Here is a 67068-nt window from a genome sequence, read left to right on the forward strand (position 1 = left end):
GCTAGAGCCGTAGAATCAGAAGCAAGAAATTGATAACCAGGCTTCTCTAATTCAAGATTCCCAACTTTTCCAATACGCTTCACCGAATAATCCACAAACCCAGATTGCCATTGCCAACATTTAAGCAATTCAATAATGCAAATCTCTCTCTCTCTCTCTCTCTCTCTCTCTCTCTCTCTCTCTACTGCAGATATCAGAGTCCCTATTTCCTAAAACCTGGTACACTCGGGGCCCCAGCAGTTGAGACGCATGACCTTGCCGTGGGACTCCTCCAGGCGCTTCAAGCCCTTGGCCATGGCGGAAGAAGAAGGGGCAGAGAGCTTCTTGGCCTGGGAATAGGACCTGAGGTTGCTCTTCACGTGCTGGTGGACCGACCTGATGGGGTAGTTCCACCTCGCGAAGCCGTGGTCCTTCAGTGCCTCCACGGCCGCTATGCTGGCCGCCACGATCCACGCTTTGCCACCTGCATTCATCTTCCCTTCGATTCCCTTTGAAAAAGGGACGAATACAGAAGGAAAAGGGGTTCCTGTTTTCGTGGGAGTTGGAGCGGTTCTTGCTATGGAGCTTTGTTAAGTAAGGATCTGGAATGGGTGCTCGTTTATATATAGCGGAGAGATAGAGAGACGGAGGAGGGTCTGGAGCGTTTCACAAGGGGCGTGGTTGGTCCTTTTTTCCCATTAAAGAAAACCGGAGGCACTAATCACCAGGCAGAGGCAGTACTTGAAGGAAAGAGCCGTGGTTTTGCCTTTTCTTGCTTCTGGTTTGGGCCCAAATCAGCTGCTTAGCCTGATTAGCTGTCCCTGGTTGACGCGTCGATAGAAATTATATCGTGCCCCACAAATAAGGGCAAAAAAAAAGAGGGCTTTTTTTTCCTGATGAGAGGAAAATGTTGATTGAAGGTGAAAATAAATATAAATATCAAGCCAAAGTGACTTGCCTCGGCTCAGCTGCTATGGTTCGAATTCTACGCATAACATATCCAGATTTGAATCCTACTGTCAACAGTTCCATTTGGTGGGCAATATGATAATCTCCTTTCCTCCTAAACTTTTTCATATCACAATAAATATATATATATATATGTATGTGTGAATGATTTTTGTGATTGTAACTTATCAATTAGAGTGGTTATACCAAAATCACTTCTGAATTTATTTAGTTTGTTGTTATATTTCCTCTTTTCATGATTTAGAATTTATGGTAGATCGTTGGGTGCAAGCTAACTTTATTACTGTAGCACCTCTCCATTCTTCAACTTTTTTTTTTCTAGTACTATACTTTCACGTCTTTTTTAACCAAGTCTATGTAAGTTTAATATATTTAATCAAGTTCTTTTGTTATCACGAATTTGTTAACCGAGCCTTTCTAACATTAGATCATGCCAAGATTCAATTGATGTAGCCTTCGAGTGCGGCGCACATAAAACTTCTCCGATGTAGACGTCCACGTTACTAAATTTTGTGCACGTTATGTTCCGATTACATATTGCCTAAATTTTTCTGTGGCCGTGTCCATGTTGCGTCCACCTTGACCAAATTTTGTTCATATTATGCGTTGGCATTGCAAGACGACCACTCTGGCTGGAATTGGTCGTATTTGGTATCGAATATACTTGATCAGAAAATTTGTGAGTTCAAAAAAGTGTGAGTATAGGATAGGAAGTAGTATTTTTCCGAATTTTATAATTAATTATAGAAAAGTTATAATTGATAACGTTGGCCGGACTTTCTTGTTGTCTCGAGCCTGCTTATTTGAACCTTCGGGCTTGAAAGGGCTGAGGAGGAGGCTACTCGCTCAATGTTTAATTCGTATTAGGCGTGGTCAATGGTCACTACAGAAAGTAGAGACAAAGCATTTTTAAATCAATCAATTGCGCGCGTTGCAATTAGGTTACATAGTAAATGCTCACAAGTTGTCTCTAACTATACTCAGAAATAGGTTAGAAAGATCATTTATATATAAACAATCAAATGTACAAAGATCATGAACTCACGTTCCAAGCACTTCCTTGAATAATTTATTAACATTCGCTTCTAGAATTTGACCCTTTCAAAACTGTTGATTGGACTGTGTAAGCATATAATAACAAAGAAATGTGCCTCGTGTTTAAAGCATGTTCATCTTAGATAAAAGAATTGTCCCGAGCTTTCCATCATTAGATAGGTATTAGCAAATATGATTCGATATCGTTCCGACCATCAAAGATTGAAACTCCCATAATGTCCGCATGAAAATCGGTTGAGGTTTTTGATGTCACCGTGATTGATCCGGATGAAATAGAAGAAGATCTAGAATAGGAGCCCGGAGGAATCTTTGGTTTAGGCACTCATCATGCTCTACCATGACTAGAACCAGATGAAACACGCATCAAGATTCATTGCATGGTGCCATGAGACATAGACATGAATTGTTGATTTGTCCCAGTGACTAACCCGGCTTCTGATAGACGGGGGAATTACTAAAAAAGTCGTATCATATCAATTTAGTCATAAACTTTTTTTTGATCAATTTAGTTATAAAATTTTTGCATCTGGGCCAGTTCAGTACATCCGGTCGGTTTTGGCCGGCTGGCACTGACGTGGACTTTTTAAATGATATTTTAATAATTTTTTGAATTTTTGTAATGTTCGTTTCAAGTTCATGAATAAATGGAAGCCATTTTGTAAGTAATAACCTTTGGTTGTCGTAATATTCGCTAATCAATTGTAAAATTTACTATCCTATTTCAGAAAATTTCCTCAAATGTAATCAAGTTACCTTTTTAATAGATAATTGGTCGCATATTTAAAATTAATCGGAGGGATGAGATATTTTGGGTTGAAATTGAATGGGCCAAATTCTTTAGGTTGTAGGTCCAGCACAACACCTTGGAATCTCTTTGTCGGCAACTCTCTCACCCAAAAAAAACCCTCCCTCAATTGAAACCTGAGAGCTTGCTTTGCTATGCTTTTCTTTTCTAGGTTTTGATTTCCTGTTTTCTCTCTCCCGATCTAATTCGGGAGTCTTTTTTCGCTTCCTTTGGCGTCTTCTTTCGCTCGTTGTCATTGCATTTCTTCTCTCGTCGTGGTGAATAAATATGCTTGCAGTTGAAAATTTGTGAGAACGCCATCACCAATCTAGCCAACAAGATGTTCAACACGTGATTCTATGACTTCTCGGACATAGTGGAAGTTATCCTCTCTCGATTTAGGTATAGATATAAATTTGAGAACTTTTCTCTCTCGATCTAAATTTAGATTCGGGAGCTTTTTAAAGGCGTTCGATTTGTGGTGGTTCAACATGTTGTTGTTGTTGTCGTCTTTGAATGGCAATGGTGTTGAGGACACCGAACCTCGGTGCGCGCTGCAAGCCGTAATTTCGGGAGGGGAAGATCTTGGTGTGTGCTTATCAATGACGGTTCCGGTAATCGGCCGCTGAATAGATGTGGTTTCTATATGCTGTACTCTTTTGTTTTCTAAGTTTTGTTTTGTTTTGCAGCTCTTTTGTCATTTACTTTGCTCGAAAGTTTTTAATGTTCCTCTTATGTTTGGTCATGACAAATGAATAAAATTTTATTTCAACAAAAAAGAACGTAGACAATATATTTTTATTAACAATAAAAGATAGAATCACACCAATAATAATTGATGGCTATTCCTTTATAGATGATTTAATTGACGAATCAACTATAATGTCGAAAATGAGTTGATCTGTGTATCTTTCTTGTGCAAGTAAGGTTAACATTTACAATATGTGATGCACTCTAATTCCAACTAAAATGAGAGAGATTTACTTTATCTGATAAAAGGTAAACAATTAATGTCAGCAACACCAGAATTAGTTCACAACATCCGATAGTTTATATCTCTCTGGAATTGCAACCTCATCATCAGCAAACGTTATGGCCGTAGAATCAGAGGCAAGAAATTGATTAGCAGGCTTCTCCAATTCAAGATTCCCAACTTCTCGAATACGCTTCATCTAATGGTCCACACACTCAGATTGCCATTGCCAACATTTAAGCAATTCAAGAATGCAAATCTCTCTCTCTCTCTACTGCAATTATTATTAGAGTCCCTCCCTATTTCCTAAAACCTGGTACACTCGGGGCCCCAGGAATTGAGGCGCATGACCTTGCCGTGGGACTCCTCCAGGCGCTTCAAGCCCTTGGCCATGGCGGAAGAAGAAGGGGCAGAGAGCTTCTTGGCCTGAGAATAGGACCTGAGGTTGCTCTTGACGTGCTGGTGGACCGACCTGATGGGGTAGTTCCACCTCGCGAAGCCCTGGTCCTTCAGTGCCTCCACGGCCGCTATGCTGGCCGCCACGATCCACGCTTTGCCACCTGCATTCATCTTCCCTTCGATTCCCTTTGAAAGGAGGGCGAATAAAGGAGGAAAAGGGTTTCCTGTTTTTGTGGGGGTGGGAGCGGATCTGAAATGGGTGCTCGTTTATATATAGCAGGGACAGAGACAGAGACAGAGACAGAGACAGAGTTTGGAGTGTTTCACAAGGGGGTGGTCATTAAAGAAAACCAGAGGCACTAATCACCAGGCAGTAATGAAGGAAAGAGCCGCGGTTTTGCCCTTTTTCCTTCTGGTTTGGGCCCAAATCAGCTGCCAGCCTAGGGCTGGGAACTTGCTTAACCGTCCCTGGTTGACGCGTCGATAGAAATTAAATCGGGCCCCAGAAAAAAAGGGCAAAAAAGAAAAAAAGGGGCTTTGCCTTCCTGATGAGAGAAAAATCTTGATCGCGGGCGAACACATTGTTACATCCTGAAAAATTAGTCCATTTGGGATTTATGAAATACTTGGATTTTATGAATGTACTCGTAGTCGGTTCGCCGGGCGATCATTCACAGGAATGCTAACCATTAGGGAAAGGCTAATAGGGGAATTAAATTCGCGCGACTAAAGGAAATTCTATCGTGAATGGATTTCGACCATTAAATCGGAAGTGATATTTTGAGCATGTTGGCCGATCCAAGGATAGTTAGGGGTCGGTTCGCCATTTGTCCTAGTAGTGGATCGCGGGTGATTCCGTTGACCACGAAACGACTTGACGAATGATTTTGAAATTATACCGACCGATCGTACCCCTCGGATCAAGTGATTGATCTTCGCGATTTTAATGACAACCGAGGTCGTCACGCACCGAACGGACTTGCACGTGACTCGATTCAGTATCGGTCATGAGTCGATTCTGCGAATTTCCCCAGAAGCCGCCCGTTAGCTCGAAAGCGCTCGAGTTGCGTTTAATAGAATTTAATTATGGAATTTTTGCCCAAATTGGACACCGGAAAATCAGGAAGTCACGCCGGAAGGTTAGGATGACGTTGCACGTGACACGTGTGAATTTTTGGTGCGCTCAATTCCTTCGGAAAAATTCGATTTGGACAAGAAACGGAGAAAGTGACCAAAATACCCCTAGGATTTATTAAAGGGTTAGTTGTGTAAGAGAAGGGCATTTTGATAAATTGCCAAAAGTTGGTCAAAATTGATTTTTAAGCCCTTGACCCCCTTTCTCTCTCTACTCTCTCTTCTTTCTCCCCCTCTTCCCGTGAAATCCCCCGTCCTCCGTGAGTCCCCTCCCCCTCCACCGTCTACTCTCTCTCTTTCTCCCCCACCGCTGGCACCGCCGCTCACCGCCGCTTGCCACACCGCCGGACCGCCACCTTGCCGTCGCCGTGCCGCCCTCCAACCTCACCGTCTCTCTCTCTTTCCCCTCTCTTTTTCTCTCTCCCCGTGACCCATTTCCGGCCGTGCAAGACCACACCGCCGCCGTGCAAGCCGGAAACCACCGTGAGTTGTTCGCCTTCGCCGTAGAGCGCCACCGCTTTCCGTTCTAGCCGTTTTAGCCTAGAACGCGGTAAGTCATACTCTAATCCCGATTTAGGATTTTGGGTATCGCCGAACAATTTGATTTTGGGTGAAATTGGACTTGTGCGGGTGCGAAATGTTGGCGCTTTAGACCGGGAATGTATGGCGGGCCTTAAGGAATTAATTTGGAATTTTTGGAGGACGATTTGAGGGAATTTTAAGCTAAGAATCACTGTTTACGAGCTGTGATTCACTGTTCACGAGGCTGTGAAGCTCGGTTCGGGACGCAAGTTGGATTTTTAGAACCGGTATTTAATGGCGAGGAAGTCCCGTGAAGGACCGGAATCAATTTGGCGTCGTTTGGTGGGAGAAAAATAGAAATTTATGTGTTTTACGTACGTTTTAATTATAATTGAGTTGTGGTGGTAGAATTGCGTGTGCATCTGTGTAATGGGCTGGTGTAAATATGTTTGATTCGTGCACGTTTGGGTTCAATTGAAATGACTGTTCAATTGACCATGAGATATGCTGAGTTAGCCAACGCGGGTAAGTCGCGCCTAAACCTAATTTAGGACTTTGGGTATCGACGGGTAATTCCGGACAAAATCAGTATGAAATTAGGTGCGGAATTACATGGATAGGGAGTGGAAATTTTATGGCGGGCCTTAAGAATTAATTCGGGTAATATTTATTGGAAATTCAGAAAATTAGGGGCTGCGAATTACTGTTCATTTGCCTAGAATCACTGTTCACTGCTGTGGATTACTGTTCACCGAGCTGTGATGGTCCGATTGGGACGCAAGTTGAATTTTTGGAACCTAGAAATTATGGCGAGAAAGTCCCGTGAAGGATCGGAATTAATCCGATGCCATTTGGTTGGAGAAAATTGGCAATTTACGTGCTCTGGGCATGTTTGAATTATTCTGGATGGGGTTGATTTAATTGAGTATTTGTTTGTGTGTTATATGAGGTAACTCGAGGATGAAATGAGTATGTTTCGAGGCTGGAGTGAGACTGAATAGAGTGTCAGATGTTGTGGGATGGAATTGGCAAACTTAGGGCTCGATTTAAGGCCAGGTAGTGTCGGTTTGGTGTGTGGTAGTATGGTTAGATTGTGATGTTTAATAGGCATGGAAATGTCGAAATTATGCCTATGAACGTGGCTGTGATTGTGGGCCCATGAGCAGCCTTGTGTGTTTATTGAACCGTGGTTTGATGGATTGAAATGTGCTTGATTATGTGCACGCGTGGGCAGATTGAATTAATTGTTGAAATTGGCCATGTCGAATCTTGAATGAGCATGTTTTACGTGTTAATTTATGCGTGCACGGGCCGCGTGTGATGAGCCAGTTGATTGTGGTAAATGCTTGATGAGCATGTGCATGAGTAAGAAAGAAAAGTGGCGTGGCTTGTGATTGTGGAAGTTATGTGAAGGTGTGTAAGTGCGAGAATGGGATCGGGCCGAGTATCATAAGCTTGGGCGGCGATCACGTACGGGTCTGTTGCATTTGGCACAGGCTAAGGCTTGAAAAAGCAAGAATGAGAATCGGTCCGAGGCACGATTAGCTCGGGTGAGACCGGGATTGGACCGAGGCATCCTAAGCTCGGGTTCCAATCACGTAGGCTGTCGCATTTGGCGCGAGCTGAGTTGGGATCGGCTGGGGCGTGTGATGCTCGGGTCGCGATTGGGGCCGAGGCGTGACGGGTACGCGGGCGGATGTGGTGAATGATCGCGGTGTACAGGCGTGTACGTTTACGCGGGTCTGGCGAGTGATGTGGGAAGTGATGAATGATCGCAGTGTACGAGGCGTGTACGTTTACGCGGGTCACTGGCGAGTGATGTGGGAAGTGATGAGTGGTCGCAGTGTACCGAGGCGTGTACGTTTACGCGGGTCTGGCGAGTGATGTGGGAAAGAGGAATTGAGAACGGAAAGAATGTGTGCGAAATGAGAATTGTACATGCGTGTGTTTGCATCTGATGTAATTGTGATCGAGTGCGGGTGTGCGCATGATCAAGCCTGACCATATTAATTGATGTACCTGTGTTGTGATGATTTGATGTGCGTGGATGTGTGTGTTTGTGCTTATGTCTGGAGGTACGTGATAGCTAGGTTGGGTTTAGGGGTGTACTTGCTGAGAAGTGTCTCACGGTTGTTTTCAACCAAATATTTGAACCCAAACTGAGCCGTGAATAATCCGCCACCACCTCCAGTACGTTTTGGAGTTCCGTGCATACGAGTATGAGACAGCTGAGTTTCAAATGGGAGACGGGATGATGTGGAGTTAGATTCGAGTGGACGCCAAGCAAGGGGTGTTAAAGGTTGTTACGGGTTGTATGGCAGGTCATCGGTTTTTGTTCTTACTCTTGAAGGGTTCAAATGTGTGCACCGGTAAACTAAGGCTTGTATTTTGTAAATATGGTGATACAAGTTTGACCGAGTAATGAATATGTATATATTCTCCCACTGTTTCCCCAGTTAAATTTTTGTTCGGGTGTTTTATGGATTCCGTGTGCGCAATTAAATCTCGATGTTTAGATGAGGTCGGCGACAACCCTGGGGACGTCGCAACCGATCGACCGGAGGCGGGATGTCGCGAGCTCGACGGGAGCTCGGGCGTGACACACATATTATATAAATATCAAGCCAAAGTGGCTCAACCGGCGAGGTTTGAACTTCCCGTGTACCACGTTCAGCTTCGAATCTCGCTACCAACAGTTCCCTTTGTTTGGCCACCTGTAAATCCGATAACTTCTTCTCCTCTTAAACTTTTTCATGCCAATATATTATTTATAAATATGAATGATTTTTTGTGATTGTAACTTTATCAATTAGAGTGATAGGAGGCAAAATAGGATCGTTATACCAAAATCACTTCTGAATTAATTTATTTTGTTGTTATATTTTCTTTTTTTCACAATGTAGAATTTGCGGTAGATCGTAGCGTGCAAGCTAACTTTGTTATCGTAGCACCTCTCCATTCTTCAACTCAATTTTTTTGGCACTATAATTTCACGTCTTTTCTAACAAAGTCCTTGTAACTCTAATATATTTAATCAAGTTCTTTTGCGATCATAAATTTTCTAACTGAGCCACTCTGACGTCATATCAGGCCAAAATTCAACTGATGTAGCTTTCAAGTGCGGCGCACATACGGCTTCTCTGATGTAGATGTCCTCGTTGCGAAATTTTAATTACGTCATCTTCCGATTTCATATTGCCTAACTTTTTCTGTGGTGGTGTCCATGTCTCATCCACCTTGACCAAATACTTTTCACAATGTGCATTGGTATTGCAAGACGATCACGCTAGCTAGAATTGGTTGAATTTGGTGTCAAGTAGACTTAATTAGAAATTTTGTGGGTTCAAAAAAGTGAAAGTATAGGATAGGAAGTAATATATATTTTTTATTTTATAATTAGTTCTAAAAAAGTAATAATTGATAAGACTGGCCGGATTTCCTTGTTGTCTCGAGCCTGCTTATTTGAACGTTCGGGCTTGGAAGGGCTGAGGAGGAGGCTACTTGCTCAATGTTTAATTCGTAGTTGGCTTCATCAACGGTCACTTCCGAAAGTAGAGACAAAACACTTTTAAATCAATTAATTGCGTTGCAATAACTCATGTTCCAAGCACTTATTTGAATAATTCATCAACATTCGCTTCTAAAATCTGACCCTTTTAAAACTGTTGATTGGACTATGTAAGCACATAATAATGATGAGATGTGCTTCGTGTTCGAAGCATGTTCATTGTAGATAAAAAGATTGTCTGGAACTTTCCATCATTAGGTAGGCATCGGCAAACATGATACGGCATCAGTTTAACTGTCGAAAAGTTAAACTCCCATAATATCCACATGCAAACTAGTCGAGACTTTCGACGTCACGCGATTGATCCGGATGAAATAAAAAAGAATCTAGGATTGAAGCCTAGGAAAATTTTTGGTTTGCGCTCTCATCAGGCTCTACCATGACTCAAACTAGATGAAACACACCAGGCTGATTAACAGGGGAAAAATTGACCTGCTTTGCCAAAATAGTCTAGTGGGAACCATTGCATGCTGGCATGAGACAGACATGAATGGTTGATTTGTCACAGTGATTCCCACGCCTTCTGATCTTTGCAACATAAAGACAGCGAAGAAGACAAGCCAGCAAAGAATGTCTCGGTTTGATCAGCATTGTCATTACGGTACCTTCTAGCACTAGACTTTTAAGAAAATAACTCCTATTAAACAATCAAATGAGAAAAGATGGTAAAACTTTCAGTGCACTGACCTTTCTCTTTACCATACTTGCAAGAATATCAAGTCTGTTCGATATCCCGTGATTCAGCATCGCATTACAGTTCATGCCCCTGCATTGCCTTTGACAAGAGTAGGTGAGAATCTAATCTAGTGGCAGGTTCTGCCGTAACACTTCCTCCACTGGACAGGATTAAGCTAGACAGAACAGTCTCCAATGCATCAATTCCCTTTGTTATTCTAGAGGCTCAAGCACATCAAATATCTTACCAGCAATAATGTAAACTCTATCGGCATTATACCTTCTCTTCTTTTCCCACTTTCATGAGCATTTCCTCAATCATATTGCCTCCTGCATTCTGCTAACTAATGGGTGAAGAAGGTTCATGTAGACTTTTAGACCGGCAAAATCGAGGGGCGAGCATTTTCACTTGACCCGCATGGGAAATCTCCACAGTGACACTTCCATCGTCAACTGGCAATGGTTGTCTCCAGGGTTCCCCATCAATTCTCATGTAGGTGTGATCTGCTGCTCCTTTTTTGAACTCGAAACGAACTCCACTTGTCTACAGGGGGGAACAAGAATTTTGGAGGGAAAAAATGAGGCACATCCACACAGACACAGGTTCACCTAGTCCAGCAAAAATTGTTTCCCCAGGCGGCCAATCAATGTTGAATTAGTTTGTGTAATCTGAACATATATATGAAATTTCTACCTGTGCAAGGTGAGTCCCATGTCCTTCTGGGAGTAGTAATATTAGTCCATGCCAAGCATCTCTAAAACCAACGATCTCAATTAGGCCATCATCAACATATGGAGGTGTCAAGTCTCTCTACAACTCGGGCCAAAAAATAGTCTTTCTATAAGAATTAGGAACCCAGAGCACAGAATGCATTGCAAATGAATTTTCTGCAAATCATCTGCAAAAGGATAGCAGCAAACTGAAAACCAACCTCATGTGATTTCTTAGGGTCTGGCTTTCCCCAAGGATTGAGTCCACCAGAAAAGCTGGGCAAGTTGAGGCACACAATGGAACGGATACTGCAATTTACATGGTAATACACTAATATGTAAGTATAGAATGACGCACTAAAAGTCTAGATATAATTTCTAAAATTACTTAACTGAAAAATGAGTACAAGCTCATAAAAGCGCACGTGAAGTGCATTATGGGCATGCACAAACTTCCATGCCACAGGTAGGTAGAAAGGAATAACCTGCGAGGTACATAAAGATCCTCCCATTGGCCTTGTCTTCTCATTATTCTGACATTCACCAGCTGAGCTATGTTCCTGTATAAAATTTATTATAACGAACGGCAAGTAACTCACAAAGGGAAGGAGGGCAGTCAGATAAGTAGATAACTAGGGTCTAAAAGTAATACGATACAAATTCACAGAAGTGCTGGCCGTTAAGGTATGACCATGATCATAGTCAACGAACAGAGTAAAAGTTTATTATAAAATAAATAGTAGCCATGGTTTTTCCAAAAAAAGTTGAATGCACGATACAATCACATGGTTTCACCGAGCTAGAATTATGGTTTGAGAAGCAAAAGTAAGGTCTAGCTAGACACTAGAGTTATAGTTCAGTAAGCCAATGTAAGGCCAAGTTCCAGAGAAGACAGCCGCATTTTCAACAGAGACATGCCTTAACGTTACATCCTCAGATATTGACCACTAATGATAGCAAGCTGTACTTCAATTTAACTACAAATAATCTAGCCGCTTTCAATCATTCAAAACAATCTCGAATCACTGAAAGGAAGTACCAACAAAAAAGTTTTGATAATGCCATCTGGCAGGTGTTTATCTCCAACTTCAATTGTTAATCACTCAAAAGACGATAGCAAATGGGAAATGGAAGCAGATACGGGATACGAAACTGTTAAGCATCACTACAGAAACTAATAAAAAGACTCACCGTGAAGAAGGATGAAAACAAGATGTGCAAAACCATCCTTGAGTACATCCAAGCTTAAAATAATTGCTCTGACAAGCCAAAAACAGAAGCAGTTGGCAGTAAGTCTCACCATTTGCTCATTGAGATGATGAAGGAAAAAAATAACCTAAAACTTGTTTCAAATGCTTTCAAATTGAAAAATTCTAGCTTCGGTTCCTTGTCTGTTAATGATCAACTCCTCGTTACTGCATAGGGGAACTTTATATTTGGAGACACCATCAAAAGTGAGTGCAGGTGCAAATAAATCATAATTTCTCAATGATACCAAGTAAGGCTTTGTATGTTTCCTCGAAAATGACGATTTGAAAAACTTTTTTTCTTAAAAATGATCGCTTGTATTGCTTGAAATAATTAATTAATGAAAAATATTTTCATTATTGACAACAATTTATGTCTAAATATTTTCATTCACGATGAAAATATTTTTCATCTATTCATTTTTATAAGTGATACAAACGATCATTTTTAGAAAAATATTTTCCAAATTATTAATTTTCCGTGAAACAAACGGAGCCTAAAATTGGAAATGGTATCTGAATCAGTGGATGGATTGATGTATACTTCAAATGTATTGGTAGACAATAAAATCCAAATGCAGGAGTTCTTCTACATAATTTCAATCAGTAACGGTGGCAACTGGTAGGTGATATTTGACCATTAATGTGGCAAATTAAGTGAAATTGGGTAACAGGAGTTGCTTAAACTCTAGATTTGCTTTCCAAACTAAACGGTTTCCAGTCCTTGAGCTTGACAAATAAAAAGCATTGCCTTTATCGTTACCTCAATCTTATGTGATCAGTTTTCGGGCGACAGTAACAATTTTGGAAAATTATGCCGGAGAAGGAACCCTACAGCCAAATAAAATATAACAACTGGGACTGAAAACTACATCTAGTGTGAGACTGAAACAAAATTGGATTCATTACACCGTATGGAGTAAAAAGAAGTGAATCGAAACTTGAAAGCTAGCTTTGAAAATGGCTAATAGAGCAGTAAGGTGGAGCAAGCCATGTGGTTTCATGCTATATACCATACGTGCATTTTCTACAGGTGTATCTTGAATAAACGGATTGCTAGAACAAGAAGAAGGCTTCACTGAGAAACAAGCAAGACATATAGTATCTTTTTTCAGCTGCTTTTAACAAATATTTGTCTTGAGGATTGTGTTTGAGTCTGATGATATAAGTACAATCACTTCCAACTGCCTTGAGATGATCAAATCTTGAATTCAGAAAAAAATCACTATGAACTCAACTATTTAAGACAAAATAGGTCCTTCAAAAAGAAAAAAAGTGCAACATACCAGAAGATTTCGCATGCAAGACAAACAGTGTCAGTTTGCAATTTTTGAATAATTTAGTAATAAGTGAGAAGAGTACTTGATTAACTAACTGGTTCTTAAACTTCTCCGGGTGTAACTTCCGGTCTGAGTGAAATGCATATGACACTTGCGCATCCATTCCTGACAAGAACAATTAATTGCTATAGAGATGAGTAGCTACATTCATCTTTTACTAATTTCATCAAATAATCAGTCAATCTCACTCAAGGCCTCGGATGAATGCTAGCATTTCAATTTTAGTTATTGAAGAACTATAACTTATTGATCTAATTCTGTTTCTCACCCGTGCTAAAGTAGTTCCAAAATCTTCCACGAAATGTGTGAAACCCATCCTGATAATCATCAGTGGAATAATAGCAAGTAAATAGCAGTGAATTCTCCAAATGAATCCAAAGAGCAGGATAAATAAATTAGGCCAGCAGAGAGTCAAGTTATAAGATACTGCCATTTGACTACAGGTGTTAAATGTCTAAATCCAAAAGATAGTAATAACCTAGCCGGTTGACCTATCGATTTCATAAAGGCAGAAGCTGTCCAGCATTAAGCAACTCATTCAGTTCATACTCTTTTGGCTAGCAAACTCATCAGATCAAGCTATCAAAAATCTCGGGTTAACTCTGTTACTTTGAGACTATAACTGAGCACCTTGTGTAAAAATTACACATCAGTGGAATTTTGGCAGCCAAAATATGTCTATACACCTATGTCTTCATCTACTTTGCAGAAAGTTAAGTCTAGGAAGAAATGCTTTTTGATGCAATCAACAAGACCGTCAAGTTGCATAATTCACAGTCCAGGATGGTACATTATACAGAATTTTTCTTTACAAAAGCAAATTCAGTCCCTATATGCTACTATAAATTTAACAGGTGGAAATTTCTAATATTATTCACACTCTGCATCATCAATTAGGTCATGGCACAGCTTATAGTATAGATAGAAACTGCCATATGTAAGGTATCTGGCTGAAGGACCTGTTGGAATGCATTCAATGAATTGGTTTGTCCACTTGGTTCGATTGGATCACATGAACCTTCCTTAAGAGCCCTCATTTGCATGACCAAATGCCAACTGAAATTTAGTGAAATTCATTATTAACATAATGCAGTTCAGAGGATGTGCCGAGTGGCAACCTCTAAATATAATTTTATGTTCTGACCGAGCAAATCAGTCCTTCGGGAAAGTTCAAAAGGAAAGAAAACAGTTCTGTGCACTTCATTTCTCAGGCTCATGATTCTGTTTATAGGCTCTTCACTAACACAACTCAAAAGTTCAATGCAATGTGGCTCGCACTTTTTGCTCTAAGATGTGATAATATTGTTTAATCGAAACTTTATAGGATGACAAAGCATACAGCATCAAAATATTAAACACAGCTCGAGAAGTAAGAAGTAAGGGAGTCCAAAGTCACTATGAAGCTAAAACAGCAGGACACGAGAATTGATGACACGATATTTTGGCCACTCCAGGAAAAAATGATACCGATAGTCTTGTTTGATGAGCTTGCCTATATACATCCACTGCTATTGTCCTAGTAAGTCAAATAGAATATATATAAACTCAAAACATTTACCCATCTATTTTCATCTCTTTTGCAGTCTTCACTTGACTTAGGAATGACATCACAGATCGCCTATCTACCCCAGGATTTTTCTTTCCCTGAAATTAGAAAATTAAATGTCATAAATTATCAGAGTCACAATTCCTACAAGAATGCTAGAAATCACAGTTCTTTCAGGGTGCAAAAAAAAAAAAAATTTCAGTGGGGAACTTTCTATCCCAATAGGTAGGCATTATGTGCAACCCATGTTTTTTTTTTTTGGGTCGAAATGTGCAACCCATGTTAGAGCGAATGAAAAATGACAATTTTTAAGGTTGTATCCAGACATTGCAATTTCACGATGAGGCCACAAGTAAAAGCAAACAAAAACCTACAAGCGTGCCCATCCCTACACTCTAATACTATGTTTGGGAAGCTAGAGAAACGGTGGGTTAGAAATTCGAGGAGAAAATTTTAAATTCTCCCCTCCCCCTCTCACAAAAACAAAATCTCTACCATTATCACCCCAATTTTCATCCCCTCCCATTTCTTTAGCTTTCCAAACAGAGCTTAAAAGAAAGTTAAGCACCATAATGGATGAAGGCAGATAGCTGTTTCTGAGACTTGAAAAGAAAGACATTTCAAGACTAGGAAGTCCATTTACTTGCTCCAATGGTACCAAATATGAAGTCCTACCCAGCCAAACGAAAATGGAAGGTTATTTCCGGTTCCAAGAGGCACAGTAGCAACTGGAGGTGGTTGAGGTAATTTGAGATCAGAAACTACCCCAAGAAGCCAGTTAGCGGTGCCGTCCCCACCTGCAACCTAGACATACATGCAGAAAGAGAACAACTATCATCTACGGGCGTACATGCGGAAAGAGAAGGTACATGATGCTTCTGCACAAGGAACATAAAACATCTTTGTGCATTGTGTTCGAAACTGAACAAGTGACTTACAATTAGCTTCAGTCTTTTCTGGATTTCACTGGCCAAAGGATCACCATCCTGTTTCAGAATTTCTAGATTTTCATAAAGCTGTTGTAGCACCTCTCCAGGAGCTGTCTCTCCCAAATCAAAAACCTGATAAACCATACACATCCCACATGACCACAGGGAAAAAAGTAAAATTCAATTAAACAAGAGAGTAGATGGTGTTGGAATTGACTTTCTACTGTAAATAGTAATCTAAGCTATTATTATCTGTCTCCTATTAGATTTCTTGTACCATTGATTTTTGAATGGATATGTCTCAACACAGCTTATTGCTAACTGAGTAAAATCAAGTAATGCAGTGCAGAGCCTTTTTCAAATTATCTTTCCGCGACTGTCTTTAGAGCTATTTTTCATGATTCTGATTTATTCATCTTCCAAACTAACATCACGTAACTCGTGCAATACTATGAATCTAGTATACGATTCGATGAGCACAACATCAAATTCCTTGTGCTCTATCTGTTCTTGCAGCGATGAGGCGGAATGGGGACACTAACGAATTTAGCTATGGAGAAGGTACGAAGATTACCTGATTTTTGTTAAGGAGAGTCCTATAGGTAACAATAAGATCTCCACCTCGCCGACCACCACTGTTGGAGTTTACGAACACTACGACCGGACAAGCCGGCACATGGGAAACATCCCCGACCTCTTCCAATCGGCGTGCTAGGACGTAATCCGGTATGTAGAAGTCCTTCAAGATATCCTCTGAAGGGTAGCCGCCCATGACAAACTTCCAACTGGCAGGTAGCTAGCAACGAACAATCAAATCCCAAGTTCGAAACAACACGAAAGAGATCACGACAAGCGAACGAGAAGCAAACAACAGCATCCCGATACGGAATTCATCCGAAATGACATGCACGGGCGGCATGGAGGAAAAGTTCGGATTCTACGACACAGGCGCAAGTGGTGCAACATCGTGCGAGCTGAGCGCGAGAGACAGGCGGATGATCGAGCGAGGCCGAGCGGCGAGAGATGCTTTTACCTGGGGAGCCCGGAGGATGGTTGGAGTGAGCGGACTGGAGAAGATGCTCTCAGATGTCACGCAGCTTGATCAATACCGAAAGGTCGTCGTCATCGTGGAACTGGAAACCCACCATTATCGGCTACATTGAATCCTACGAGGAGTTCGTGGCTAAAGCAATTGCTTGCTGACGTTGTCGCGCAGGTTTTTGAGTGCGCAAATAGCGACAGAACAGGAGATCGAGCTGTGCCACGTAACACCACACGCGGCAACTCGTGCTTCGCTCCTAAAATACGAAAAGGAAATTAGCTTCGGACTTTCACCCCCTCCTCATCCGCCAGAATTACCCGATCGATTCTAAACTTGTACAAATATCAATTTAATTTTAAATTTTTTAATTTTATCAATTTAAATTCATACTTTTCGACCTTTTGGAGCGCCGCATGGTATAAGTTTAGACTTTCACCACCTCCTGATGTTGTGATGAATTTGGTGATATGATCTCATTCATGTTCGGGATAACAACATAAATAGTTGAACTTTGACTTAATAAGCAATATGATCACTGAACTTTTAATTTGTTTGATATAATTCTTGAACTTTAGCTTAATATTCAATGTGATCTTTGAACTTTTTACTTGTTCAATGTAGTTTTTGGGCTTTTGATAACTATATGTGTATGTTCAATGTAATCTTAGAACTTGAATTAATGGAATGACTACATTGAATAATTTCATATAGTTTATGGACTAAATTGGATGCTCCTTCTACCTCTACGTTAGGAATCCTTGATGACCTAGTTGCTGACCAACTCTTGTCCCAGTGGGAAATTGATAGCCTTAAGGATGGAGATAACTCAGATAGCTCTACTGACAACACAAAAGAAGGATTTCGATATAAAGTAGGCATGTGATAAGTGTGTGCAATATATATGGTGTGAATTATATGTGTGAAAGTGTCTGTACCAGAGAGTCAGTACATTTACTTTAAAATATGCTTGTACTATCTAGATGGGAATCCCATGGGGGGAATCCCACATAAGTTTATGCCTATATAAGGTAGTGTATTAATAGGGCAACCTAGTCCCAGAAATAAATTCGTGTTGTGTTCTAAACTCATTGCTTTTTAAACCCTCTCCATCCTCTTCTAGAATGATGCTTTATAATTAGGATCTTGTTGTTAGTTCGGTAAGGTGATATGATTAATTATGCTCTCCACTTGCCATAAGTGTTCGTTTTTGAGAAGCAAGTCTTAAGAGACTAAAAGGAAGTTCCTTTGAAATGGGGACGATATTAAATAAATTAAAAGTTCAGGAACCATATTGAGTTCATAAACCACATTAAACAGATTAAAAATTTATAGACCACATTACATATTATACCAATATTACATATTATACCAAAATTCAAAGACAATTTATGATTAAACAGGCACAATTGCTTATTGGGGGGGGGGTGTTTTGAACCGGGTCCTGGCGTCTGTTCGCCATATTTCAACCCGTTGACTCCGGACAACGGTCAACACCAGCAAAGGCTCTGGCAATAGCACTTTCGTTTCTCCCTTTTGCTTTGCCCACTCTATCCGTTTGCTTGCCTATGCTTATAATAAAATCTCCATTTCCAAATCTCCTCTCCGGCGACGGCGACGGCGACAATGGTCGCAAAGTTCTTGCTTAAACCTTATCACCGACTATCCTTTCCCATTCTACCGTCCAAATGCCTCCTCTCTCCTCACTCTAAACCCAGCTCAATCCTCTTCGCCATCACCTCACGCGCCGCCGCCGACATCCCTCAACTCCACGCCGCCGGGTCACCTCTACCCTACGGACCTTCGCTCCGGAAGGGCACCGTACCCTCGCAATCCTTCAAAGACTTTGATCAGGAGGAAGGATGCGAAGATTCGCTCGACGAAGGGAGCTTCGCCCGGGCTTTCAGGATTTCCGCCCTGCGAGTGCCGTCCAAGGACTGCTTCGCCCTCGAGAGCCGCCTCCGCGGGCACCTCCTCAACTGGCCTCGCGTCTGCAACGTCGCCCGGGTTCCAGGCGACGAAGTCGAAGACGATGTCGCCGAGCTCATGGGTAGCCGGAACGGATCCCGGGAATCCGGTGATGGAGAGGGTTTAGAAAGGAGAATTTATGGGAAAGCCGAGGGTGATGGGGAGAGATTGAGTGGTGTTCTGTACAGGGAGAGGCTTGCGCAGACGTTCAATTCACAAGGTTTCGTGAACTTTAGGAACTTGGCGAAGATTTCGCGGCCGAAGAAGAGGAAGAAAAGGGAGGCTAATGAGAACAGAGAAGGTGGTGTCAAGAGGAATAAATTTGCTGTGGTGGAGGTGATCGACGATGAAGAAAGGGAAGGAGAGGATTTGAGGGGTTTGTTGGGGGATGATTTTAAGGGGAGAAGGTGGAGGGGTTCGACGAGATTGTTGCTTCTGGATGACAGCTATGCCGAAAAATGCTTGGAGGATATGCCGGAAGCTGTCAAGGTGGGTTCTTTTTGGTGCTTAAGAGACTTGAAGTCAGTTGAAGTTATTTGGTTTCTCGTATGTTGTTTCTCCATTCGTAATGATAACATCATCGCATTGTTGTGCCAGGCCGTATTGAAAGAAGGCGAAAGAGATGGCGCCAGCTCAATCGAGCTTGTGTCATGCACGCTGACTCTGTTCTATGATTACTGGTCGATGAATGAGGTGATTATACCAACACCGTTGCAAGTTCCTGTTTTTGCAAGCAGTAAGGCTATATAGCACGGCTTTGTCCTAGCCATCAGTTGGATGCTTTTGTTTTCTTATGTGAGACTAGGCTTTTATTTCGATTGTGTGATTTGGTAATACATGCTAGCAGCTCATTATTATTAAAAACTTGGAGGACTTACTGTACAAGTACTTCGAATTGGTTTTCCTCTCATTCTATGTTCATATATGCAGATTTTGGAGGCCTTGCTACCTAAGGGGATGATTGTTCCTTCGGCTTTTGAAACTGTAGGACATATTGCGCATTTGAATTTGAGAGAAGAACATGCACCATACAAGAAGCTCATAGCAAAGGTGTTTACTGCTCAGTCTTGGATATTAGGGTTACCATGCGTTAATTTTTATGATATACCATAACAGTATTATGTGATCTTTCAGGTAGTTTTGGATAAAAACAAGCCAAAGATTCAAACAGTTGTCAATAAGATGGACATGATTCATAATGATTATAGGACGATGCAGCTTGAGGTTTTGGCTGGAAACCATTCCCTAGTGACTACTGTTGTTGAAAATGGGTTGAGATTTAGTGTTGATCTTGCAACTGTGTATGTTCTCATATCCTTCTAAGTTGTTTATTTAGATCGAGTTTTAGAAGTTGAATGTTTGATAAATTCAATAACAGGTACTTCTCAGCGAGGTTTCAATAACCTTTTCCAATTAAAAGTTCATGAAAATATTGAGAAGCTCCATCTTGTGTCCCAGCAATATGACCAGTACTTTTGTCACAGTCAATGTAGATAAATTACTAGCTTCCGTTCAACTACAATTTTTCTGTATTTGGCATGAATGATATCTGGAGTGGAAGATTCAGAATTTTTCAGTTTCATTCTGGCACTCTGGGACATTATCTTTTCCTATCTCATGCAGTTACTGGAATTCGAGGCTAGCGACTGAAAGGCAGAGACTTTTGAGTGGCTTCACTCGCAATGATGTTGTCTGTATGTTCTTTTTTCAGTTGCATTTGCGGTTATCAATCTTTGTAATGTTACACTTGAGTCTACTCTGTAATGATAGTTCTGACGTAACCATGATTTTGGTGTGTGTTATCTGGTTACCAACCCACATTTTTAGTTGTCACTTGTACTTTTAATGCTGAAAATTAATATACAGGAAGATGTAATAGAAAATCTGAAGCAGTTATTATTAATAAGTGGGTGGAAGACTTATCAAGCAGTAAGAGCAGCGTACCATGATTTCCTTGATGTAATTATGTGATGCCATTTCTTTATTTTCTGGCTGAGTTCCTTCGTCCCACCGTTATGATTCTGACTCGTTGACATATAAATGACTGAAATGTTAGGCGACTTGTTTGTTAAGAACTAAGTTTAAGTAAAAAGTACATTTTTTGTTTTCCCTCAAAATTTAGAATATATCATATATTTGAAAAAAAATTATGAAAAAAATATATGTGAACCTACTTGTCAATATTTGTATATTGTGAAAGCAGCGTACCATGATTTCCTTGATGTAATTATGTGATGCCATTTCTTTATTTTCTGGCTGAGTTCCTTCGTCCCACCGTTATGATTCTGACTCGTTGACATATAAATGACTGAAATGTTAGGCGACTTGTTTGTTAAGAACTAAGTTTAAGTAAAAAGTACATTTTTTGTTTTCCCTCAAAATTTAGAATATATCATATATTTGAAAAAAATTATGAAAAAAATATATGTGAACCTACTTGTCAATATTTGTATATTGTGAAAGCAGCGTACCATGATTTCCTTGATGTAATTATGTGATGCCATTTCTTTATTTTCTGGCTGAGTTCCTTCGTCCCACCGTTATGATTCTGACTCGTTGACATATAAATGACTGAAATGTTAGGCGACTTGTTTGTTAAGAACTAAGTTTAAGTAAAAAGTACATTTTTTGTTTTCCCTCAAAATTTAGAATATATCATATATTTGAAAAAATTTATGAAAAAAATATATGTGAACCTACTTGTCAATATTTGTATATTGTGAAAGTTTCAGGTGTTTAGGATTAACAAAAACAAAGTGCGTCCGCCTCAAGATTTAGATCAAGCAAAAAGTAAAAGTCTATCCTGACATGATGTTTGTTAGCCACCACAATTTATCTTGCCTGAAAGTAACAGTTTGAGAAGGTCGGAAGTTGCCTGCAGCAAGGAAAATGTACTGGTGCAGCACCTTGTCACTAGTGGATTGCAAGTTGCACTTTCTCTATGGATTAGGGCAATACATCTTCTAGGTTTTACCATGCCTTGTCAACTAAAGAACTATCTCACATCTCAACTATAGTTTGATTAGACAATAATTGAAGCCAGAGTGTGGGTCCTTTGTATTGTTTTGTGAACTGTCCTGGTATTTCTGGAGCATTTTATTTCTAATACTTTCCCTTCATACTCGTTAGTCCAATAAAATTCGTTTCTTCATTTTACTTTCTGTGTTGCCCTGCTGTGGAGATCTTCACATTTGTGACTACAGATCTGCTTATTATCTCCCTATTCTCGGTGGAAGTGCTTAATGAATTATTATTTTGTAAATGACAGGTGATGTGTTTTGTGGTGTTGGACCAATAGCCATTTCTGCAGCAAAGATAGTCAAACGAGTCTATGCCAATGACTTGAACCCTCATGCAGTTGAATATCTGGAAAGGAACATTGTACTCAACAAACTTGACAGGAAAATTCGGGTAATATGTAAGCCAATGAAATACTAGAGCTGTGTAAAAGTCCAAAATCAGATTTTACTAAACAAACTAAAGCAGAAAACGTCTGTAGGCCTAAACTCAAATAGGAAACCAGTTTTAATAATCTAGTTAGTCAGTTTACTCTGGTATCTTTTGAGATCTAACTTTGGTTTATGAGTTTCAATAGAGGTATCAGATTACTTGACATGTCTGGCATCAACATGAATTCTCTCAGAAACTTGGGTTTAAGATTGCATGAATATAGAGGTGTCAGATTGCATCAGGATCGTTCTTTCTGGATCTTTGACATCTTATGCTGTTGACATTCGTGAGGATCGGTGTGCATGTTGTACTCGATGATGTGATTATATGTGAAGCTAACATGAAAATATATTTCACGTGATAAGAGATGTTTTTCTTAGTTCCGAGTTATTTTAGGATGTGGTTTCACATATCCTGTTTTCATTATCAGACCTTAGTGTGTTATTAATGATTTACTTTTGTAGTGTCAGTATTACACTTAGATAACGAGGTTTATCATACTGACATTCACAAGGAAAGTTATATTACATAGTGTCGACCATGTCCGTAATTGTCAACTCATATCATCACTGCTCATAGAAGCCACAACTTGGCGAACACTGATACTTGCATAATACACATTTTAGTTCACTGCCAGATTAACTGATGTGTTCTCAAGGTAAAATTATGACTCTGCATCATTGACTTTGATGCCTCATAGGTTTTCAATATGGATGGAAGAAGGTTCATCAAGTCCTTGTTTGCAAGTGAGAAAGCTTTGTCCATCACACAGGTTGTTCTGAATTTGCCAAATGATGCTGCTGAATTTTTAGGTATGTTATTACTGTTATTAAAGTAATGGGGAAAGGTTTCCATACGATACATGCATGTTTCTGTACTATGAGTGTAATTTTTATTAATTCTTATCTCCGACAGATGCATTTAGGGGAATATATGGAGATAAACCCAAGGGAATGATGCACGCCCTACCTGTGATCCATGTGTATGGATTCTCAAAAGCTCGAGATCCTGAGTTTGACTTTCATGAGGTGGGTGCCTCTCAGATATCTCCCTTACAGTTGCCTTGCAATAGGGCAAGCTGCACACGTCTTTTCTCGTTGCTTGCTATTTTGTCCATCTGTTGTTCTCTTTTTTGATGATTCTTTTCCTTTTTGGTTTCTTAATGTGAATGCAGAGGATAAGAATTGCCTTATCGGAGGTGGCAGTTCAAGTAGAAATGCGTAGGGTTCGCCTTGTTGCGCCGGGTAAATGGATGTTGTGTGCGATGTTTACCCTTCCTCAGAGTGTAGCATTTGCGAGAACAATGAAATTCAAAGATCGAAATTTAGACTGAGAAGCTGAAAGTTCTCACTGCATGTCACTTCTTTCAAGGGTAAATATTATAAATGTATATAACACCCACATACTTACACATTGGATTGTGAGTCCCCCCAAAGGAAGGTAAGCTTTGTTGCGGATAACATGCGAACAAAGTATATCGAGGTTTCTTGGTCTTGGCCAGCCAAGATCTGGAAGGAAGTCCAGTAAACTAAGGTTGCTTTTGGATGGCTTTGCCAATGAATTCAGCACCTTGTTATTCACTCCCCTACTTTGTTAAAGGGGCTGTCAAAGGTTATACCCACCGATGTATCGGGCATGAGGTATATCGGAAGCCAAGATGTTTATGTTGAAAATTGTACTTACCGGTGCTTTGGATGGGCATCACTACAAATTTGTCTTGTTTTATATCTACTCGTTGCATTTAATCAAAGTTTGTCTACGCCCCTACAATGGCATGTATTGTCATGGCTATTGAATCTCTTGTCCAACGAAATACTTAAATATCTTGCATATGCGGGTGTTTGCCTTTGCCTTACATATCACAACTTGGATAAAGCAGGGCATTTATGGCATGGCCTCTCGCAAACTTAAGCATCTTCGATCTCTTTTCACCTGTATGTACTGTGGGAAGATCCGGGGTCTACGCATCAGATGCTGCGCGCTCCATGGATATCTCGTACGGTGTCCTAACTTCTCCAGTGGAACACTGCTCTTGATGGTTATTGTGTCCCCTGCTGATTAATCTGCTCGAAGCTTCAACTTCATGTCCCTAGAAAAAGCCTCGATGTGTCTGAAAATTTTGAAGCTCCGCATGGAAATAGGATCGAGAGAGTTGCTATTTGGTCATATGTGGTAACAAGATCCCACTAGCATATGCATGGGCCGTGGACGTCTTTGAGAGATTTGCCGAGCAATCCTTGTCATTTCGTTTGATTCACCGACTTATTAATGTCAAATCGTGAATCCAAGTTTGGAAGGGTGCATTAAAGACGAAGAGTGTTATCCTAGAAAAAGAGAGTGAAAAGTGTCTAATGCGGGTTCCAAGAAGTAGAAGAAAACAAAGAACAAGGGAAAAAAAAGATGGAAAGAAAGAAAAACGTGAACGGCAGGATTCGAACCTGCGCGGGCAGAGCCCACATGATTTCTAGTCATGCCCGATAACCACTCCGGCACGTCCACACCCGTTTGATATAATTTGCTCTAAATTTATTAAAATATAAAAAATTATGGTTAAATACGTAATTTTCCGTAGTGTATCCGTTGGTTTCTCATTGTCACTAGAAGAAAAGTCTATCGGCTGCCAAGACTTGAACATGCAGGTCTTTGGACGTCTCTCACTCGAAGGCCAAATAATATTTGCAGGGACGTAATATTATAGAGTGTGCATTTATTGACTTGGCACGGGTGCCATGACTTAGGACTTACGAATTCTTGGATCCATCATTCATCTCTTTCCATGGAATTGTCACCAGAAGAAAAATCCTCTGTGCATCTTTGGCAATACCCGACTATGAAGCTGATCCTCCTGTCCTCGTGGATGTTCTCGTGTCATTGCATTCAATTCTCTGTTGTTCTTGCTGCTGCAGCAAGCACGATTTCAGCGGGACAGAGTCTCACCAAGCCAGACACTCTAGTATCTTCTGGTGGGGTATTTGAGTTGGGTTTCTTTTTCCCGGGAAATTCTTCTTACACATACCTTGGAATATGGTACAAGAAGATTGAGGAAAGAACCGTTGTCTGGGTGGGTAACCGAGATCAGCCTCTCACCACCTCCGCTCCTTCTCTTGCCATAGACCGAGCTAATCTGGTGATCCTGGATGGCAGAATAACCTACCAGGTGAGCAATAATTCCGTCAGTGGAAACGTCAGCGCAGCGCTGTTGGATTCGGGAAATTTTGTATTGAGGGAGGATGGCTCGGAAGCAATTCTGTGGCAGAGTTTTGATGAACCTTCTCATACTTTTCTGCCTGGAATGAAGGTTGGATACAGCAGAAAGACTGGAAAGGTATGGGCGCTGACTTCGTGGAAAAGTGCCGTGGACCCTAGCCCTGGCGATTCCTCCCTGATGATAGATTCCGAAAGCCCAGATGAGTTTGTTATTGTGAAAGGTAGTGAGAAATATTGGACTAGTGGGCCTTGGGATAGAGATGCACAAACGTTTTCTCTTGTTCCTGAGATGAGATTAAACTACATTTTCAATTACAGCTTCATTAGCAATCCCAATGAGGTCTATTTCACATATTCGCTTTATAGTTCGTTTAGAAATACAAGTACAAATTTAGTTATGGACCTGTCTGGACAGATTAGACAACAAACCTGGCTAGAGACTAATAAGGCATGGAATCTGTTTTGGGCTCAGCCACGGGACAATTGTGATGTCTACAGGGTCTGTGGCTCATTCAGCAGATGCAGCTCCAGAACTGATAATTATTGTGGTTGCTTGGATGGATTTAAACCCTCAGATCCAGAGAAGTGGCAACAGCATGATACATCTGCAGGGTGTGTGAGGAGAACACCGTTGCAGTGTGAGCAAATGGGATATGGAAATGGTGATAAGGACGGGTTCCTCAGGATGGACAATGTGAGATTTCCGCTGTATTACAATACCTCGAACAGAATATCCACTGAAGCATGTATATCAGCCTGCTCAGGTGATTGTTCTTGCACAGCATATGCTTATGATGGCAGTGCCACTGGTGCTGGCACTGGCAGGTGTTTCCTGTGGCACGGAGACCTCTTAAATCTAAAGCAGCCGTCTGAAGATGATCTTGACAGTAATACAATATACATCAAACTTGCCGCTTACGAGCTCCCAAAAAAGAAGCTGCAAAACTCCCAAGGTAGAAGCATTATTCAATCCTGTTGATATATTATTTTACTTTTCTGCAGAAGACTTCCACTTTCTCCAAATGCATGTTTTCAGGGATTAACAAAACACTAAAGATAGCCCTAGCTTCTGTTGTTCCTCTCGTTGCCCTCGTCCTAACCACCTACATCTGTTGCCGATGGAAAAAGGAACAGAAGGGCAAGTTCTCTGATCCTTTTTTCCCTTTTTATTTTTTTGGGGTCTCTCAAGGTGCAAAATGCAGTATGTGGCTTTGATGAACAGGTAAAATGGGACCGACTCAGGACATTTTACTGTTTGATGTGGACATGAGCATTGCTGCTCGTACAGATGAAACTTCTCAAAAAGGAATTGGAAATGAAAAGAACGCAAAGGATGCTTGGTTGCCTTTGTTTAGCTTTTCAAGTGTAACTTCTGCGACACAAAACTTCTCAAATTCAAACAAGCTTGGAGAGGGAGGTTTTGGACCAGTTTACATGGTAGCGAGTTTTATCCTCTTGCAAATTCCATTTCGACACAGCAAGTTCACATTACTAAAGCCTATTCATGTGAATCCTCTCCAGGGTAAATTACTGAACGGGAAACATGTAGCAGTGAAGAGACTCTCCAAGAAGTCTGCTCAAGGGATGTTAGAGTTGAGAAATGAAACAATGCTTATAGCCAAGCTACAACACAAGAACCTTGTTAGACTCCTGGGCTGCTGCTTGGAGCGAGATGAAAAGATTCTAATCTACGAAGACATGCCCAACAAAAGCTTAGATTCCTTCCTCTTTGGTGGGCTGTTTTGCTTCTCTCAGGAATATGCGTTTATGAGTCAATTTAACTTTCTATGCTAATTCATTCAGAATAATGTCTTAGTAATATACAATTGGAACAGATCAAGCAAAACGACTTCTCCTAAATTGGGAAAAGCGTGGACACATTATTGAAGGAATCGCTCAAGGGCTTATTTATCTTCATCAACACTCCAGATTGCGCATTGTCCACAGAGACCTCAAGGCTAGCAACATTCTATTGGATAGTGATATGAACCCCAAGATATCTGATTTCGGCCTAGCAAAGATGTTCAGCGGAAATGAGTCCGAGGCAAACACAAATCGAATTGTAGGGACATAGTAAGTGCAATATTTACCTAACTAAGCATTTATAGACCTGTCATTGACTATACATGTTTTGCAAAGCAAGTTGCTCTTGGGGTGCTCTATGGAATCTCTTGTGGTAATTAAAGAACCTGACCCCAATTGATTGATATGTAGTGGTTATATGTCTCCGGAGTATGCCTTGGAGGGAGTGGTCTCCATAAAGTCGGATGTGTTTAGCTTCGGAGTGCTGCTTCTGGAGATAATAAGCGGCAAAAAGAATACTGGCTTTTATCAGACTGATTCAATGAATCTTCTTGGATACGTAAGAAGCTTTGCACTTGTACAAAAAGAAAGAAGCATCTTTACACTTTAATCTTTGTCCTTTTTTGCTCCTCTAGTTTGGCTATTGGATTCGGATCAGCTTCCTTTTTTGTTTCATCACAACGTAGCTCTTACTTAGCATTGTTTTGACAAGATTAACACATCCCCGTCTCTTGCTTTTCAGGCTTGGCAACTGTGGCAAGAAGACAGAGCTCTCTGCTTGGTGGATTTGGTGTTAGAACATAGCGAATCGTATAGTACGCTGATGAGACATATTAATGTGGCTCTTCTGTGCGTTCAAGAGATTGCAGCTGATAGGCCAACTATGTCAGAAGTATTGAAGATGCTTACGAATGAGCTTTTAATTCTACCTTCTCCAAAGCAGCCAGCTTTCTCACATATAAGGACTAAGAAAATCCCAGAAGCGCCTCTTTACAGATCTGATCACAATTCAGTAAATGATGTTACGGTCTCTTTAATGGAAGCTCGATAGCTTTTCAGACATGAGAGTCATCTTGTTTCATGTGATTCTTCGCTGAAGGGCTGCACTTGTGATTTGCAAGTGCAAAAGAAAAAAGATTTAAGCTGTATTGCGTAATTGAATTAAGGTGGAATTTGTCTTCATCAAGAAACAGGAAGTTTTTTTTTTTTATCGAAAAGAAACAGGAAGTTGATATGAGCTCAATTGAGTTACGGTTGATTATGATCATTATAAAAATAATAGAGCTGGAGCTTTCTATTGTCATGTGGCACTTCACGCTTTTTTGTGTTCTGAAATCTCAACATGGCCATTTAGCCCCCATGTGTCTTCGAATGTCGCAATGGAGACCTGAGTAGTATTGCAAGCAATGATCTAACCTCACATATATAGGCATTTTGACTTGAGATGCCACAACTTGCAAGGACCTCAATTAATCAGCCTTGATAGACAGTACCAACTTATAGCAGCAACACTACTTCTGTTCCGAAGGAACAGGGGAAACACAATTACAACTGTTCAAAGGGGTTTGTTATGTGCTCGTTCTCTCTCAAATGAAATGCTTATTTACATTGAAACTGCGAATAAATCTCTTCCAGTCTGTGAATGTCAACTATTTAATTGCAAGATCACTGGAAGTATAGCTGTGATCAAAACAACTAAGCATTTTGATGAATGGAGCCTTCGAATTTTCTAGTAACTGTCATTGCATTGTTTGGAGGAAGGTCCTGCTTGTTCGATGAGTATTCCATGTCAGACAGATCTCTTTTATTGAAGAAGCCGGGCTCTTTAGGTGGAGGCAATGCTATGGCGCTACTCAACAGCAGAACTACTGTTGACATATTAGGCCCGTCGTCGGGACTTTGTTGCACACATAATAGAGTGACATGGATTGATCTTAGCACTTCTGATTTGTTCCACGAGTCTCCAATTGATTAATCAATCAGTTCACAAAATTTCATCTCCTAGGCCAGTCTCCATGTCTGGAGGGGGAAAAAACCAAAACAATATAAATGTATGCTGCGAAAATGACAGGAATTTGTATAACAGAGGGTTGGTCGGGTTATGAATATGTACATGGCCAAGTAGGTTATGCTTGTGATCAGGATGGCTGAATTTTCTGTTTCGCCTCCCACTTACAATCTCTAGCACCAATACACTGAAGCTGAATCGATCGGATTTTATAGAGAACAGGCCATCGATTGCATACACTGGAGACATGTAACCACTGCTTTATGCATTCGAGTTGATTCACAATTTTTGTACGCTGTAAGTCAAAAGAAATTTTTTTTACAAGCACAAGTTCTTACTATGTCCCGACAACTCGGTTAGTATTTCCTTCACTTTCATCTGCTCCAAAACCTTTAGCCATGCCAAAATCTGAGATGTTTGTGTTCATCTCGTGATCTAGTAGGATGTTGCTAGCTTTCAGATCTCTATGGATGATCCTCAATCTGGAATCTTGGTGAAGATATAACAACCCCTGGGCAATTGCATTTATAATCTGAACTCGCTTCTGCCATTCCAATGATGTCCTTCGCTTTTGATCAGCACATGTTTTCTCATGCAAGTCAGTCAGTTGTGCTGCCAGTGGAAATTGTGCACTTCTAGTATGACGCTAGCCTTCTAGACAGAAATCTAGGAGCTAAATTTGGTGATGGACATGTCAGAGGTTTATCACTAATAAGCCTGTCTGAGCTTACATAGGCCTCATCAAGTTTGAGTTTCTAAAGGTTTTAAGGAGCCTACCAAATATGAAGTAATCCAAGCTTTTGTTTGGCATGTACTCATAATCAGCATCCTTTCTTCTTCTTGAATGCAGCAAGCATTACCAGGTTCTGGTGCTGAAGTTTCGATATACATAGTACTTTATTCTTGAAATTTTCGAGTCCATGTCGAGAACTTTTTGAAAGCCTCTTCCCTTCTATTTCTTTTCCATATTCCAATATACCCCGCAATATTTTGGCAAAATTTTGCGGTTTGATCTACCTTAGTAATTTTCTTAAGCGATAAAAAGCATCCATACATGCTAGGTAGTCTTTTGGTATAAATCATGTTAATACCTTTTAGACTGGTCCAAAGCCTCACTGTCCCGGCTTATTGGGACATGAGAATAAGAATGCAGAATGTTTTCCTTAAATAACAAGAATTCAGTTGATTCTATGGAAAGATACTTCCGGTTCAAGTCTTTCTTGAGACAAAAAAGTCTAGGTTGAAAGTTTTCTTTTTCTTTCCAAAATTCATGAACGAAAGATGTATAAGTAGTCTGTTATTCATGCAGATAGCGCAGAGATACTCTCAAACTACTGCAGAAGAAAACTAATTCCTTCTATTTGGTTCCAAGCGACACTCATGTGGCGACAGTGTAAGTGAAAAATCATTAAAACACATTCACACGAGCCAAAACTTACTGGAATCTTAAAAAATTCTAACCTTCTCTGCTTTTCCTCTTCTTCCTCTTTTTCTTTAAGATATTCAAGACCAGGCATAGGCCAATGAGGAGTAATCCTCAATATAATACCGGGATAACTATGATCTAAGCTCGTCTTTTCCCTTTTGAGCTTCTATATGCCGCTGCATAGTGACCACAAATCCAGATCAATCAGCATCAGACATCAAACTCAGAAATGGATTAGCAGCGAAATGATTTACAATGTTAATACATGCATTTACAAAGGATAATTATCATAAGCACCAGAGGCTCGAGTCTTCTAGTAAGACAAAGGAATCCTTACCTAATTCAGAGGCAGCCAGCCTCATGTAAATATATTGCCCATTGTCAGCATAATCTCTGATATCTATCAGGTCACCGAACCAAAGTATGCAGCCGGTGCTGCCACCACTAATGTCCATGTTCGAATACGCAGTGCAAGGGCAGTTTTTCAATCAGACCTTCTCGCATTCTTCAAGATTCATTGTCTTTGTTATACCATGAATGCTGTGTGTCTGGCAACTTCGTGCCCGGGTATTTCAAAAACCCTTCTCCTTGCCGGCAATCCAGCGGCGTCTTCCTCACGCACCCACCCGACCAGTCCAACATTGTCCAATACTGAGGATATTTCGTCACAGATCCTTCAAGCATCCACAGGCAGGGGAATTATTAACGTCGCAACTTCCATAAGCACTACACAGTGAGGACCCATCACAATTATTTATCTGAGCTGTCAAATGGAGTTTTAGACATAAATTGTTATTCATAATATAATATGTTTCATTTGATTAATTATTATAAGGATATAAGCGATCATTTTAGGAAACTATTTTCTAAAATCATTTTGAGAGCCCAAATGATATTCCTAGGACATAATTTTGTGTAGTGCTGATTTGTCATCAGAAGAAAAGTCATCGGGTGCCAAGACTTGGGACTTGCAAGTCTTTGGACGTCTCTCGCGAAGGCTAATTGATATTCGTCGGATGTGTAGGGCATCCATTGATTTGTCACCAGAAGAAAAGTCAACATCGGGTGCCAAAATTTGACTCGCAAGTCTTTGCGCGTCTCCCTCCTATCAGTCATCACTTTCCATGGAATTGTCAGTAGAAAAGAAAGTCCTCTTAGTTTCTTTGGCAATACCCGAAACGTTATCAGCCTGAACTGCAAGTAGTTCAATGGATTCACCATGCAACATGAATATGCCTACTACGAAACTGATCCTCCTGTCCTTGTTGATGTTCTCGTGCCATTGCATTCGATTCTCTGTTGTTCTTGCTGCTGCAACGAGCACAATTTCGACGGGACAGAGTCTCACCAGGTTAGACACTCTAGTATCTTCTGGTGGGGTATTTGAGTTGGGTTTCTTTTCCCCAGGAAATTCTTCTCATACATACCTCGGAATATGGTACAAGAAGATTGAGGAAAGAACCCATGTCTGGGTGGGTAACAGAGATCAGCCTCCCACCACCTCCGCTCCTGCTCTTGCAATAGACCGAGCCAATCTTGTGATCCTGGATGGCAGAATAACCTACCAGGTGAGCGATAATTCCGTCAGTGGGAGCATCAGCGCGACCCTGTTGGATTCGGGAAATCTTGTATCGAGGGAGGAGAGCTCGGAAGCAATTCTGTGGCAGAGTTTTGATTATCCTTCCGATACTTTTCTGCCTGGAATGAATCTTGGATACAGTAGAACTGCTGGAAAGGTATGGGCGCTCACGTCGTGGAAGAACGCCACGGACCCTAGCCCAGGAGATTTCTCCCTGAGAATAGATTCCCAAAGCCCGGATGAGTTTGTTATCCTGAAAGGTGGTGAGAAATACTGGACTAGTGGGCTTTGGGATAGAGATTCACATAAATTCTCTCTTGTTCCTGAGATGACATTCAACAACATTTTCAATTTCAGCTTTATTAGCAATCGGAATGAGAGTTATTTAAAATATTTGCTTAATACTTCGGTTGCTAATACAAGTACAAGATTAGTTATGCACCTGTCTGGACAGGTTAGACAAACTACCTGGCTAGAGACGTCGAAGCATTGGGGTCTGTTTTGGAGTCAACCAAGGGACGAATGTGATGTCTTCATGTTCTGCGGTTCATTCAGCAGATGCAACAACAGAACTGTTCCTTCTTCTTGTGACTGCTTGGATTTAGGCCCTCAGATGCGGAGAAGTCGCCACAATATGATAAAACTACAGGGTGTGCGAGGAGAATGCCATTGCAGTGTGAAGAAATGGGATATGGAAATGGTGACAAGGATGGATTCCTCAAGATTGACCATGTGACATTTCCACTCTATTACAATACCTTGGAAAGAATATCCACTGAAGCATGTAAATCAGCCTGCTCAGGTGATTGTTCTTGCACTGCATATGCTTATAATGGCAGTGGCAGTGGCAGGTGTTTGCTTTGGCACGGAGACCTCTTAAATCTAAGGCAGCTATCTTAAGATGATCCTGACAGTAAAACAATATACATCAAACTTGCCGCTTATGAGCTCCAAAACTCCCGAGGTAGAAGCATTATTCAAATTTTGTTGATATAGTATGTTACTTTTCTGCAGAAGACTTACTACTTCCTTCAAATGCAAGTTTTCAGGGATTAACAAAACACTAAAGATAGCCCTAGCTTCTGTTGTTCCTCTTGTTGCTCTAGTCCTAAGCACCTACATCTGTGTTGCCGATGGAAAAAGAAACAGAAGGGCAAGTCCTCTGGTCCTTTTTTCCCTTTTTACTGTGTTGTGGCCTCTCAAGGTATAAAAGGCATTATGTGGCTTTTATGAACAGGTAAAATGGGACCGACTCGGGACATTTTACTGTTCGATGTGGACATGAGCATTGCTGCTAGTACTGATGGAACTTCGCAAAAAGGAATTGGAAATGAAAAGAAATCGGAGGATGCTTGGTTGCCTTTGTTTAGCTTTTCAAGTGTAACAGCTGCGACAGAAAACTTCTCAAATTCGAACAAGCTTGGAGAAGGAGGTTTTGGACCAGTTTACAAGGTAGTAACTTTTATTGTCTCGCAAATTCCATTTCAAAATTGCTAGTTCTCATTACTAAAGCCTATGCAAGTGAATTCTCTTCAGGGTAAATTACTGAACGGGAAACATGTAGCAGTGAAGAGGCTCTCCAAGAAGTCTGCTCAAGGAATGTTAGAGTTGAGAAATGAAACAATGCTCATAGCCAAGCTGCAACACAAGAACCTTGTTAGACTCCTGGGCTGCTGCTTAGAGCGAGATAAAAAGATTCTAATCTACGAATACATGCCCAACAAAAGCTTAGATTCCTTCCTCTTCGGTGAGCTGTTTAGCTCCCCTCAGGATTATTCATCATGACTTAATTTACGTTTTATGTCGTTTCATTCAAAATTACAAGTCTTAGTAATATCAAATCGAAACAGATCAAGCCAAACGACATCTCCTAAATTGGGAAACACGTGCACACATTGTTGAAGGAATCGCTCAAGGGCTTATTTATCTTCATCAACACTCCAGATTGCGCATTGTCCACAGAGACCTCAAGGCTAGCAACATTCTGTTGGATAGTGATATGAACCCCAAGATATCTGATTTTGGCCTAGCAAAGATGTTCGGTGGAAATGAGTCTGAGGCAAACACAAATCGAATTGTAGGGACATAGTAAGTGCAATACTTCCCTAACTAGGCATTTATAGACCTGTCATTGACTATACATGTTTTGCATTGTTTTGGGTTGCTCTATAGAATCTCTTGTGGTAATCAAAGAACCTGACCCCATTGATTGATATCTAGTGGCTATATGTCTCCGGAGTATGCCTTGGAGGGAGTCGTCTCGATAAAGTCAGATGTGTCTAGCTTCGGAGTGCTGCTTCTGGAGATAATAAGTGGCAAAAAGAATACTGGCTTTTATCAGACTGATTGAATGAATCTTCTTGGATATGTAAGAAGCTTTGCGCTCGTACAAAAAGAAAGAAGCATCTTTGTGCTTTTATCTTTATCCTTTTTTGGCTCCTCTACTTTGGTTATTCCACAAGGTGTTGCTTAGCATTGTATTGACAACATAACACATCCCCGGCTCTTGCTTTTCAGGCTTGGCAACTGTGGCAAGAAGACAGAGCTTTCTGCTTGGTGGATTTGGTGTTGGAACATCGCGAATCGGATGGCACAGTGATGAGACATATTAATGTGGCTCTTCTCTGTGTTCAAGAGATTGCAGCTGATAGGCCAACTATGTCAGGAGTATTGACGATGCTCACGAATGAGCTTTTAATTCTACCTTCTCCAAAGCAGCCAGCTTTCTCTTATATACGGACTAAGAAAATCCCAGAAACGCCTCGTTACAGACCTGATCTCGATTCACTAAATGATGTTACGGTCTCTGCAATGGAAGCTCGATAGCTTTCAGACACGAGGTTCAATTTGTTTCTTGTGATTCTTCGCTGAAAATCTGCACTAGTGATTTGTAAGTGCAAAAGAAACAATGTTTGAGCTTCATTGCATAATTGAGTTATGATCGAATTTGTCCTCATCAAGAAATAGGAAGCTCGATACGAGCTCAGTGGAGTTATGGTTGATTATGATCGTTATAAAACAATAGAGCTGGAGCTTTATTGTCATGTGGCTCTTACAAGCTTTTTTGCATCTTGAAATCTCCATTTTGGCCATTTAAATCCTCACATGTCCTCGTAATGTTGCAATGGAGAGTTTAGTAGTATTGCAAGCAGTGTTCTAACCCGACAATGTCACACCCCAAATCCTAAGGGAATAGGGGTAGTGACACGGCCATCAATCTTTTCACCCAAATGACGCAACCTCAATCCATAAAAAAAAAAAATCTAACTTTCAAAAGCCCCTGTTGTTATCGCCCTCTCTACTGGCTGTTGACTAAGGAGCATGAAAAGATTTGGAAGGAAAGGGAGATGAGCAACCATAGCTCAGGGAGCAGTGCTTCTCTTCTAAACAGATCGAGCACTCACTATTCATATTTACCTTCATATTTACCAAGTTATATCAGAAACTCATAACCCAAACCCAAGATATAACATATATATATCAAATCAAATATAAGTTGTTTAATTTCAACAAACCTTTATACAGCTCAGAAATACTCGTTAAAACCACCATAACTATTCAAACATCAATGGTCAAGCCCATTAATTAATCTCTATCAAATCATAAGTTAATGGTCAATTCCATTAACTAATCTCAAATCTAAAATCATATGTTAATAGTCTATTCTATTGACCAAACTCATGCTCAAATATCTAATCATGCTTGCGCATTGTAAAATATGAGATTTGACTAAGTCAAAAAGGGAAAAAAAGAAAAAAAGAAAAGAAAAGGTGGGATGTTCAGTTTATAAAGGGGAAAAGAAAAGCTACGGGGAGAGAAAAACGCATGACCAAGAAAGAAGAAAATAGAGGAAAAGAAGAAAGAAAAGAAAAACAGAAGAAAAAATATTAAAGAAAGAAGAGGGATTTTGCATACACACTGCAGATGCTTCGTCGAGTTGGATCAACTACGTAGCGTAGCGCTCGGTAAGTGCTTGCGCCCTTTGTTCATTCAATCGGAGTAGTTTTCAGAGTTAGATCGTAAGGTTTGTAACGGTGGATTATGGCGTTGTGGAGCCATGGGTTTAATGGGAATCAGTTTAGAGCAACGGCTTGGTCAGAGTGACGATTTTAGGGTTTCGCATGTGAGTTTCGTGTTGTGTTTAGGCTTGAGTAATCACTTCGAGTGAGCACGTTGTTTGGTTTTTGGGTATTTTAGATGAGTGGCGCTATCTCTTCTTTGAGTTTGTAAACTCATATTTGAAAATGAAAAGTACGAGACATATCATGTGCAAAATGTGATTTGGCCGAAGAGGAAAAGTGATGTTAATGGCATATTTGATGCAAAACTTCAGATCAAGCATTTACTACCTCACATGTTATTTGAAAAGTATAAGAAGTGTTTATGAAATGAATTGCAAAAGGTATTCTCGTAGATGAGTTGAGTTGTGAAAGATTGTATACTTTGTTTTGTAAATTGATTTGTGATATCAATTATGGATTTGGTTATGAGGATTGTCAATGATGTTGTTGTGGATGCTTAGGGCCCGTTTGGTAACGTGCCAAATAGTGAAAATTTCTGTTCTTTTGTTCCCAGAAATAGTTTGGGAACAGAAATGCGTTTGGTAAACTTTTTGTTCCTCGGCACATTTTTGCAAAAATTTGTGCCGAGAAACAGTTTTGAAGAGAAACAAGAAGTAAAAAAAAGTTCCTTCTTGTTTCTCGGCACAATTTTGAGAATCAGTTTTTTTTCTTCTTTTTCTTTTTTTTCTTTTCTTATTTTTGTGTTGTTCTTCCCTGGGCGGGGCGGGGCCGGCCGCCAGCGACCGGCCACAGCCCCGGGCCGGCGAGGGCGTCACGACCCTCGCCCGGCCGCCCGGAGGAGGCGAGGGTCGCCCTCGCCGGCGAGGGCAAGGCTGGACCCTCGCCGCCTGGGCGAGGCGGCTTCGCCCAGATCGAGAGGCCGAGCCTCACCGTCGGTCGCGACGACGAGGTCGGCCTCGCCCGGGCGGCGCAGGGTCCAGCCCTCGCCCTCGCCGGCGAGGGCGACCCTTGCCTCCGCCGGCGGCCGGTGAGGGCCGTGACGCCCTCGCCGGCCCTGGGCTGTGGCCGGTCGCCGTCGGAGGTTCATCTGAGTCATCGTTGTTCTTGTGGAAGCCCTTACCTGCCAGCCATTGTTCATTGTTCCCGCAAGCTTCGAAACTGGGTAAATCGCTCGGAAGTCCCCTGTTTTTACCCTGTTTTGGCCAAGTTTAGGGTGCCGAGCTCCACTGACGAATCTGTTCGAAACCAACGCTATTTTGTGACTAATGAGGTTTCTTTAGAGCATAATTTATCACGTCTAAGTCGAAAATTTCATAAAACTTGAATCCGAAGCGCCTGCTCTAGTGGCACAGCACCTGCTCGATAAAATGTCTCAAAGAAACAACATAGGCTTAGAACGTCGAATCTGGTTGTGCTGATTTTTAGTGTTTCATTGTAAAATGAGACATATTTGTGGTGAAATATGGCCGTTTAGATCTTTACATATCACGTTTGAGTCAAAAATCGCACTGAATCTCAATCTTAAGCCCTTGTTTGAACTCGCCTGCCGTCTGTTTGACAAAATGCCTGATCCGGAGGCGGGTCGGATTGCTGAATCGGACCGCGTCCCCTGACCCGGTCCGAAGTCCTTTTTTATCCTGAATAAAAAAATATATATTAAAATTTTTTAAAAAATATTAAGAATAATAATAGTAATTCAGAAATATTCCGAAAAATTCAGAAAAATTAGGAAAGGTTTAGAAATTAGTTTTTGGGTTAATTTCATTAGATCTTAGTATTAATTTTATTCTAGACTTAGTATAAAATAGAAAAAATGTGAAAACCTTCGAAAATTGCGCTCCCAAAATTTGAACAAGCCATTAGGGCTTTACCATAAGCTTTTGATTTCCTTCTTTTTTTTAGGGACGATATTATGTCGCTGATTATTTATTTCTATTATGATTATTTGGTTGCGCATTTTTAATATATGGTTGTTATTTTCCATTTTAGCATGGATAGGATGAATATTAGGACCTTTGATAGACTGCCCTGACTTGTTAGTTAGCAAATGGTCAAGTTTAGGTATCGAAAGGGTACTAGTTAGATGACTAGTGTAATCAAGTTCCCGATCCTTAAAATCTCTGGTTATGCACCTATTGAGATGATACTCCCGCGTTCGATTAAGATTTCTAGCTAACTCCTGATTATAGCTAGTGGCGACTCCAATTGAACGCGTAGATTAGAAACTAACGTCATGTGAGGTATGAGGCTTGGGAGCGCTTCCGTCCTTGGATAGATGAGCCTTTTGGTTTGTATTTTGAACGAACCAATCGATACTCATATCCATTGACAAAATACCTCTAGACCTATACCTATACTATTCTTCCCCCCCGATCGGAACGGGCAGGTCACAATAGTATCGTAATGTCCAGTAAGGCTAGTCACGCACCTAATCGGAGTAGTTTTCGGAATTATGCCACAATTTCGAAGTTTTGTGAAATTCGAGCTGCGAAGTCTTAATTTTGAGTTGTTGAGCTTTAGGATTTCATGGAAATGATGGATTATGGCATTGTGGAGCCATGGGTTTGTCAGGAGTCATTTTATAGTGACGGTTTGGTCGGAGTGAGAATTTTAGAGTTTCACATGAGTTCCTCGATATGTTTAGGTTTGAATAATCGCTTTGAGTAAGAGATTTTTTTGGCGCATAGGAATTGTTTTGTTAGCGTTTAAGCGTAGTTTAGCTGATTCGTAGTTGTTATAGTATTTTACTTGGTTTTGACGTCGATTCTCATTTAATTGTTAGGATTACGAGATTGTTGGCTCGTTTAGCTATACGTTGATTGGTTTGGGCATTTTCAGGTGAATGATGCTATCTCTTCTATGAATTTGTAAAATCATGACTTAAAAGAGATAGAAATTCAATATATTAGGGATTATGAAAAAGCATGTTTGTTGCATAAAAATCCGGATCAGGTATTTACTACGTCTTAGTATTTGTGAATGATTTGACAATCCTTTTAAGAAATGTGTTGCGAAAGGTTACATACTTATTATTGAATATGGTTTATGAAATGGTTTCGAAAACATATTGTGATTTATGACATGATTTTTGGATTTGAAATTGTGGATAATGGTTTTAGGCCGAGCCACCGGCTAATAGTAGATAGAGACTTTGTCAAGGGGAATCTTGGTCGCTTTGTCATAAGGCGTTGTGTCGTAACCATGGATTGATATTGAGTAAGAGAATAGTCAATGAAATGGATCATTGACGTGTGAATTGATGAGATTGATCAATGGACTGGACCATTGATGTTTGTTATGATATTATTAATTTAATGAATGTTTTTTAATATGTATACGGTTATGTTATAATGATATAACTCATTCTTATATTATATGTGTATTATATACTGGAATTGAAATAATTGAGTTTTGATATTGTTTTGTAAAGTGCATGATGGATGCTTGATTTGCTTAGAAGAGATACACACTACTTATTGGGTAATGGTTGTTAATCCCCCTCTTTCCCAATCTTTTCAGGTTCCTCGATTAGTGGCCAATAAAGCGAGAACGATATCAATAGGGACTTTTGGGAGTTGGATTTTTGGGTATGGTTTGAGGTTGGGTCATTCGGGTGGAAGGATGGCCGTGCTATACCCTTATCCTTGTAGGTTTCGGGGTGTGACACATTCCATAAAACGTTTCTCAAACAATTCTCAAATAATCGAAGAGTAGTAAATTTTTATGTAATAAAAAAGCTGTTTCGTAACTTATAAAATATCACTTTTGAAACATGAGATCACAAACTCCAAGAAAATATATTACTACTCACTTGGGTAAGCCGAAAACCAACCTAAGGTAGTTAACTTAAGTTGACGCATTTGAATTCTTATCAATTAATCAAAAAACTATATCAAATGCAGAGTAAAACGCTACCTCAACTACGAATTGGCTAAACCAAACTTATTTCCTTACATAACGATTGCTATGCGCTAACAAAACTCTCGTCCAAAGCGGATATTCAAACCTATCCGCAACGTCGAGTTTGAGTGCAAAACTTTAGAATTTTGCTCCGACCAATCCGTTACTTCAAATCAACTCTCAACAAACCCCACGGCTCCACAACGCCCTTATCTACCATTTTCATAGAATTCCTTAGCTTAACAATTCAAAAATCAGGCATAGCAATTCAAATTTTACATAATTTTAAAATTGTGCTCTAGTCTGAATATTATTCGGATTAGAAGAATAATAGGGTTCAGTCACCTTCCTCTTGCCTTTCCTTTCTTCTCGGTTGCTCCGTACCTTTCTTTTCTTCTTCTTTCTTTTTTTTTGTCAAAATTTCATGCGGTGGAGCTTTTTATGGCCAGAATTTCAGGGGTATCTGGGCTGGGCTTGGGCTCATTGTTACATACAGGCATTTTGATTTGAGATGCCCCAACTTGCAAGATCCTCAATAAATCAGCCTTGATGGACAGAACTCACTTATAGCAGGAATACTATTTCCGGTACCAAAGGAACAGGAGGGGAACACAAGTACTACATCTGTTTAAGGGGCCTGTTATGTGCTCCTTCTCTCTAATGAAATGTTATTTACATTGAAACTGCGAATAAATCTCTTCCAATCTGTAGATCTAAACTGTTTAAGTGCAGGATCATTGTAATTAAAGCTGTGATAGAAAAAAACTAAGAATTTTGATGAATGGAGCCTTTGAATTTTATCGACACTCTAGTAAAGCAACTGTCATTGCATTGTTTGAAGAAATGACCGCTTGTTTGATGAGTATTCAATGCCAGACAGATCTCTTTAATTGAAGAAACCAGGCTCTTTAGGGCAGAGGCAATGCTAAGTCGCTACTCAACAGCAGAACGACTGTTGACATATTAGGCCTGTCGTCGGGACTTTGTTGCACACATAATAGAGTGACATGGATTGATCGTAGCACTTCTGATTTGTTGCACGAGTCTGCAATTAATTAATCAATCAGTTCACAAAATATCATCTCCTAGGACAGTCTCCATGTCTGAAGGGGGAAAAAACCAAAACAATATAAATGTATGCTGCGAAAGTGACAGGAATTTGTATAGCTGAGTGTTAGTTGGGTTACAGTTATGTACATGGCCAAGTAGGTTATGCTTGTGGTCAGGAAGGCCGAATTTTAAGGAGCCTACCTAATATGAAGGAATCCAAGCTTTTGTTTGGCATGTACTCATAAATCAGCATCCTTTCTTCTTCTTGAATGCAGCACCCTAAAAGCATTACCAGATTCCGGTGCTGAAGTTTGGATATACATAGTACATCATCCCTGAAATTATCTGAGTCCCTGTCGAGAACTTTTTGAAAGCCTCTTCACTGCTAATTCTTTCCCATATTCCAATATACCCTGCAATATTTTGGCAAAATTTTGCAGTTTGATCTACCTTAGTAACTTTCTTGAACGATAAAAAGCATCCATAAATCTTATGAAGTCTTTTGGTATAAATCATGTTAATACCTTTTAGAGAATGGTCCAAAGCCTCACTGTCCCAGCTTATTGGGACATGAGGATAAGAATGCGGAATGGTTTCCTTAAATAACAAGAATTCAGTTGATACTACGGAAAGATACTTCCGGTTCAAGTCTTTCTTGAGCCAAAAGAGTCTAGGTTCAAAGTTTTCTTTTTCTTTCCAAAATCCATGCATGAAAAATGTATAAGTAGTCTGTTATTCATGCAGATAGCGCAGAGATACTCTCAAACTACTGCAGAAGAAAACTAATTCCCTCTATTTGGTTCCAAGCGGCGCTCAAGTGGCGACAGTTTAAGTGAAAAATCATTAAAACGCATTCTCAGAGGCCAAAACTGTAAAAATATCGATTTGAAAAGTCAAAAAGAGGGAAAAGCAAAAAGAAAAAGAAAAAAAAAGGTTGAAAAGTCAATAAGCGAGAAAATAAGGCACGCTCAGCAAAAAGGAGACCGAGAGCTCGCGCGATGAAAGGGGAAGGAAAGAAAAGGGGAAAAAGTAAGAAGAAGAAGAAGAGAGAGGGAAAAGAGAGGTTCCGTGTATGCTACGGAAGTTTTGTCAAGCCAGATTAATTACGTATTGCAAGGTCCGGTAAGTGGTCGCATTACTCGTTTGTCAATCTAGGTAGTTTTCGAAGTTAGGTTGTATATTTGAAGTTTTGTGCAAATCGAACCGTGAGCTTTGAGATTTCTTGGAAATGGTGAATTATAGCTTTGTGGAGCTGTGGGTTTGATGGGAGTCACTTTAGAGCAATGATTTGGCTGAAGTGAGAATTTTAAGTTTTTGCATGTTAGTTTTGTCCTCCGTTTAAGTTTGAATAATCACTTTGGGTGTGGGATTTCTTAGTGCGTAGGAGTCATTTTGTTAGCAATTAAGTTTAGTTTAACCTGAGTCATAGTTGATGTAGCGTTTTATTCAATTTTAACGTTGTTTCTCACTTATTTGATAAGACAATGAGTTCGACAGGTTGAGTGATCCTTGTTGTTTAGTAGTAGGCGATCCCTGATGAGTGGTGCTATCTCTTCTATGGATTTGTAAACTCTTGTCTTGAAAATGATAATGACTTGAGTATCCTATAAGTTATTAAAGCATGTTAGTTGCATAAAAGTTTGAATCGAGCTATTACTACCTTTTAATATTTGAGAACAATTTGAGAATGTTTTAAGAAAGATATTGTGAAGGCATATATATGTATTACGTCACGAACTGATTTATGGAATAAATTCTAAGATGATTTGAGAAACGTTTTATGAAAGACGTTACCAAATGTTTTACATATCGATTTGTGAATTTAATTCGTGAAATGAGTTCTGAAACATTATGAGAAATGCTTTACAAAAAATGTTTTCAGAGGATATGATATATTGCAAAAAGATTATATATTTTGATTTATGAAACCATTTTGTAATACAAATTTTAGATTTTATTTCTAGTGTTGGAGGACGATTATTTGATGGTCAATATGACTATGAACCCAGTTAAGGGTTTGTTGGGTATGCCCGCTAGCCTTGTAGGTGGAGATCTTGAGAATGGGGAATCTTGATTGCCTTATCACCAGTTGTTCTGTCGTGATCATGGTTTAATATTGAGCAATAGATTGATCAATGGAATGGATTATTGACGTTGTTATGAATGAGATTGATCATTGGAATATATCATTGATGTTGTTATCAATGAGATTGATTAATGGACTTGACCATTGATATTTGATTGAGATTATGGATTAAAAGAGTATTTCTGAGTTGTATAAAAGTTTGTTGAAATAAAACAACTCGTGGATTATGAGTTTCTGGTATTGTTTTATGTATAAATGCATAGTGATTGCTCGATCTACTTAAAAGATACGTATTAGTCACTGAACTGTGGTTGTTCACCCTCTCTTTCCCAATCTTTTTAGGTTTCCCGGTTAGTGATCATTAGAGCGAGAGCACTATCGTGGGGATTTTTTGGAGTTGGTTCTTTGGTTGTGTTTGAGACTGCGTCTTTCGGTTAGAAAGACGGTCGTGTCATCCCCATTCTTGATGATTTTGGGGTGTGGTAAAAACTTATTGGAATCTTAAAATTTTTTAACCTTCTCTGCTTTTCCTCTTCTTCCTCTTTTTCTTTTAGATATTCGAGATCGGGCATAGGCCAATGAGGAGTAATCCTGAACATAATACCGGTGAAACTATCATCTAAACTCGTCTTCTCCCTTTTGAGCCTCTATATGCCGCTGCATAGTGAACATAAGTCCAGATCAATCAGCATCAGACATCATACTTGGAAATGGATTAGCAACTAAATGATTTACAATGTTAACACATGCATTTACAAAGGATGATTATCATAAGCACTAGAGGCTCAAGTCTTCTAGTATGGTTATCGAATCCTTACCCAATATAGAGGCAGCCAGCCTTATGTAAATACCTTGCCCATTTTCAGCATAATCTCTTATATCTATCAGGTCACCAGACCAAAGTATGCATCCAGTGCTGATGTCCATGTTCGAATACGCAGTGCAAGAGCAGTTTCTCAAGCAGACCTTCTCGCACTCTTCAAGATTCATCATCTTTGTTATACCATGAATGCTGCGTGTCTGGCAGCTTCGCGCCCAGGTATTTCAAAAACCCTTCTCCTTGCCGGCAATCCAGCGGCGTCTTCCTCACGCACCCACCCGACCAGTCCGACATTGCCCAATACTGAGGATATTTCGGCACAAATCCTTTCAAGCATCCACAGGCAGGGGGAATTATTTATGTCGCAACTTCGATGAGCACCACACAATGCGAATACCCATCACAATTATCCATCTGCGCTGTCATATTCAGGTTCCGCCCTCGAGTGCGGTTGGTCCACGTGAAACGTTGGAGGACACCATTCGAGTTCAAATTAAAACCATCATTGTGCAATAGACCTCCTCCTCAGTAAATACAAACTGGAAGGTATCATCTGGGTTCGGTTTGAGATTCGGCGTCCAAATAAGAATATTGACGAAGGCAGAAAAATGTGTGTTTGTTTCGCAGAAAATGAATAATTTATAAAATATTTTTTTAGAAATAGATCATTTGTATTACTTATAAAAATTAACGAACAATTTTTTTAGACATAAATTATTGTCCATTCTGACATGGGCCTCAAGCGGCTTGTCTGTTTGCATTGCGGGGACATCGCGCTTCATGGATGCATTTGCTTATATTTTAACGTGCCCGATATCTGCATGCTGGCTTCCTAAATTGGAGGATAGTTTTCTTACCTCTGCACCTTAGGTGAAAAACGATGATGTTTTACGTCAAGACCGTGTTTTACGTCAAGACGAAGTAGTTTAAGGTCTTACTTGGGACCAAAGTGTAGTGCTGATTTGTCATGAGAAGAAAAGTCATCGGGTGCCAAAGACTTGGGACATGTAAGTCTTTTTGGACGACATGGGCCTTCGCGAGCTTTGTCCGCTTCAGTTTGCATTGCCAGACGAGGGGACAATGTGCTTGTGGACGCTTATTTTAATGTCTAGATATGCGCACACGTCATCTCTCCCAAAATTGGAGGATAGTTTTTCTTCTCTCACCTTAGGTAAAACCCAGTGTTTTACGTCAAGACCCGGTGTTTTACGTCAAGACGAAGTAGTTTAAGGTCTTGCTTAGGACCAAAGTGTAGTGCTGATTTGTCATGAGAAGAAAAGTCATCGGGTGCCAAGACTTGGGACATGTAAGTCTTTGGAAGTCTCGCTCACTCGAAGGCTGAATAATTTTCGCCGGACATCGGGTGCCAAGTTTTGGGAGTTGCAAGTCTTTGCACGTCCCGTCCCCTCCCATCAGTCGTCACTTTCCATGGAATTGTCGGTAGAAGAGAAGCGCTCTTAGGCTCCGTTCGTTTGCGGAAAAATATTTTCCCGGGAAATATTTTTCGCATTTTCCGGTGTTCGGGGGCGAAAAACATTTTCCGTGGAAAAACATTTTCCTTCCCCACCCCCAAATCCTTCATTGTTTTGAGGAAAATGATTTTCTCTTTTCACAAAGAGGAAATTTTCCCCCAAAGTGAAGGCAAAATTGCCCATGGGAGGGAAAATATTTTCCGTGAGAGAGAAAGTTGATCGCCGGTTACCACCGTCGGCCGCCAGTCGCCGCTGTCGGTCGCCGCTGCTGGCCGCCGCCGGTCGCCGCCGCCGCTTTGCCGCCCGCAGCCGGCCGCCCGTCGCTGCCGCCGGCCACCACGTCGCCGCCGCCGGCCTCCGATTGCCGTCGCCGGCCGCGGGTCGCCGCCACCGATCGCCGCCCGTCGCCGCCGGCCGCCCACCGGCCCGCTGGTCGCCGCTGCCCGCCGCCGGTCGCCGCGCCCGCCGCAGTCGCCGCCGCCGCCGGTCGCCGCCACCGGACGCCGACGGTCGCCGGACGCCGCCGGATCGGCAGTCGCCGGACACCAGAAAATATTTTCCAAAACTTTTTCAAATTTTAGCCGAATACCAGAAAATTATGTTCTAGGAAAATATTTTTCAGGAAAATGACTTTCGGGAAAATATTTTTCAAAAGGAGAATATTTTTCGCCAAACGAACGGAGCCTTGGTTTCTTTGGCAATACCCGAAAGATTCACCATGTAACATGAATAATGCCGACTACGATGAAACTGACCCTCCTGTCCTGGTGGATGTTGTCGTGCCATTGCATTCGATTTTCTGTCGTTCTTGCTGCTGCAACGAGCACAATTTCAACGGGACAGCGTCTCACCAGTTCAGACACTTTAGTATCTCCTGGTGGAATATTTGAGTTGGGTTTCTTCTCCCGAGGGAATTCTCCTTACACGTACCTCGGAATATGGTACAAGAAGACCGAGGAAAGAGCCACCATTGTCTGGGTGGGTAACACAGATCAGCCTCTCACCACCTCCTCTCCTGCTCTTGCCATAGACGGAGCCAATCTTGTGATCCAGGGTGGCAGAGCAACCTACCACGTGAGCAATAATTCCGTCAGTGGGAGCGTCAGCGCGACGCTGTTAGATTCGGGAAATTTTGTATTGAGGGAGGAGAGCTCGGAAGCAATACTGTGGCAGAGTTTTGATTATCCTTCGGATACTTTTCTGCCTGGAATGAAGCTTGGATACAGCAGAAAGACTGGAAAGGTATGGGCGCTGACGTCGTGGAAGAACGCCGTGGACCCTAGCCCGGGGTATTACTCCCTGATAATAGATTCCGAATGCCCAGATGAGTTTGTTATTCTGAAAGGTAGCGAGAAATATTGGACTAGTGGGCCTTGGGATAGAGATTCACAAACGTTTTCTCTTGTTCATGAGATGAGATTAAACTACATTTTCAATTACAGCTTCATTAGCAATCCCAATGAGGTCTATTTCACATATTCGCTTCATAGTTCGGTTGCTAATGCAAGCGTAAGATTAGTTATGGACCTGTCGGGACAGATTAAACAACTCAGCTTGCTAGAGAGTTTGAAGCAATGGACTTTGTTTTGGAGTCAACCACGGGATGCATGTGATGTCTACAAGTTCTGTGGTTCATTCAGCAAATGCCACGACATTACTTTTCCTTTTTGTGACTGCTTGGATGGATATAGGCCCTCGGATCCGGAGAAGTGGCAACAGAACGATACATCTGCAGGGTGTGTGAGGAGAATACTGTTACGGTGTGAGCAAATGGGATATGGAAATGGTGATAAGGACGGATTCCTCAAGATGGACCATGTGACATTTCCGCTGTATTACAGTACGTCTGAAAGAATTTCCACTAAAGCATGTAAATCAGCCTGCTCAGGTGATTGTTCTTGCACTGCATATGCTTATAGTGGCAGTGGCAGTGGCACTGGCAGGTGTTTGCTATGGCACGAAGACCTCTTAACTCTAAGGCAGCTTTCTGAAGATGATCCTAACAGTAATACAATATACATCAAACTTGCCGCATATGAGCTTCAAAACTCCCGAGGTAGAGGCATTACTCTAATCCTGTTGATATATTATGTTACTTTTCTGCAGAAGATTTAATACTTTCTTCAAATGCATCTCTTCAGGGATTAACAAAACACTAAAGATAGCCCTAGCTTCTGCTGTTCCTCTTGTTGCTCTCTTCCTAACCGCCTACATGGGTTGCCAATGGAAAAAGAAACGGAAGGGCGAGGCTTCTGATACTTTTTTCTTCTTTTTATTGTTTTGAGGTCTCTTAAGGTATAAAAAGCATAATGTGGCTTTGATGAACAGGTAAAATGGGACCGACTCAGGACATTTTACTGTTTGATGTGGACATGAGCATTGCTGCAAGGACAAATGAAACTTTTGAAAAAGGAATTGGAAATAAAAAGAATACGAAGGATCCTCGGTTGCCCTTGTTTAGCTTTTCAAGTGTAACTGCTGCGACACAAAGCTTCTCGAATTCGAACAAGCTAGGAGAAGGAGGTTTTGGACCAGTTTTACAAGGTAGCAACTGTTATTGTCTTGCAAATTCCATTTCGAAATGGCAAGTTCGCATTACTAAAGGCCATGCAAGTGAATTCTCTCCAGGGTAAATTACTGAATGGAAAACACGTAGCGGTGAAGAGGCTCTCCAAGAAGTCTGCTCAAGGGATGTTAGAGTTGAGAAATGAAACAATGCTTGACGTATCGAGAACCGAAACAAAACGATCACGCAGAAAAATCAGAGAAAAATAGATGATGCACAAATTTACCCAGGTTCACCCTCGATTAGGGCTACGTTCTGCAAAGAGATTTCACTATATTTTCGGTTTACAGCCACTCAACTCGTTACAATGATCAGAAAAACGAGCAAAATATATATATGCCCCAAACGGGCCCAAAACCTAAACCTATATGAAATCTCTTAATCTCGCACTATACGGGCCAGCCCAAACCTGTTGAGGTTTCGGGGGCGCTGCCCCCGAGCCCCCGCCCGCTGACCGGGCAGCGGGGCACCCGTGTCGGGGGCGCTGCCCCCGAACCCCCGCATTCCGCACGCACGGGTCACATGTCGTCGGACAATACTTCAGTTTCCCTAAGCTCACGTGGGCGTACCCGGTGTGAGAAACAAGGGTCCCCGAAGTATACGCCAACTCCAACATTCTCCCACTTGGTGGATACTTCGTGCAAATGAGGGCCTTTCCAATATCATTCTTCTTCAATCCAATCGCAGTAGAGCACCATTCAAACTTCGCACCTGTGACGGCTTTAGTAAGGAAGTCAGAACTATTTTCTACCGTGTCGACCTTTACAAGCCGAACCTCTTTCTTCTCTACCTTTTCTCGGATGAAATGATATTGTATATCAATGTGTTTTGTGCGTGAGTGAAATGCTGGATTCTTAGCTAAATAAATAGCCCCTTGATTATCACATCTCACCTCTATGGCACCTTGCTCAAAATCGAGCTCCAAGCACAACCGCCGTAACCATACGGCCTCTTTTCCAGCATGAGTAAGAGCCATATACTCAGCCTCCGTAGAAGAAAGCGCTACCACGCTTTGCCTCCTGCTCATCCAACTCAACGCAGCACCAAACAATGTGAAAACATATCCGCTAGTGGACCGTCTACTATCAATATCTCCACCCCAATCAGCATCTACATGGCTTACGATATCAAGCATGTTTCCATTTCCTCTACCTTCAAAACATAAAGAAAAATTCAAAGTTCCACGAAGATACCTGAAAACTCTTTTGATCGCATTCCAGTGTTCTCTACCTGGGTTAGACATGTATCGACTCAAGACTCCCACTGCTTGGGCTATATTCGGACGCGTGCACACCATAGCATACATCAAGCTACCCGCTGCACTCGCGTATGGAACTCGGGCCATCTCTTCAGCTTCTTCATCCGTTTTTGGACATTGTTCCGCAGATAGCTTGGTCCCTAAAGGTATAGGGGTACCAACAGGCTTGCAGTCTATCATATTGAATTTCTTCAATATTTCTTTTATGTATTTCTCCTGCCCTAGCCACAGCTTCCGTTTCTCACGGTCCCTCCTAATCTGCATGCCCAAAATAAAATTTGCAGGCCCCAAGTCTTTCATTTCGAACTTTTTGGCCAACAAACTCTTCACGGAATTCACCATCTTCACACTATTCCCAATCAACAACATATCATCCACATATAGCGTGAGAATGACAAACTGATCGCCCGTTCTCTTCACATAAACGCAATGGTCAGAATTTGAACGCACAAAATTAAGCTGGAGCATGTACGTGTCAAACTTCTGGTACCACATCCTCGGTGACTGCTTCAGCCCATATAAAGACTTTTTCAATTTGCACACCAAATTCTCCTTTCCTCTTACTTCAAAGCCTTCTGGTTGCCTCATATATATCTCCTCCTCCAAGTCCCCATGAAGGAATGCCGTCTTTACATCCATCTGTTCTACCTCAAGATCATATGCAGCTGCTATAGACAGAACAAACCGTATCGAGGTCAACTTCGCCACGGGAGAGAAAATCTCGTCATAGTCAACTCCCTCAATCTGAGAGTACCCCTTGGCTACAAGTCTAGCCTTGTACTTCTCTACAGTCCCATCCAGTTTCAGCTTTCGCTTGAACACCCATTTACACCTAATTGCCTTTCTATCCTTAGGCAATTTACACAAGCTCCATGTTTCACTTTTATCAAGAGAATGCATCTCATCTATCATTGCGAGCTCCCACTGATTCGCATCATCCATAGATCTCGCCTCTTTTACAGAACTAGGATCATCTCCGGTAATGCTCAAAGCATGAAACGTACTCAAAGCACTAAGTGAGTATCGAAGTGGTACCTTTCTTTCCCGCGTCGATCTCCTGAGAGCCGGCATGCTATCTATATCCGGGTCTTCATCTGAATCTGCATCCTCGACTTCATTAACCGAGTCCCCTTGCTCCGATTCAAAATCAGACTCTACTAGCGTGCCTTGTGGAATCATCTTCACAGTTTCAGTTATAGGACTTTCTTCAAGCATTACCACTTTCTTGGGCTCATCACCTTTCTGTGTGCCAACCTGGGGTTGTGATTCACGAAAGACAACATCCCTGCTGTATACAATGGTCTTTGATTCTGGATTCCACAGCTTATAGCCCTTGACCCCTTCCTTGTATCCGACAAATATGTTCTTCTCAGACTTGTTGTCAAGCTTGCCCCGCTTCTCCTTGGGTACATGAACATATGCGTCACACCCGAACACCCGAACATGGGACAGATTCGGCTTCTTCCCAAACACTGCCTCATATGGTGTACGATCCTTCACTGATGAGGTCGGTGACCGGTTCTTCAAATAACTGGCTGTGGCTACAGTTTCTGCCCAAAATTCTGGCCCCAAACCTGCCCAACTTAGCATGCATCTTGCCTTTTCTATAAGTGACCGATTTAATCTTTCGGCTACCCCATTCTGTTGAGGTGTATATGGAGTCGTCTTCTGCCTTGCAATACCATTATCCACACAAAATTGCTCGAACTTATCCGAACAGAATTCACCTCCGTTATTTGTACGAAGGACCTTGATTTTCCTGCCCAATTGGTTTTCAACCAAAATCTTAAATTCTCGAAATTTCTCGAATACATCTGATTTACTTTTAATAAAATAAATCCAACTATATCTTGAAAAATCATATATGAACGATACATAGTACCTGGATCCTCCAATAGATGGAGTCGGAGTAGGTCCAAAGACATCACTGTGAATCAGCTCGAGAACCTCAGTTGCTCTTGTACCAATGTGTTGGAAGCTAACTCGGTTCTGTTTTCCATGGAGACAGTGTTCACAGAACCCGAAACCCATAGAGCATTTTGGAATTCCTTCTACCATCTGACTTGAAGCTAAGGTAGACAGTCCCTTTTCACCGATATGCCCTAACCTCTGATGCCACAGCATGGACGTTTCATGTCCATCTTCCTTGGCCTCTTCAGAAATGAACCCGCTACCAACAGTCACCGTTTCCCCGAGCAGCTTGTATAATGTCCCGTAACGGACTCCTCGTGCAATCACAATAGAACCTCGAGTCATCTTGCACGAATCCTTATCACATCTAAAAATAACCCCCGAATCAGCCATCGTACCGACTGATAACAAATTTCTACTCATCAAGGGTATGTGCATCACGTCTGGAGTAGTCTTCACCGTGCCATTACTCATCCTCAGCTTCAGCTTGCCACGCCCGACAATTTGAACTGCAGTATCATCTCCGAGCATGACATCCCCACCATTATATTGCTCATATTCACAAAACCAGTGTCTATGAGGCGTCATGTGGTATGAAGCACCGGTATCGATCAACCATATATCCTTGTCTGACTGCGCCATACACGCAGCAGCCAAATACATATCTCCTGCATCGACCTCCTTTTTACCCGAGGATGATTCAGCTTCTTTCTTAAAAACTGGCTTGTTTTTACAGTCCCGCTTCACATGGCCCCACTCTTGACATTTCCAGCATTGTACCCTCCTCTCCCTACTCTTTGATCGCCCACGAGATTTGGATCTGGATCCTCTCGGATTCAGAGTCTTCTCTGCTGGCCTTCCCCTGGCCGCCAATGCCTCTTTACCGGAATTTCCCGATCCCTTTCTTCGTGTCTCCTCCGATAACAAGGCAGAACACACACTTTCATATGATAATTCCTTATCCCCACCACCGATCACCACAATCAGGTTATCCCATGAATCCGGCAGTGAACAGAGCAGTGTTATTGCCTTATCATCATCTTGGAACTTAACACCGATTGATACGAGTTGACTAATCAATGTGTTAAAGTTATACAGATGTGCAGAAAACGAGTCGCCCTCATGCATCCGAAGATTACACAGCTTTTTTCTCAAAAATAGCTTATTAACCAACGACTTACTTTGATACAGCGACTCCAGTTTCTGCCATAGGTCCCTGGCTGTAGGTTCCCCCATCACGTTTGTCAGAATCGAGTCTGCAAGACAAAGCCGAATCAAACCCTTTGCTCTCCGATCAATCCAATTCCAGTCTTCAATCTCCTTTGGATCTGCCGGTTTGGAAGTTGAATCCGTTTCCTTCGCCGCTTCCTTGCCTATCACGACACCAGGTTGCGCAGCAACAGGCCTTTCCGTTTCGATTGCCGACCAAAGATCTCGATCACAGAGAAGATCCTCCATCTTCATCTTCCACAGATCAAACCGCGTTCCGTCGAATTTTTCTATCTCAATTCGTGATCCTCCTGACATCTCGAATAAACCCTAATTCCTCGAACAACTCCGGCTCTGATACCAATTGAAGGGACGTATCGAGAACCGAAACAGAACGATCACGCAGAAAAATCAGAGAAAAATAGACGATGCACAAATTTACCCAGGTTCACCCTCGATTAGGGCTACGTCCTGCAAATAGATTTCACTATGTTTTCGGTTTACAGCCACTCAACTCGTTACAATGATCAGAAAAACGAGCAAAATATATATATGCCCCAAACGGGCCCAAAACCTAAACCTATATGAAATCTCTTAATCTCGCACTATACGGGCCGGCCCAAACCCGTTGAGGTTTCGGGGGCGCTGCCCCCGGAGCCCCCACCCGCTGACCGGGCAGCGGGGCACCCGTGTCGGGGGCGCTGCCCCCGAACCCCCGCATTCCGCACGCATGGGTCACATGTCGTCGGACAACACTTTAGTTTCCCTAAGCTCACGTGGGCGTACCCGGTGTGAGAAACAAGGGTCCCCGAAGTATACGCCAACTCCAACAATAGCCAAGCTACAACACAAGAACCTTGTTAGACTCCTGGGCTGCTACTTAGAGCGAGAAGAAAAGATTCTAATCTACGAATACATGCCCAACAAAAGCTTAGATTCCTTCCTTTTCGATGGGCTGTCCCCCCCCCCTCAGGAATTTGCGTCATGACTCAATTTAAATTTCTATTTTAATTCATTCAAAATAATGTCTTAGTAATATACAATTGGAACAGATCAAGCAAAACGACATGTCCTGAATTGGGAAAAGCGTGCACACATTATTGAAGGAATCACTCGAGGGCTTATTTATCTTCATCAACACTCCAGATTGCGCATTGTCCACAGAGACCTCAAGGCTAGCAACATTCTGTTGGATAGCGATATGAACCCCAAGATATCTGATTTCGGCCTAGCAAAGATGTTTGGAGAAAATGAGTCCGAGGCAAACACAAATCAAATTGTGGGAACATAGTAAGTGCAATATTTACCTAACTAAGCATTTATAAGACCTTCCATCGACTATACATTTTCTGCAAAGAAAGCTGCCTTTGGGCTGCTCTATGGAGTCTCTTGCGGTAATTAAAGACCCTGACCCCATTGATTGATATCTAGTGGCTATATGTCTCCGGAGTATGCCTTGGAGGGAGTGGTCTCCATAAAGTCGGATGTGTTCAGCTTCGGAGTGCTGCTTCTGGAGATAATAAGCGGCAAAAAGAATACTGGCTTTTATCAGACTGATTCAATGAATCTTCTTGGATATGTAAGATGTTTTGCGCTTGTACAAAAAGAAAGAAGCATCTTTGTACTTTAAATTTTATCCGTTTTTGCTCCTCTAGTTTGGCTATTCAATTAGGATCAGGTGGCTTTTTTGTTTCATCACAAGGTAGCTCTTAGCATTGTCTTGACAACATCAACACATTGCCATCTCTTGCTTTTCAGGCTTGGCAACTGTGGCAAGAAGACAGAGCTCTCTGCTTGGTGGATTCGGTGTTAGAACATCGCGAATCGGATGGCACGCTGATGAGACACATTAATGTGGCTCTTCTCTGTGTTCAAGAGATTGCAGCTGATAGGCCAACCATGTCAGAAGTATTGATGATGCTCACGAATGAGCTATTAATTCTACCTTCTCCAAAGCAGCCAGCTTTCTCATATATAAGGACTAAGAAAATCCTGGAACCGCCTCTTTACAGACCTGATCTCGATTCGCTAAATGATGTCACGGTCTCTGTAATGGAAGCTCGATAGCTTTCAGACACAAGGTTTATCTTGTTTCATGAAATTCTTCGCTGAAAAGCTGCACTAGTGATTTGTAAGTGCAAAAGAAACAATGTTTGAGCTTTATTGCGTAATTGAGTAATGATGGAATTTGTCTTCATCAAGAAATAGGAAGCTCGATATGAGCTCAGTTGAGTTATGGTTGATTCTGATCGTTATAAAACAACAGAGCTGGAGCTTTCTATTGTCATGTGGCTCTTTCAAGCTTCTTTGCATCCTGAAATCTCAATTTTGGCCATTTAAGCCTCACATGTCCTCGTAATGTTGCAATGGAGAGCTTATGGTATTGTGAGAAATGTTCTAATGCGACATATACAGGCATTTTGACTTGAGATGCCCCAACTTGCAAGAACCTCAATAAATCAGCCTCGATAGACAGTACTCGCTTATAGCAGGAACATTATTTCGGTGCCAAAGGAACAGGAGGGGAACAAAAGTATTACAACTGTTTAAGGGGCCTGTTATGTGCTCCTTCTCTCTAATGAAATGTTACTTACATTGAAACTGCGAATAAATCTCTTCCAATCCGTGAATCTCAAATGTTTAAGTGCAGGATCGTTGTAATTATAGCTGTGATCGAAGCAACTAAGAATTTTGATGAATGGAGCTGTTGAACAAGTCAAATATACGATCTTTTCCTAACGAGATTTGATCTTGATCTTTTCCTTGTCTTCAGCACAAGATGAATATTTCTTGAAGCGTATATATAAAGAGACTCACTTTTTAAAATAGTGTAAGGTGAGAAATGATCAATACTAAAAAGTACTCTTTCATTTTTCTCATCTCTGCATCCATTTCTCTTCCTGTTATCTTTTTCATCTGATCCACTATCTAACTTGGTATCAGAGCTCCTTTGGCTAAAGCCCTTTTCATAAAGAAAATTAATGTCTTTTGTATCAGCCCCTCCTACCTCCTCTATTCCCCCAGTTTTTGCTCAAGCTGCCTGTGTTTCCTTCGTTCTTCCAGCTCCAATTACTCCAAATGTAATCTCCACTCCCTCAATCGGTGAGAGATTCGATGGAATGAATTTTGTGAGTTGGAAAACATGTCTAACTCCCTTCTTCTTGGCTTCCCAACTTCTTTCCATTGTAGGAGGCATCGAACAGGCTCCACCACAGCACATCTAGCAGCAGGAGAGCAACCCCAACACAACTCCAACTCAGAATCAAACATACACGACCTGGTTAATAAAAGACCATATAGTCATTGCGTAATTGAATTAATGTGGAATTTGTCTTTATCAAGAAACAGGAAGTCTGATATGAGCTCAATTGAGTTACGGTTGATTATGATCATTATAAAAATAATGAACCTGGAGCTTTCTATTGCCATGTGGCACTTTCAAGCTTTTTTGAGCTCTGAAATCTCAATTTTGGCCATTTAGCCCCTATGCGTCTTCGTAATGTTGCAATGGAGAGCTCAGTAGTTTGCAAGCAATGATCTAACCTCACATATATAGGCGTTTTGACTTGAGATGCCAGAACTTGCAAGAACCTCAATTAGTCAGCCTTGATAGAGAGTACCAACTTATAGCAGGAGCACTATTTCCTGTTCCAAAGGAACGGGGGAAACACAAGGATTACAACTGTTCAAAGGGGCTAGTTATGTGCTTGTTCTCTCTCTAATGAAATGCTTATTTACATTGAAACTACGAATAAATCTCTTCAAATCTGTGAATGTCAACTATTTAATCACTGGAAGTATACCTGTGGTCAAAACAACTAAGCATTTTGATGAATGGAGCCTTTGAATTTTATCGTCCCTCTATTAAAGTAACTGTAATTGCATTGTTTGAAGAAAGGTCCTGCTTGTTTGATGAATATTCCATGTCAGACAGATCTCTTTCATTGAAGAAGCCAGGCTCTTTAGGTGGAGGCAATGCTATGTTGCTGCTCAACAGCAGAAGTACTGTTGACATATTAGGCCTGTCGTCGGGACTTTGTTGCACACATAATAGACCCACATGGATTGATCTTAGCACTTCGGATTCGTTGCACGAGTCTGCAATTGATGGATCAATCAGTTCACAAGATTTCATCTCCTTGGACAGTCTCCATGCCTGGTGGGGGATAAAAATAAAACAATATAATTGAACGCTGCAAAAATTACAGAATTTGTATAACAGAGCGTTGTTCGGATAATGAATGCGTACATGACCAAGTAGGTTAAGCTTGTGATCAGGATGGCTAAATTTCCTGTTTCTCCTCCCACTTACAATCTCTAGCACCAACACACCAAAGCTGAATACATCGGATTTTACTGAGAATAGGCCATCAATTGCATACTCTGGAGACATGTAACCACTGCACCATGCATTTCGAGTTACTTCACAATTTTTTGTAAGTTCCAAGTCAAAAGAAAAGAAATTTACGGGCAGAAGTTCTTACTATGTCCCGACAACTCGGTTAGTATTTCCTCCACTTTCATCTCCTCCAAAACTTCTAGCCATGCCAAAATCTGAGATCTTTGGGTTCATCTCGTGATCTAGTAGGATGTTGCTAGCTTTCAAATCTCTATGGATGATCCTCAATCTGGAATCTTGGTGAAGATATAATAACCCCCGGGCAATGCCATTTATAATCTGAAAGCGCTTCTGCCAATCCAGTAATGTTCTTCGGTTTTGATCTGCACATGTTTTCTCATGCAAGTCAGTCAGTTGTGCTGGCACTGGAAATTGTGCACATCAAGTATGACGCCACCTTCTAGACTGAAATCTAGAAGCTAAACTTAGTGACAGACATGTCAGAGGTTTATTACTAACTAGGCTGTCAGAGCTTACATAGGCCTCATTTAGTTTGAGTTTCTAAGGGTTTTAAGGAGCCTACCAAATATGAAGGAGTCCAAGCTTTTGTTTGACATGTACTCATAAATGAGCATCCTTTCTTCTTCTTGAATGCAACACCCTAAAAGCTTTACCAGATTCCGGTGCTGAAGTTTGGATATACATAGTACTTCATTCTTGAACTCATTGAGTCCTTGTCGAGAACTTTTTGAAAGCCTCTTCACTGCTATTTCTTTTCCATCTTCCAATAGACCCTGCAATATTTTGGCAAAAGTTTGCCGGTTGATCTAACTTAGTAATTCACTTTTCTTAACCAGATAAAAAGCATCAACATATGCTAGGTAGTCTTTTGGTATTAAACATTTTAATACCTTGTAGACTGGTCCAAAGCCTCCCTGTCCCAGCTTATTCTCCATTGCGAAATGGCTTGTGGCAGTAATTATTGTATCAAAATCATACAACGGTAGTTCCAAATCTGTGTTCTCATTTTCATTAGTTCTGTCTTGCTCTGGCTTCTGCATGCCAATTCCTGCGGAGGAGAAACATCAATAACTATAGCAATCTCCCACTTCCTAATAACAGGTATTGGGACATGAGAATAAGAATGCAGAATAGTTGTTATTCTTGCATTCCTTAAATAACAAGAACTCAGTTGACACGATGGAAAGATACTTCCGCCTCAAGTCTTTCTTCAGCCAAATGAATATCGGTTGAACTATTTCTTTTTTTTCTTTTTTCCAAAATCCAAGAATAAAAAATGTATAAATAGTTTGTTATTCACGCAGATAGTGCAGAGATACTCTCATACTACTGCTGAAGAACTAATTCCGTCTATTTGGGTCCAAGTAGCGCTTGTATGGCGAAAGTTTAAGTGAAAAATCATTCAAAACACATTCACAGGAGCCAAAACTCACAGGAATCTTAAAAAATTCTTACCTTCTCTGCTTTTTCTCTTTTTCCTCCTCTTCTTTAAGATATTCAAGATCAGGCATAGGCCAATGAGAAGTAATCCTGAACATAATACCGGGATAACTATGACCTTGACTCGTCTTCTCCCTTCTGAGCTACTATATGCCGCTGCATAGTAACCATAAGTCCAGATCAATCAGCATCAGACATCATATCGGAAATGGACAAGCAGCTAGATGATTTACAATGTTAATACATGCATTCACAAAGGATAAGTATCATAAGCTCTAGAGGCTCGAGTCTTCTAGTATGGTAATCGAATTCTCACCTAATTCAGAGGCAGCCAGCCTTATGTAAATATCTTGCCCATTGTCAGCATAATCTCTGATATCAATCAGGTCATCGAACCAAAGTATGCAACCAGTACCACCACCACTAATGTCCATATTCGAATATGCAGTGCAAGAGCAGTTATCCAAGCAAACCTTCTTGCACTCTTGAAGATTCATACTCTTGTTATACCATGAATGCTGTGTGTCTGGCAATTTCACACCGGAGTATTTCAAAAACCCTTCTCCTTGCCGGCAATCCAGCTGTGTCTTCCTCACGCACCCACCCGACCAGTCCGAGATTGCCCAATACTGAGGATATTTTGGCACAAACCCTTTCAAGCATCCACAGGCAGGGGAATTATTTATGTCGCAACTTCCATAAGCACCACACAATGCATACCTATCGCAATTATCCATCTGAGCTGTCAAATACAGGTTCCACCCTTGAGTGTGGTCGATCCATGTGAAACGTTGTAGGACACCATAAATGTTTAAAACCATCATTGAGACAACCGAGCTATCCGTGAGATTATAGGTGTAATAGACCTCCTTGTTGGTGAATACAAACTCGAAGGTGTAAATTGGGTTCGGTTTAAGATTTGGCATTCCGCTGAAGCGGAGGCCGTTCCACGGTCCAGAACGGAAATTAATGACAGAATCCTTCCTCAGGTAGAACTCGGGCACTCCACTAGGGTCGAGCCCATTTGTGTAATCACCCGTAGAGGGATCATTCGGACTCTTCCAGGATGTCAAGATGCGGTTAAGGCCTGTCCATAAGTCTATTCCGTACTTCATACCTGGAAGAAAAGTATTACCCGGGTAATCAAAACTCTGCCACAGGTACGTACTTGGATCGGTGTCATTTTCAGGTCTCAGGACAAAGTTCCCTGAATCTAGTAGCTGAGCCACAACTGCACCTGTCGCAGCTAAAGATGAGTTTGAAGACCAAACAGTGCGGTTATCTCCGCTGAAAATGGCAAGAACCGCTGGATCAACAATCTTAAGGACTCCAGAAGAATCATTCAGGGGCAAGTCTCTATTGGCAACCCATACTACCGTGCCATCAGATATTTTCTTGTACCATATTCCAATATAGCGTAGTTTGGAATTCCCAGCGCTGAAGAATCCTAGCTCAAACTTCCCGCCGCTCGAGACTATTGTATTGCCATCTCGGATTGATTGGTTTTCTGCAATAGTGTCGAGAGCAGCAGATACAAAAAAAACGCAGCACAAAGTGGACAAAAGTATGAATTTGGTAGAGCCTACCATGAACGTCCTCAATCTTCTCATCAATCTCTTCGATGACATTGGAAGTTCATATCATGACTAGAAGAATCCGAAAGAAAGAACTCTAACAAAACCCATGATCTTCCATCTGAACTCTGAATGCCAAAAGGTGGTTGATTTTTCCATACTTCTTCGACATTTTCCTCCTTCTGGAAGTGGTGGGCACGTTTGGACTCCTAAAAATTCTGTTGGTCGGAGCACTCAGCCATTTTATTTGAATAAATCTGGCCAACTCGGCGAGTGTTCATTCTTCCAACAATTATGAGTTTGGTAATGATGCAGTTCTCATTTTCCATTGGCTTTTGTTCCTTCTCATGAGTTGACCCTGATGAAGGAACATCAGCAGAAAATGACGAAACTGTCCCTTCTCGCTTTATATGGCCTTGCCATCTACTTCCCAAACGGAAGTATATATCTGATCTTTTTATTTTTGGTCGGATGTATATCTGATCTTTTTATTTTTGGTCGGATGTATATCTGATCTTACAAGGTATCTTATTAATGTGAAAGATCTTGAAAATTCTACTAGAAATTGTTCTTTTTTTAAATGCCAATTCCTCATTCATTGTGAATATTATTGCTCTTGACCATGTCCGATTTCCACCAACCCGATGCCAACTCCCCCTATATTCATAAATAATTAGTGGACAGTCAATTCTGGGTGTTCGCTCATATAAGAAAACTGGCTGTTTAAATCAAAGATAGACAGCTGATTGAGCATCAATAATTTAGGAATTGAGTCATTGATAGTTGGTACGTTTGAATGCTAGTTCTCATACCTCCACTAGCACATCTTTAAGAAGAAATCCCTACTGTTCCATTGCTTATAGTTTCGATCATGGGTGGGTACAAGTCTAGAAGGATTGCTTTTCTGAGACGGCAACCGGAAATTTACTCCGCAACATTTTATGAAGAAAAATGAAAGTACAAAACCCATGTCACATCTACCAATCAATCTGAATTGTCCAGTAACAAGATGTATATAGACTTAGGAGAACAATAATGAAGGACTGGAATGAGATCTAGTTGTGTCCTAACTTATGCAACTAACTATTCTAACCAAGACTAAAGTTCCGTGATATCTTTTTGTGGGTCCAAACGTACTTTAGATTAATACGTTTGACTACTTCTGTTTTCTTTTTCTTTTTTTCTTTTTTTTTTTTTATGTTGGTGACCGTTCTTGGGTAGCTTTCAGAAGTTTTGGTGGAAGTACTACGTCGTCGTCCAACCTGGAGATTATAGCCAATGGTTTTGTGGGCAAAAAAGCAAGCAGAAAAGGTTCCAACTATCAAGCAAGAGGAATGATTCTTGATTAAAACATCCAGTATGAGTTTTTGATCGCTGAGCATTCTGCTGCAGATTAATCTTGGTGCGTCAGTAAAAATGAGAAAATATTATGAGGAACAAATTCTGATCTTATAGTAGTGTGGTTTGCACATTAATAGGGACCATGCTGTCCAAAGTGATACATTTTTTTTCACAATCCCAACACTTTGGTCCTGTTACTTTTGTATGTTAGATTGCTACCAAGCACATTTCACCGAAAAGACAACAATGTCAGGGTGACTTCATTTGGAAAATGTAATAGATGGCCAAAAGAATTGCGTTCTTGAAACGGGTGCCTTCCATTGAAGAAACCTGGCTCTTTTGGAAGAGGCAGTTCAATGTCGCTTCCCAGCATCAGAACCACCGCAGACGTGCTCGGCCTATCCTCGGGGCATTTTTTGCACACACAATAGGGGCACATGCATAGACGTCAGTCTTCAGAAATATTGTATAAGTTCTCGACCAACTCATTGAACGGTTCCATGGACCTACATCCTGTAAAGAGTCTCCAAGCCTGACCACATTGACTCCAAACCATTGGAGGAAATTCTTGATTTTGGAAGGTGAAAATTTTTTGAACTTATGTTTTCTAGAAGATTATGACATTGGTCCGGATGATGAAACCGTCTGTTCTCTTACTGCTGACTGTCTCGAGCACCAAAATGCCTTAGCTAAAGACATAGGATATTGCTAAGAAAACTCCTTTGCCGGCAGACTCCGGAGACATGTAGCCACTGAAGAAAGCGATGGATGTAGAAACATCAACTTAAAAGAAACTTGAGCATGGGTCATAGTTTCCTTAGTTAAAAGTCTTTACTAAGTTCTAACCACTCTGATAGTGTTAGCCTCTGTCTCACCCCTGCGAAGCACTTAGCAGTGCCAAATCAGAGATCTTAGGGTTCTTTATCTTGATGAAGGTACAGAAGACCCGCGCAATTTCATTCTTCACTGCAATTTCTTTGCCATTCCTTAAAAAACCCTGCCAACGGTCACGTTGTAGGGTCACTAAAAAATATCTTGCTTCCTACAGTATTTTATTGCTAGAATTTTGCTTACCGTAATCAAGTTATCAGCCTCCCATTTACATCTTCCCATCACATGTTTTGAGTTTCAAAGAATAGCCGAAAATATAAACTTACGGTAACCTCAATCTGTATAAGATAAAAAGCAAAAAGTTCATGAAAAATAACAAACCGGCTGGTTACGTTGCTGATGAACATATAGAATTTATAATTAAAATGGCCACCATATCGTCTCCTTCCAAGAACTGAGATAAGGTTTGTCGGACAAGTGTCTTGAGGATAGAATAGCATAATGCATTTCACCGAAGAAAAGCACAATCTCTTTCTTGAGGATAGCATACGCTATTTGTTACCTGGTGGACAGGTGCAACACCACCTTCTCCAAGTTTATCTGTTGAGAAGTTATTGGTAGCGATAGCTACTGTAGTCAAGTCAAGTGAAGGTAACTCAAGATCTTCATTTTGGCACTCAGAGATGTCTCCTGATTCAAAACTGTCCCTTTGACCTGCGTCTAGATTACATTCAAGCGACTTGCAAGAACCGGAGAAACTTCTCTATAAAATTCGATCAGTAAGTCCCTGATATTGCCAGAGCATGCGAATAATGAAAAGCATCGGGGGAAGTATGATGACATGTTGAACAAAAGTGACATCCAGAGTACCTAATCGTCACCTCATTTATGTAACGGACAAATGCATTCAATGGATTTGATTGAGATCAACCAACTTCTTCTCTTCATGATAAAATTTTAGATGGAAGCGCCATTGTTTATATGGAATAGTAATTAAAATCAACCAAAAACCCGATAATAGCCGACTGAAAATGTTAAAAAAGTACACGGGTATACATCGATTCTATTAGAAAAATAAGGCTTTGGTGAGAGACAAAATGAGGGCAACAATAGAATCAGTTATTTGGAGATCTCCCAAGATTTCCATTTGTAAGTAACAGAAAAGTTAAGCAACTGTAGCTGATTCTCCTGATTTAGCATAATGAGGAGAAAAATAAGTGAGAAAGTGGAGTCAATACGCGCACAAGGTGAAAAGACGCACATTATATTCCGAGTACTGCAATATCATGCTAGCCAATGATATATAGTCAGAAGATGAAGAAGGCCGATCTAAGTACCAGTCCAATGTCAATAGCAGTGCATTGAAACAAATTATACGTGAGAACACATTGGCCATTCACAATATCTGTGGCAGCAGAACAAAATGACAGTGTAGTAACAGATCAAAATGAAAGATATACCTTCAAGATGGTTCGTTTTCTTCTTCTTGTTCTGTATTATACAGATAGCTAGAACCAGACATATGAAAACAGCCCCGAAACAAACTGCCAAGCCCATGAACAGCTTATAATTCTTCGGGTTTGAGTGTAGTAGGGTTTAAGAGAAGCAGCAAGAACATACAGATCAAGAATTAGAACTTGGTATCACCGGTATCACACTTCTTTTAATTGATTCTATAATGATACGAGGCCTTTCTTAATGATTTAGCAAATTCTTGTCTGTAATGTACCTATCTGATTCTGAGGCAGCCATCCTGATGTAGAGGTCTTACTCGTCATTGCTCGATCATAAATTGCTATGACTTTTAAAACATGCCGAATTGAGTGACGTGGGCGATTTCCTTTACCGGGAAATCCAGCATGGCGTTAATTTAATACAATATTGTCTGACGTGGCTCACCGGGATGTGATGTCATCAAACGCATGTCGACCATGTTGAGCTCTTTTCTTGTTCCAAATTGACGTATTGGGGCTAATTTAGGTCCAATCGTAAACCCTAACTCAACGTGTTGGGGCTAAATTGACGTATTGGAGCTCTTTACTTTTGAAATTACTAGTAGATTTGCAGGTGATTTACCTGTGCTCACTCTTTTGTCGTGCTCCAATTTGTTTCTGTTAGAAATTAAACCAAATTTGTTGGTACTTGTTTCTTTTTTGAGTCTATTCGTATTTTCATATTTTGATTTTTCGTGTTTTTAGGTGAAATAATTGTTTTTTCATATAAGTGGTGAGATATTAAGAGATATGGTTAGATATTAAGAAATAAGATGAGATATTGTGAGATATTCTTTCTAGTTATATTTTAGGAAAGATAAGGGTCACGTAATTTAACCCTGACAAATGCCAAATATTTTTCTCTGGGTTAAATGAGGAGGAAAAGCTTCTTATATTGGAACATACGCCTTTTCCCGCAGGTACTCTCCCTATCAAGTACTTGGGTGTTCCTCTTATTACTAAAAGACTCACCCACTCAGATTGCAAAAGCCTTACTGATAAGATATTCAAGAAAATTGAGAGTTGGAGAATGAAGCATATGAGCTATGCGGGTCGGTTACAACTAACCAAATCGGTCCTTATATCTATCTGTACGTACTGGATGCAAATGTTTCTTCTTCCGAAGCAAACTATCTATGAGATTGAGAAGAAGATTCGCCACTTCCTATGGGTTGGGTCTTCAACAAACCGTGGATCGCACAAAGTTGCATGGCATGTAGTATGCTCACCCAAAAAGGAAGGAGGGTTAGGATTGCCTGATTTGAACCTATGGAACAAAGTGTTATTAGGGGGCACAATGTGGAATCTTATCAATCATCCATCTTCTTCACTTTGGAGCTCCTGGGTCCACAGTACAAAATGCAGAGAAACCCCATTTTTGTAGATGGACATGAAGGGTAGTATGGCCTGGAGTTGGCGATGTCTCCTCAAACTACATCATGTCCTAACCCCAGTCATGTCTAATCCAAGATATTGCTGCCATGATGTTTTGGATGAACTTAGACACGAGAGTCCGGCTGTGGAGTGGTATAACTTAATATGGAGTAGCGGCGTTAGCAAACACAATTTTATTGGCTGGCTAGTATGTAGGGATAGGCTTCCGACAGCAGAGATCATATCACGGTGGATGACCTCAGTTGATGTTCAATGTACCTTCTGTAGGGCAAGTATAGAGAACACGACTCACCTTTTCTTCCAATGCGAATGGACAGGTAGCATCTGGCGTAATATTCTTGCGCAACATGGGATCAGGCGTAATGTATGGGGATGGAATAAGGAGCTTCAATGGATGGTTAGAGCAACAAGAGGCAAAAATTTGGCAGCGAAACTCCTCAAAGTATCTTTCCTAGCGACTGTATATTGCACTTGGATGGAGCGCAACCATAGGCGGTTTCAAAATAATCCAATTGACATTCAGATTATTTTGGCGAAGGTGCGGAAAAATGTAAGAGGTAGAGCTTCGCTATACCAAAAAATCAACCTTCGCAAGCTAACTTTGTTTTAGCTACTTTATGGAGACTTCCTACCTCCATATTCTCGAATTATTAGTACTAGTTGTAATGCCGGGGAATGCCCCTAAGCTGCTGTACATCATCTGTTATATACTACTTACATTTTACACCAAAAAAAAACTTTTGTTTAAATAGGGAGTCTTGTAATTTTTTCATAAGAGTGACATCTGAGTGAAATATATTGAGTTAGAAAATTCTATCTATCCTCTTCTTTTCTTTGTGCGAATTGCGATTGTTTCACCTTCATAAATTTCTTTCATCAAATCAAGTTGTTGCCGCGTCTCTGACGCTCAACAAATTGGTATCAGAGCTTACGGTTCGTGATCATGGCCTCAACGAACAATCAGCTTCCTCTTCAATACCCTCGTCTTACCAAAGAAAATTATGGTAACTGGGCTGTTAGAATAAAAGCTCTACTCAGCGCCTACGGTATGTGGGAACTTGTTAACACTGGCTATGATGAGCCAGAGGATGAAGCCACGTTGAACCAGAATCAGAGGAATGCCTTGGAGAAGGTTCGAACGAAAGATCAATATGCCCTGTCGATCATCTATCAAGCGTTAGATGATTCCATGTTCGAAAAAGTTTCGATTGCCACTACCGCTAAAGAGGCATGGGAGATTCTTCAAAACACACATCAAGGAGTTCAGAAAGTTCAGAAGATTCGCCTTCAAACCTTGAGATGCGAATTCAAGGTAATTCATATGAAAGAATCTGAATCGATTGCTGATTATTTCACGAGAATTTTGGCAATTGTTAATCAGATGAAAAGAAACGGAAAAGACGTTTCCGATGTTCGTGTTGTTGAGAAAATACTTCGATCCTTAGACAAGAAGTATGATCATATTGCGGTTGCAATTGAAGAATCCAAAGACTTGGATGCCATGACGATCGATAAACTTATGGGTTCATTACAAGCTCATGAAGAAAGGTTTAGAAAGAAAAAGATTGAACCGGTGGAGGAAGTTCTCCAAACGCAATTGACCATTCGAGATGAGAAGGAGCAAAGAAGAGATCCCATACAAAATCGCGGGACAAATCAAGATCGTGATCGAGGTCGTGGCCGAGGTCACTTTCTAGGAAGAGGTCGTGGACGAAGTAGAGGAGATCCTGCTCGAAGTGATGGAGGATACCAGTACCAAAGAGGTGTTCGTGGAAGAGGAAAGAACTTGACAAGCCAATGGTATGATAAATCTAAAATCCGATGTTATCATTGCAATAAACTTGGCCATTATGCTTCTAACTGCTGGAACAAAGAAAGTAGTAGAGCAGATGAAAAGGCGAACTTGGTGAATGATACTGATCAAGTTCTCTTATTGGCATTCAAAGAATATGAAGAAGGTCAAAGTGATACGTGGTATTTGGATACCGGCGCAAGCAATCACATGTGCGGGAGAAAGGAGATGTTTGC

At 41.0% G+C, this 67068-nt stretch overlaps 6 protein-coding genes, 1 long non-coding RNA gene, 1 other non-coding gene and 2 pseudogenes across 17 annotated transcripts in view; 4 read left to right on the forward strand and 6 right to left on the reverse strand.

Annotated features, from left to right (window-relative positions):
* The window catches only part of LOC130138252 (uncharacterized), a 797-nt gene extending 140 nt beyond the window's left edge, over positions 1–657 (reverse strand). Inside the window, exon 1 of the mRNA XM_056311770.1 lies at positions 1–657. This exon is cut by the window's left edge and continues 140 nt beyond it. Coding sequence (XP_056167745.1) covers positions 210–473 — 264 coding nt within the window. The 5' untranslated portion in view covers positions 474–657 and the 3' untranslated portion in view covers positions 1–209.
* Positions 658–4009: 3352 nt separating this feature from the next.
* LOC130138262 (uncharacterized) lies at positions 4010–4406 on the reverse strand. Its single transcript, XM_056311827.1, has one exon. It carries the CDS (start codon positions 4329–4331, stop codon positions 4068–4070), a length of 264 nt encoding a protein of 87 aa, XP_056167802.1. The 5' UTR covers positions 4332–4406; the 3' UTR covers positions 4010–4067.
* Positions 4407–10047: 5641 nt separating this feature from the next.
* LOC115663034 (diacylglycerol kinase 5-like) lies at positions 10048–17041 on the reverse strand. Of its 6 annotated transcripts, XR_008816518.1 has the most exons (14): positions 16866–17040; positions 16407–16628; positions 15842–15964; positions 15579–15707; positions 14916–15001; positions 14317–14413; positions 13626–13674; positions 13380–13462; positions 11962–12029; positions 11164–11330; positions 10992–11079; positions 10754–10814; positions 10308–10603; positions 10048–10159 (listed from the first exon to the last, which is right to left on the reverse strand). XR_008816518.1 is itself a non-coding variant. In XM_056311153.1 (13 exons), the coding sequence occupies exons 2-13, from the start codon at positions 16602–16604 to the stop codon at positions 10400–10402; spliced, it is 1353 nt and encodes a 450-aa protein (XP_056167128.1). In that variant the 5' UTR covers positions 16605–16617; positions 16866–17040; the 3' UTR covers positions 10048–10399. The 6 variants fall into 6 exon arrangements, 4 of the variants coding, with proteins under 4 accessions (XP_056167128.1, XP_056167127.1, XP_056167129.1 ...); XM_056311153.1 differs by having other exon boundaries at positions 10048–10603; positions 16407–16617; XM_056311152.1 differs by having other exon boundaries at positions 10048–10603.
* A 1432-nt stretch (positions 17042–18473) lies between these two features.
* Positions 18474–24039, forward strand: LOC115663891 (tRNA (guanine(37)-N1)-methyltransferase 1; the record flags this gene model as incomplete). The annotated part of the gene is made up of 9 exons (XM_056311671.1): positions 18474–19328; positions 19437–19532; positions 19770–19889; positions 19974–20140; positions 20463–20533; positions 22108–22250; positions 22990–23101; positions 23205–23317; positions 23464–24039. Coding segments are annotated over 9 exons (1836 nt in total), but the record flags the coding sequence as incomplete, so codon positions are not given.
* Positions 24040–24706: 667 nt separating this feature from the next.
* On the reverse strand, positions 24707–24788 carry TRNAS-AGA (transfer RNA serine (anticodon AGA)). The gene has a single exon. It is a non-coding gene; the product is annotated as a tRNA-Ser (tRNA).
* Positions 24789–24928: 140 nt separating this feature from the next.
* On the forward strand, positions 24929–28609 carry LOC115663890 (receptor-like serine/threonine-protein kinase SD1-8). Of its 2 annotated transcripts, XM_056311861.1 has the most exons (7): positions 24933–26449; positions 26533–26634; positions 26719–26933; positions 27018–27228; positions 27332–27569; positions 27711–27858; positions 28042–28609. In XM_056311861.1, the coding sequence occupies exons 1-7, from the start codon at positions 25066–25068 to the stop codon at positions 28348–28350; spliced, it is 2607 nt and encodes an 868-aa protein (XP_056167836.1). In that variant the 5' UTR covers positions 24933–25065; the 3' UTR covers positions 28351–28609. The 2 variants fall into 2 exon arrangements, with proteins under 2 accessions (XP_056167837.1, XP_056167836.1); XM_056311862.1 differs by lacking the exon at positions 27711–27858 and having other exon boundaries at positions 24929–26449; positions 28042–28238.
* A 742-nt stretch (positions 28610–29351) lies between these two features.
* On the reverse strand, positions 29352–31503 carry LOC130138271 (uncharacterized). The gene is made up of 2 exons (XR_008816671.1): positions 29646–31503; positions 29352–29563 (listed from the first exon to the last, which is right to left on the reverse strand). It is a non-coding gene; the product is annotated as an uncharacterized LOC130138271 (long non-coding RNA).
* Positions 31504–31771: 268 nt separating this feature from the next.
* On the forward strand, positions 31772–35350 carry LOC115665949 (receptor-like serine/threonine-protein kinase SD1-8; annotated as a pseudogene).
* Positions 35351–46415: 11065 nt separating this feature from the next.
* Positions 46416–54918, forward strand: LOC115694619 (receptor-like serine/threonine-protein kinase SD1-8; annotated as a pseudogene).
* A 465-nt stretch (positions 54919–55383) lies between these two features.
* LOC115694620 (G-type lectin S-receptor-like serine/threonine-protein kinase At4g27290) lies at positions 55384–60297 on the reverse strand. Of its 4 annotated transcripts, none has more exons than XM_056311864.1 (8): positions 58723–60297; positions 58422–58562; positions 57857–58014; positions 57529–57739; positions 57091–57328; positions 56856–57006; positions 56410–56762; positions 55384–55826 (listed from the first exon to the last, which is right to left on the reverse strand). In XM_056311864.1, exons 1-7 carry the CDS (start codon positions 60032–60034, stop codon positions 56457–56459), a joined length of 2517 nt encoding a protein of 838 aa, XP_056167839.1. In that variant the 5' UTR covers positions 60035–60297; the 3' UTR covers positions 55384–55826; positions 56410–56456. The 4 variants fall into 4 exon arrangements, with proteins under 4 accessions (XP_056167839.1, XP_030477569.2, XP_056167838.1 ...); XM_030621709.2 differs by having other exon boundaries at positions 55384–55883; XM_056311863.1 differs by lacking the exon at positions 55384–55826 and adding an exon at positions 56188–56251.
* Positions 60298–67068: the final 6771 nt, after the last annotated feature.

Source organism: Syzygium oleosum, unplaced genomic scaffold (assembly GCF_021117445.2).
Source record: "Syzygium oleosum isolate NSW1041296 unplaced genomic scaffold, Sole_v2.1 Sole_v2.05, whole genome shotgun sequence".
NCBI lineage: Eukaryota > Viridiplantae > Streptophyta > Magnoliopsida > Myrtales > Myrtaceae > Syzygium > Syzygium oleosum.

Bases quoted from the DNA above. Each gene is read 5' to 3' on its own strand.
- LOC130138262 (XM_056311827.1), bottom strand. From the start codon at position 4,331: ATGAATGCAGGTGGCAAAGCGTGGATCGTGGCGGCCAGCATAGCGGCC.
- LOC115694620 (XM_056311864.1), bottom strand. From the start codon at position 60,034: ATGTCATCGAAGAGATTGATGAGAAGATTGAGGACGTTCATGGTAGGC. The intron at 58,563-58,722 runs GTGAGAATTCGA...GTTACTATGCAG, and splicing joins GCTGGCTGCCTCTGAATTAG to CGGCATATAGTAGCTCAGAA. The intron at 57,007-57,090 runs GTAAGAACTTCT...TGCATGGTGCAG, and splicing joins AACCGAGTTGTCGGGACATA to TGGTTACATGTCTCCAGAGT.
- LOC115663890 (XM_056311861.1), top strand. From the start codon at position 25,066: ATGGAATTGTCACCAGAAGAAAAATCCTCTGTGCATCTTTGGCAATAC. The intron at 26,450-26,532 runs GTAGAAGCATTA...GCATGTTTTCAG, and splicing joins GAAGCTGCAAAACTCCCAAG to GGATTAACAAAACACTAAAG. The intron at 27,859-28,041 runs GTAAGAAGCTTT...CTTGCTTTTCAG, and splicing joins CAATGAATCTTCTTGGATAC to GCTTGGCAACTGTGGCAAGA.
- LOC115663034 (XM_056311153.1), bottom strand. From the start codon at position 16,604: ATGGGCGGCTACCCTTCAGAGGATATCTTGAAGGACTTCTACATACCG. The intron at 15,002-15,578 runs GTAGGACTTCAT...TTCTAATTTCAG, and splicing joins TTCCATTTTCGTTTGGCTGG to GGAAAGAAAAATCCTGGGGT. The intron at 11,080-11,163 runs GTTAAGTAATTT...TGTAAATTGCAG, and splicing joins GAGCTTGTACTCATTTTTCA to TATCCGTTCCATTGTGTGCC.